Source organism: Ischnura elegans, chromosome 9 (genome assembly GCF_921293095.1).
Source record: "Ischnura elegans chromosome 9, ioIscEleg1.1, whole genome shotgun sequence".
NCBI classification, from domain to species: Eukaryota; Metazoa; Arthropoda; class Insecta; order Odonata; family Coenagrionidae; genus Ischnura; species Ischnura elegans.
The window spans coordinates 28441236-28513324 of record NC_060254.1 but is presented as its reverse complement, the minus strand read 5'-3'; the positions used below and the strand labels follow the sequence as shown (position 1 = coordinate 28513324).

General features: G+C 36.4%; 2 protein-coding genes across 2 annotated transcripts; one reads left to right on the top strand and one right to left on the bottom strand.

The window, feature by feature from the left end:
• The first annotated feature begins 16760 nt into the window (after positions 1-16760).
• LOC124165743 (myb/SANT-like DNA-binding domain-containing protein 3) lies at positions 16761-18807 on the top strand. Its single transcript, XM_046543228.1, has 4 exons — positions 16761-17265; positions 17366-17507; positions 17722-17750; positions 17959-18807. The coding sequence occupies exons 1-4, from the start codon at positions 17008-17010 to the stop codon at positions 18316-18318; spliced, it is 789 nt and encodes a 262-aa protein (XP_046399184.1). The 5' UTR covers positions 16761-17007; the 3' UTR covers positions 18319-18807.
• Positions 18574-71886, bottom strand: LOC124164911 (putative nuclease HARBI1). Its single transcript, XM_046542140.1, has 3 exons — positions 71807-71886; positions 71204-71324; positions 18574-19362 (listed from the first exon to the last, which is right to left on the bottom strand). The coding sequence occupies exons 1-3, from the start codon at positions 71884-71886 to the stop codon at positions 18574-18576; spliced, it is 990 nt and encodes a 329-aa protein (XP_046398096.1).
• Between the last annotated feature and the right edge of the window lie 203 nt (positions 71887-72089).

The following is a 72089-nucleotide window of genomic DNA, read 5'->3' as shown; positions in this document are numbered from 1 at the left end:
GTTAGTTTGAATTTTGAATATGGAATTGAGTTTCCAATGCTCATGGATAAAAGAGTAGAAAGAGGATTTTATTATTTTTAATAAAAATAAATAGCAGCAAATGTTAGCGGAATGTTGTAAAAGACGATTTTGCACAAATATATTTTATCATGCCGTACTTCCCTAATTTTAACAAGTGTAGCAACGAGTAAAATTTTGAATTGGAGTAAATAATGGTGTTTCAATCCTCGTTACATAAGTTTTTATGTGTTCATATGTATTTTTCAATACTTTATATCAAAACATCATGGGAAAAATAATTCACGGCTATTCAAATCCTATATCCTATTTCTGTTGTAGAAAATATGCTTCATGACCATATTCCATTAAGGTTATTGCCGGCAGTTGAAAGTAGCCAGGTATGAAGTTTAGACTAGATATCTATGAGGCATAAATTTCAATTTTCCTGGAATACCTCCAATATTATAGATCGTCTGCACCTCCTATTCAGGAAATCTTTTCAATAGCTCATCAAGGAATTCTCGCACGATTGACTATGCCCCAGATCACAGGAAAAGAGAGTGGAGAGAAGAATTCTATCGCTATGTGTCAGCAGAAAAGATAGGAGGGTAGTTAGGGAGCAAATTTGCTTGCAGACGGTTCAAAAAGGGTAGATCACGAAGAATGAGAGCCATTTGGTGGAGGAAGGTGAATATGGAGTCCAATGAGGAGAAAACCTACAGAATGAAATGAAAGTTCCAGTAGGCACATAGGTAAATTACGGTCTTTATTCATAAGAGAACATAAAAGCCATTGCACATATTTTGGAGTTACTTCCAATTACTAATCTATTTCAACGGCCTTTTATAATCCTCTTGCAATGCTTTCGTAAAATAGTCAGTGTTCACTATAACAAAAATAAGTTAAATACTTGTAATACGAACAGCTTTCTATGTAATTTTGTCGTCAGGACCATTTCATTCTCCCGTCGACGCGACGGTCGGAAAACAGTTTTGTAAATCGTTGTAAGTAACTAAAAGATAAAATAATTCACGGGATGGACTTATTGTACGTATTTGTCAACTAAAGCTCATCTCTCTGTTAATCCATACTAACTATAAAAACTATAAACTTGCCAGTTAAGATACTATCAAGATTGCTCTATAGGTTTTCATGACAGTTGCAATTTCTGATGTAAATTACATATTTCATCATCGATATACCTGTATGAGCTACGAATAGCCAAGTTAGGTCGTTGTAAATGAAGATTATTAGTCTTGTAAGTAATTATTGATTATGGCAATGTTTTGTAATGTTTTTAGATTAAATATATATCATCTTATCCAGTGGACTCCATTTACTTCAATAATAACGCGAGAGAATGTAAAAAAGGTAGTGAACTTACTTACAACGTTTTTATGAAGATCGGATAGATGGCCGATAAAATTGGATTTTTATATGAAAAAATTCTCATAACGTCACGGGTTAGTTGGCATTCAAGTGTCCACGCGGGAGAAGCAAAGGAAGTAAGGGTTGCATCATCGGAATACGAATACGTCGAGAAGATATCCTTGAGGGATCGAGAGGGATAAGGTGGGATACAGAAAGCTGGAGAGAGGGGGATATGGAAGGTAGGGTATAATAGAGCTTTTGGGGTTGAGGCGGAAGTTTTGGAGATTCGTGTAGGATGGAAAGCGGGGATAACCGCGTTGAGATGGAGGAAAGAGAGGAGGAATGAGGGAAAGGCATGAGGAGGCTTGAAGGAGGTCAAACGTGAGAGAAGGGGACAATGACGAGGGATACGAGTGGAGTGTGGATGAATAATGAGAAGGGAGGGAGGTGTCAGAGACTTGAGGGTTGTTGGACGACGCGGTATACGATGGGAGAGTTAGCGGGGAGACGTTTGAGGTCGGGGAAAAGATCGCAAGGGTCCAATAAGGGGGCAAGAATGTCCTGCTCGGAGCAAATCCAGGTGAAACGAATGTTTGAAGGTCCCGGTGAGGATCCTGGCAGATATCTCAGGTGAAAATTGTTCTGAACTCAAGGAAAATACCATACATATTTTCAATATTTATAGTATATACTATATGAATGTGCTATTGTATTCATGAATTGTATAAATTTGAATGAATTACTTTACTTTGGCCGGCTTTATTTGTCAATGTTTGGTAGGCGGGGAAAAGATTGAAAGCAATAAAATTTATGAGAGCAAATAATGGGAATATACTCTTTGTGAAATGTAGTGAGAATTTCCTGATGGGTAGGTAGACAGCCGGAATAATTTGAAAATGCTCCATAAAAACCTGCCTCAATCGGTAGACTAAATTCGATAAATTATTTTTTTTCTTAAATTATTTGCTATGTTGAAAGAAAGAGTTTTTGAATACTGAGTGGTAAAGTGTCGGGCTTGGAGGGTTGTAGGATGACACGGTAAATGATGGGCAAGATGTTTAAGTTAAGGATGTGTATTCACGGACCTCTGAGGTCTCGGGTATATTTGAACTGGTTTAGGGAAAGGCAAAAATGGCGTGTATTAATGGAATGCAAGGGAGGAGTATGTTGAGAAATAATAGTGAGCTTTTCCAATATCTGTCACAGAAACGGTTGAAAAATACCTATCATAAATTGAGTTGTGGAATTACATTGTCAAAATTGATGTTTTAAATCTATATTTCGCCATAGAAATTGATTATTAACTACGAAATCTCAATAAATTTAATATGCCTACTCATAGCCTCCAATGTAACTTTTATGAATTATTAGTTGTCATTAATTTTCAGTGTTTTTTAAGTTCCTAAGTCGTCGTTTGACTGTTGCCCTCAACGATAAAGAAAAATTATTGTTGACGTTAATAATTAATAAATGAAATTAGTGTCTTATATTTTTATGAATTAATTGCTACTCTTGGAGAAATATCAAATTCTATGATGTTGACGTGATATTCTACTTCTGATATCGATAACCTTAACAAATGAGAAGGAAAGTAAACTAACACTGTTGTTCGGCTAATCACTCCTGTTCCAGTAATCGGCGATCAATATAATTGATTATTTAGATGAGAAATCCGAGTGTCTTCAAGGAAAGAGCTTTTGATTATTTAGAAGGAAGTTGTCTTCATTCAACTAAGTAACCGCACTAACTTACTTTGATGCTCAAAAAAAAACTTTCTTAAACGACCCGGTTTTCAAAGTACTACTTCATCGTCTGGCAAATCCTTTATATTCGTCTTGAATTACTTTCTATGAACCATCAGGATACATCCTGGTTTATCTGGCCATTTTCTAATGGCTTCTAAGGATTAATTTAATGTGGAGTATCTGCCTGGCAATGAAGTGAGACGTCGACAGTCGGGTTGCTTAAACAATCTTTGGTTATGGATTTAGTTAAATCGGTTCCATGAAGTCACGTCATGTATGTTATAGTTATAAGGAAAGTTCGGTACATGGAGGGTTGTGAGATAATTCGGTGTGATGGGCGAGAAGTGAAAGGGCAAGACTAAAGTTAACAGAGGGACGTTGAGGTTGACGGAAAGATAGCTTGGGTCAAACATGGGACAAATTCAGAGATATATCTTGGAGGCAGGTATGTCGGGATATTATGGTGACAACCCTGACCAATATTTGGGGCGAAGACTGCTCTATACTCTTCGCAAATATTACTTATAAAATGGAAATTAATAGTTTTTAGAGGAGGCACCACTCAATATTTACTGACGAGTAACTGATTTTACAACTGTTCATGTGATCGTAAAATTATCCGAGTGTGTGGATGAATTTCAGCCATTCCTCTTACCTAATGGAAGTCCACTGTAATGTTCTACCTCGGAGTAGGTAGATGAACTTTTATAAATAAAGAAAGAAAATATGATAAATACGGCCACGAAAACTAAATATTTTCACTAAATAATCTGATACGCTAAACAATCTCTTTTCACCAAAATCTTGAACAAAGCTATTTGGATGCGTACTCAATAGTAGTAAATTCATTTTAATATAAAGAAAAAATAGTTGGCCATTATTCTAGTGAAATATATAATTTTAACTTACATCCTGAATTCTTCGGTAGCCTAAGATTACAGCAAATTTGACTTGACTAATTTTACTCGCACATTCACTTATGCGGTAGATCAATGTGAAGGCAACATGGTTTTATAAGCTTCTGCTGACTTCACTCCTACGCACTATCGCCCAGAGGCGGTTTTGATCTTGAAAAATTCATAGCAGACCCGGATAGGCGGTTAATTATCGAGGTCGAAATCATTTTCAATGACCAGGGCATATTAAGTGTAGGTGTATGGTCACAATACCCAATTTTTAAAAGTATTAACGAAGAAAAAATTGTTTTTGAGGATTGGATAATTTTTTGAGCTCCTCCTCGTATCTTGAGTTAAAATGTTTGCTATAATGGACAGCCTCTAATCTGAAAATCCTCTATATTCCGTTTCGGTCAGAAGGTGTATTATTATTCTCTGCGGTCTGAAGCCTGTGGTAAGGAGCTTTGTGAAAAAAACGCAAGATTCAGTGACGGATGAATTTTCTAAAACGGGTGAGCCCCTTCGTTCTTCCGGATTTAAAGTTTGGGTTCTACCTACGTCTCTTGTGAGATTAATCCCTCCTTGTTTCATATACCATTGTTCCGCATACATCACCCATCGCTTCCCAGGGTCTTCGCATCATCCTTAGTCCGACTACCGTAATCCTTGAATCCCTTGGGGTTTTCTGACAGCGTACTAATGTTGGTGATTCATTTATGCGGTTTTGATGCAAGATAGATCAGATATATTATAAAGACCTAATGCTAAAATCCTTGGGGGCTACAGTACTGAAAATTAAAAAAACATTAGAAAATTTAGTGCCATTAGATAATGATGAAAACATTTTTAATTTACCGAATGTATGTGATGCTCAGATAGAATTCTGAGAGTATGTATTCGCAGTAAGTAGAACAACCATGCAGAAGGGAAAGGTCTAAGTAGAGTGATTTAAGGAAAAACTTCTTATTTATAGTTTTTTCATATTCTTCTCATTTTCTATTCTCAATAATTCGGTGGAGTACCTCGGACACTGCAGTAGTGACAAGTGAAAACACATCAGAGAATTTAGCGTCATTAGATAATGATAAAGACTTGGAAAACATTTTTCATTTTATCAAGGAATATGATCATGTGATAGAATTTGGAGAATATGTATTCACAGTTAGTAAAACAACCGCGCAGAAGGGGAAATATCTAAGTAGAATAATAACAGGAAACACTTATTATTCATGTTTTTTGTTTTCTTATCATTCTCCATGATTCGATGGAGACTGAGTGGGAAAGGGTTTAAAAAGCAGTTTCATAATCCTAAGAATTTTCGGTACAGATAGGGGAAAATGTAGAGGGATAGGAATTTAAGATTGGAGTGAAAGGTAGTTGACTTTATTGCCATCTAAAAAGATAAGTCCAAGCTAGAAGAATTGATTGGCTCGGCTAATTTGAAAAACCATCTACGTAAATCTTCCTTAACCGGTAGACTGCTTTAACAATAATAGCCTCATTAGCATCACTGACTTTACCTAGCCATAATTTTAGCTATCATAGGTTTCGTTAAAATATATCTATGTGATGGACTTTTGAATGTTTGGGTCATCCCTACGTCTGCAAAATCCTTGCTTATATATACCAATTGTGTCAATGAATGCTCGTTGAGAAAAATATGTACGAAATTAGGTGGTAATGTAGTGAGTGAATAATTTTTCTTTTCCTCCCTCTAATTTTCCCTTGATTGGTTATCTAACAAATACATGAGCAACGGCATACTTTTTTAAACCGCATAAACTTTAAATATCTCATTTCGCAGCTAAACCTTGATATTAAGTCTGCCTTAACATGGCGATTTTGCTGTTGTGATTATTTAGAAATCATAAGTTTTTGATTTAAGTATTTTTCTTAAAATATACCGTGAAAGATAAAATAAATAAGAGCTCATTAAGATAAACAGATACATATAAATTTAGTACAACTAGCATAAAATAATGTTCAGAAAAATGAAGCAGTGAGGATGTACTATTTGCTTGTGCTTTTACTAAGTGTGTTGCGATTGTTGAACACGGCTTTTTATCTCCATATTGGATCATGTTATTTAAAGTTAACTGACGATGGCATAAATGTTTCATATGACCAATAAACTATTGCCTCTTAAAATTAAAATTTTGTTGAACATTATAAATTCATTTCAGTTCAAATGGGAAAGTTAAGGGATTGTGTGGAAGAAAAATCCTCACAGAGCGTGAAGATATCGTGTCAGAGCTGAGGATACTTCCCCTGCTGATCGGAGGTAGGAAGTGGCTTAAGGTGGATCTTACATTTTTTTGCCGTAAGAGGGATGGTATCGCATGGGAAATGCCTCTTAGGCCGCCACGCAGGGATAACTGCCTCCCTGAAGGGTTATTTCTCTCTTGGGAGCGTGGGAGGAATGTATCGCGTTCGTCTTCACCCTTTCATTCCAATATCCTTGATTATCCTTGCATCACGTTCATCTTCACTATTGCATGTAATTTCCTTATATTTAAATAATATCGGTTTTCACTCTCTTTGGGCAATAAAAGTATTATTAATGGAAGAGTTTCGCAATTTTCAACATTAAACGCCCTTACTAATGAATGGAAGAGTAATTTTTTGGCTCCTTTCTATAAATTACGTCACATTTAGTTTAAAATGTAATTGTTATTTTTCCCTCTCTAAATTACAAAGACAGAGTTGAGTGAATTTCTCACGTTCAGATTATTCAGGCTCATTTCCCGGCACGAAACAGCACCTCGGGGATTGTTCTTTATTGGCGTCCTAAGGTTGCACTCGGAATCTGAACCTAATAAACCCATTGACTAGAAGCTCGACGCTCTGCCATTTGTCCACCATGTTTCCAAAACTTAAGGAAGTAGGTAAACACGTATTCTTCTTTTATCTTTGTTAAATCCAGCTCAAACTGGGTTTTTCCTCTCCGTAATATAAAATTTCTATTAAATACCTCAGCAGCCAATTGAAAGATATTGTGGTTCAGTGGCAGTAACCGTCCACAGCTCAAGGTCTTCTTGATACGTTGTGTTTCAGAGGGAGTAAGTTAAGGCGATGCGATGATGCCATGGATTTTACGTAGATATGACATTACGAGTGGATATAAAACTCGCGACGACCTATCATCCAGAAAGATATGCATTTTTTTCCAGTGATGGTAGAAGTACTGAACTTGCAGATTCTATACTTTTGTGTCAAGATGTTCTTATGTGAGCACTGTTGATTTTTCCCACCATTGCTCCAAATGTGTATTTAAAATTTTTGCAAACAGTGGTAATTATCCGTAATACCTGAATTGATAATGCCTGTCGTCTTCGTCACATTTGAGGGTACAACTTGCCATTCAAATTGATATTTATAGGTAAAATAAGTTATTATTCCTAATAGCTGATTTTTTGTAGTTTAAACCCCTGGATCTGGTGTAATGAATCTGATTACTAAATTAATCCACTCCAAATTGGAAAAATTGCAACTACCCAAGGCTGTAAGATTATGAAAAAGATAATTTTATAAAATGACCACCTCTGAGGTACAATTTTTTATGATGAAGTTTTTGCGTTTTTATTCAGCATATCTTGTTATAAATTTTTCATTAAATAAGTTGGATAGTTTTTCTAGAGTGGAAAATAAACTTTGAATGCTTGAATTGAGACCATTTGTAGAATAAAACTGTTATGAATATTGATACATCATTCATTCCTAATTTCATTAGCCGTCTTTCATCGCCGTGGGCACATGTGATCAAAACCATGGTTACCTAAATTGCCGAATTGGACCCATTGTTTTATTTTGATTCCTTCATTTAAGACTAAAATCCTTTTGCGGAATTATTTAAAATGTATCGTGGGAGAGAAAGGATATTTCATGCGACATAAGAGGATTTCCGTCTTTCCGAAGGCTTGGTGGGATGGAGTTACGAGGAAACGACTCAGGAAGAAATTTAAAAAGGAAGCGCAGCCATTTGATTGTAAAATTTTATTATTTTCTGTAAGCTTCAGCTCAGCGGTTGGTATTTATAAAAGAGGCGCGTTGGAAATAAAGAACGAAAATTTTGGAATAAAACCAACGATCGGGAAAACATGGAAATGAGGTATATTCGTCTGGAAAAAATTAATGCTTGCTATATTATCCCGAATAACGCAGGTCTTCTTTCTGGTTAAATGTGTTCAACATTGTATGATCCCATTGAATACCATTGGTATCGAATGGTTACAGCAAATAATTTCAGTCTTACTCGAGTTAAACATTAAAGGTCATAAATATTATTTTTTTAATTCATTTATTGCTCAAGAAGGCTAAAATCCTTTAGAACATAGCATTTAATTACAAGGTATGCGTTGGCAATGGACGTAGAAGTAACAAAGGATTCATACAAAAATATGAAAAAAATGACTTTCTTTTTCTGGAAATAAATGGGCATTAACGTGTCCATAAACAAATAAATCGATTAACTCAGTTGACAAAAGACTTGAGGGTAACAAAATATTCGTGCAACAAAATAAAAATAAATCAAGTCAGTGAAAAAAAATCAACTGCTGTTATTATTAAATCAGTTATCATTTATAGGTCAATGGAAAGTAAGTCAGGGACGGCCTTCCTTCTAAATTTTTCAACTGAAGCACTGTCTTTTGCCTGTTTAGGCAAATTTATTAAAAGTCGAAAAAGTACATTAAGACTCTTTAATGGCCTAATTTCAATTTTAAAGCGTCAGCAGTTGTTTCACTTCGAATAAAGTCCGTATTAAAAGTTTTGAAAATCCCCAATGAATGCACAAAGGTTAAGGAAAGACTTAGCTGTATCACAAAACAAAATATATTTGCGACCGGTTTCGATACAGCGTATCATCATCTGGCAATTACAAGTATCAGTACATAGAATTTATGCCCTTGAAGGCGTTAGAGGGGTGGTAGAGTGGAGGTGGAGAAAGGGCGGACATTCGGAGTACCCATTATTGGATGCAATTAGTTTGATTGTGTTTAGCTCCTTCATCGTGTTGTAATTTGACAATGGAATCAATCATAATCTGTGAAGCATACAATGTATTGTTGATAGTTTGTGAGAGAAGTGGTGTCGTGAATTGCGGTGTATCGAAACCGGTCGCAAATATATTTTATTTTGTGGAACAGCTGTCTTTTCTTAACCTTTGTGCATCATGAAGGAGTTTCACCATGATATGCCAACCACCATCGCATTTTTCCCCAATGAATGTTTACTCTTGAAAGTCATGAAAAGTGGTTAAGGTCCCTATCTTATAAATGCATTGTCATGAAAAAATAAGGAGGTATTGGAATTTTTATCAGTCCAACGTTTTCTGCTTTTATCTTAGCAGTAATATGCTGTGATCGCATATTTAATGGCGTATCGGAATGATAAAAATGGCGTTTTAATAATGTGTGCTTCTATGTATGCTCAAGTTTCAATACGCCTACTAAGCCGTACTTTATAAATTTATTACAATACTAAATTATAAGTACAAAAAATCTTTCTCACATAGATTGATAGAAAATATGGTTTTCGTTATTATATGTAGAACATTGATTTTGTGATAGAGGCTATGTATGCTTTGTACAAATGGAATTGTTTTTTTTACAATTTAATTTTTTATTTTCCTTCTTTCAGGTGAGTTTCAAGTTCGGTGGATTACTATTGACTGACGCCACTCGGCCTGCAATGTTTAGTCCAGAGATTCCTTTCACCCTCACCAGGTTTCATTACCAATTAAAGGTAAATAATGAATGTTTACTAATAGGAATACTAAGATTCAATGCACGCCTTTATGAATTGTCATAGTCTGATCAATAAGTCAATTCAACAAATCTCTATGGAATAATGTTTGCTGTATCTACTACGCTTAATTCATCTTAAAATTTATGTGCTTTATTATGCAACTTTAAACGAAAACTTCAAAGTAGGGTCGTCGATATAAGGAGTCGCTCTGGGCAGTGGGGTAACGTTGATCTTCTTTTGGGGGAGGGGTTCTAAGGCCAGTGGGGGAAATATTTGGAGAACAGGATACTAATTATAGAGGGTTTTAAACTATTTTTAACACTTCTCATAATCGGAAAAACTTCATTCATCAAAGAAATATTTTGTAAATTCATTATTTTTCAATATTTTGTTTTCTTTAATGAAGCAAAGTAATTGTTTTTTTTACATTGGTCTTCCTTCTAAATTTTTCAATTGAAGCATTGTCTTTTGCCTGTTTAGGCAAATTTATTAAAAATCATAAAAATACATTGAGGCACTATAATTAGGATGGTGTCCAGGTGTCTCGTAGCTATGTAGGGGGTCCAGACCCCCGAGATTCTTCATGCACCTCTCGCTACGCCACTGGTTGAAGGGGTTCAAGTCCCTGCTGAAATGCTTAAAAGATACAACCATAAGGGTAGGAACTCCCTCAAAATTTACTCTCTCGAAATGTACTCGCTCCTTAAATGAGCCATCACAGAATTAATTTCTAACTACGACGTTGCATGTTGAATTGTCGATGATATGGGCGCTATGTGTATAGGAATTTAAAGTTGTTTAATATTCACTATCAGCAATTTCTGCCGCTAGTAATATTGTAAAGTTTAAACCCTTGTGTTACCAAAAAACGCTGTAACTTTCTTCACATCGGAAACAGGATTGAATTTATTCAGAGATGATTTACTGAGGACGTTTATAACTTGGCCATTAAATAGGTGTCTTTATATTTCATTCGTCTTTGAGCTGCATGGAATGCTTTGCTCAAGTCAACATTGTTTTCCATGCAACTTATTCTCCATCAATATTACCATCCCCTTTCAAGCTCCTGCATATTTTATCAATAACGTGCTTGGTTTTGTAAAGATTTAATACGATAGAATAATGTCCGCGATCGTAAAAGGAACAATAGCTACGAATATCATTATATTTTATTAAGTAAGTAACTAATTTTAGTGCTTTTACTTTTCGAGCTATAAAATCCCCATCATAGGATTCATTACACTTCTTGATGAATTTTCCACGTCTGAGAAGTTGGGGAAGTCATTAAATCCGTTTACGGAACCTTGTATCCTTGATGCTGAGACATCCATTTTAAATTAGCAATCATGATTCACCTAAAGCTCTGAGCGTAGCTTACGAATCGAACTCAACAGCAGACAAGCCATGTTTATGTAATATAGTCAAACAATGGAATATTTTTAAATTTTAATCACCGGAAGAACAGAGAGGTATGGTGGTGGAATTGAAGCTATTTAAACGGAATCTGAGCTGAAAAAAGTATGACAGACTGTAGGCAGCTTATTTTATATCATTGGACGGTTTTTGAGTCTCTGACCATTTTTCTACTCCATTTTAAAATCCTGGTGCCCATATGTATTTTAAATAATTTTGAGTGATATTAGTTTGTATAATTTCTTTTAAAAAAGCTACTCAAATTATTGAATAAGAGTAAGAAACGTGAAAAATAATTATTACGAGGAGACTTCAATAAGTAACGTGACACATTTTTTTCTAAAACAGGAGTTGTTCTAAGCAGCATTCTAATGCACCATGTTATTTTTCAAATCTTTTAGCTACACAACACTATTTTTCAACGCAATCTCCGGTCAATGCTACGGATTGACGACACCTTGAATGGCCTGTATGCCTGCATGGTACCATTCTCCTGGACTATGTAGGAGCCTACGTTGTACTGTATCAATAACCTCTTCATCATCCCCCTAACGGTGAAGATGATGAAAATCACGTTGCCCAACGACTCACCGTGCTTTTTTTCACTGCCAGATCACTGTAGACATACTGAAAGCGACTGTGAATAACTTATCGTTTTCCGCCAAAAGCAACTCAATCACTACCCCTTGTTTGGAACGTACCTCGGTTACAGAAGCCATTTTAACAACTCCGTATAGCTCGGTCACCAGTCGGAAGTGAATGCAAATGTTCCACGAGATATTCTAAGTTTTTTCAACCGAAATTTGCCGTGAAAATAAATGTGCAGCAATACTAGTTGAACTGCCCTCGTATTAGCAGTTTTCATTATGAATATGAGGAAAGACCTGCATTTGTATCTCTTACGCGTATATTTCGTTGCTCTAACCCGGTCACTGGAGGAAATGGGAAAGACATTTGTAAAGTTCACCTATATGATTTTAAAGTGGTCCTCCCATTACCCCCATACTCCTATTACCCTTGCTGTTAATGGTGTTTTACTTAATTATTATCATATTAATGCCCCCAACTTACAAAATGGCATGCCTTTTGGTATAGTATCAAGGAAAACTCATTTCAAATATATTTTCTTTTGGAAAACTCGTTCCTCTGGGGAAGGAAAGCTGTAGGATTTGGCATTTGTGCAATTTTTCAGTTTTTATACACTCCAGGGAGAAAAGGGAGTCTTTTTCCCACTACTGAAACATTTCTGGATGCACGTCATTTAACACTGTTGTAGATGAAGACCATTCACCATTGAGTTGAGAATGACTTTGATTTTGAGAATATTGAAAAACATGAAAGAAATCCAGAAATCAGGAATTGGAGAAGTATGCGTTTTTTAGGGAAGAGTTATTAGAAACGTAAAAAATTAAACTTGTAAGGCCGATGCAATTTGAAAAAAGAAACAAGTGAACGAAGTTGAAGAGGGGGATGCTCATTATAATTTATATCTTGAAGATGCATTGATGAGCTGGCGTAATGTCACCTTATTTCCATTGAATATATCCCACTCAAGGATTCCCAAAAAATATTAATTTCGTATCTCCTTCAAAAAATACCCTTTTAAAGGTCGAAGAAGAGTTGAGTTTTTTTATAATCAAGGCGGTTTTGTTTGAAGTGTATCCTCTTGATTATTTTTATCCTCTTGGCATGAGGAGGAGAAGGGTCTTGGCATTAAAATTTTTTCCAAGAGTGGAATTGGATTGCTAAGGCCCACATTCACTTATTTTTTTGCGAATGAAACTGTCGTTAATCCATGGTAAAGCTTCTGTAATTCAATTTTACTTGAGTTCAACGTATTATACAACGTATAACCAATGGTATTTTAGGCGTATAAGCTGGCTAATATGACCATTTTTCCCGTTTGGGCTTTGTAGTATTCTTTTGAAAAAAACGGTGTGTGTAATGGCAAGTATTGATTGCTTTAGTGTTACTTATGAACCCTAACGGACTAAATTTTACTTGCCTGGTCGCAGGTACTCCCTAATGCGAATTTATGCTCTGCTATACTCCAAGGATGAAATAGAACCGCACGACAGGATTACACATTATACTATTTGTTTTACGATGCTAGATGTCCCTCTGGTTTAATTGTTGAGAGCGCACATTATGCGATACGATTTCGGAGCTTAAATATGCATCTTTTTTGTTTTATTCTATCCTTACATTACCGTGGAAAATATTTATTCAGATCAGAATCGTCTTTTATCTATAGGAGTGCTCATAGGAGCATGTTATTAGTTATCACCTTTAAAATAGGGTTAAAGTAGCCTTTACATGGAGTTAAATTTATGATATATTTTCCTTCCCTTGTGCTGTGGGACAAATTTCAATGTTAATTAACACCCATTTCTTCCTATGGAAGAATTTTCATCACATTGAGAAAATTATTTTCACTGTCAATACTTACCGTGATTTTCTCGTTGAATGTAGATATATATTATCATAATTACAATTATAGCTCTAGCTTACCTAAAATTATGCTCATTTATACACGATGTTGCCATCAATTAAGTCACATTGATAAAATTAGACCATTCATCTTGGTAGGTGAAGACAAGCGCTATCCCCCAAAGTTACTGACGCGTATAGTGTATGTCTTTTAAATGTGTAAAAATGTTATGTACGAATAATATTGTGACATAGACTATTTTTCATATTCAAAATAGCCAAAAACTAAATCACCTAATGCTCTATTGAAGGAGGAAGTTGTGCCATATTTTGTGTACAGCGTGTTGCTGCTGATTTAGTATTAATATTGAATTAGTGATGAATAATATTTCTACTCCTAATTTGAATAATGTTTTTGGATAATTAAAAAATAAGCCACTGATTCACATCTTTTCAAAGTATATTTTCGATAAAGAATTAAAAATTAGCTCCCTAATTTCATATTTTCCTTATTACCAAATGATATATTATGGTAATATATTATAGCCCAAAGTAACCCTGGTCACAATTGGGATAGTCTTGGGACTGTCTTAATTGCCCTATTTCCTCTGCAAACTGCTGTTTTAATGTATAAAACGTAAGGCTAACAAAGATTATCATTTATTGAGTAAAAATAATGATGGTTAGACCTTTTATGAATATATGGCAAAATTGACATTATTTATCAATACACCCTCAGTGGAATTTTAGAAGTGATGCTAGTCGCATTCTAGATTACACTCTTACCGATAAGATTAAATTACGGTGATGCTAGAATCGTTTTTCTGATTAAGGCTTCAATTTCGATTTCACAGAAAAGGCGATCACTTGACAGCACATTATCATTTACGGAGATCATGGTTTTTTTGTTAGAAACTCATCAGCCGGAAGAACTATTCGCTCTTTTCACATCCCCTGGTGTGGCAAAAAGTTTGTAAAGAATGGAAATTTGAGAACAGAGATGGATGTTTGGAGTAGGCACCTATAAAGAAACAATACGAATCCCTTGAACCCACGCAAACCTGTCCTTGCCGTGGTCATTGGATAGCAGGAAGTGATTCCTCCGGCCCATTTATTCGTGGAATAAAACATCTCCCTTCCTCACGAAGGAGTCTTCGGGAAAAAAATCAAATGGCCTGAGTCACGCCAACTCATTGGTCTTTTAATAACGGAAAAGAAACGTCTTCTTTTCCAAGCACCCATCTGCGAGGCCTTCTTCACTGGGAAAGGAGGATTTGTCCTCAACATCCTGAATCCTTGAAAAACGGGCATTAATACCTGCATTAGGTTAAAACATTAACTGTAAAAATTGGAAGTAATTAGTGGTAAGATGTTCAGGAAATGAAAGTAATGCCATTAATAACTGGTAACTGGTAATAAGTGCTTAGGATTGGAGTAAAAGCAACTAGCTGACGCCCAATTACGATGCTGCTTGGCATACAAAATTCCATTTTTTTTCTTCTTTTACTTTTAATACCTACTTATTTTATTATACAGCAAACTGCAGACTGACGGTAGTTAGTGAAAGGAGGAAGCGTTTTTCAAGTTAAGTGGTTAGGAAGGAACAGTTAGGAAACAAAAAAATCATAAAGTGAACCAGGAAAAAAACAAATGACTGTACTGAACAATTAATCAGAGGTTACCACGCTATTGACCTTATTAACACTTTGTTGTAACCAAATGGACACACATTTTCATGATTACAGAATCTATCAAATTACTGGTCTGTGTCAGTAAGCGTGGACTTTCTAATGAGGTCTTATTGCCGTGTTTCTCCTTATATTTGCCATGTAATATAAATTTATGTCCTTGTGCAAGAGACAAGAGACGAGCTTATTGCGAATGAGGCAGCATTTTATACGTTTATTTCGCACACCTCAGATTCACACAAAACTCGAGCTATTATTGTTTGCTGTGCGTTGAGTTCGAGTCCATATCTTTTTAACACAGTCTTCAGAGTGTTTACTTTATTTACAGCACTCTTTAGAACTCTCTTTTGGGTGTTACTTCCTAAACCTGGCCTTATTTTTCCTCCTAGTGCTCCATATTTTTATGGGGAGCTAAAATATTTTCACTATTTTTTCGTCGCACTGGAAATGGACGCCAGATATCCGTCAAAAGATACAGTCCCTACCAGTGTGAAATGTCCTTTCTCGGGAAATGCACTCATAAAAGAGAATATTTTCTCCGGGGCTGATGTATGGGAGATCCCCGTTCAGACGTCCCGCTGTGTGCCATTTATATCACTGCAATGGAGAAAAAAAATCGTCTGCTTCGTGTTTTCCGAATTATAGTGCTCTCATATTATGACGAAGTTATATCTGATAACTTTTTTCTCCCGGGACTTGCATGAAAAACCACAAAACTTGTTAAGCAAAGTGAAATAATAAGATGAAATATTTCACAAAAATAACTTTTAATTTTTAGGAATTCTACTTGGGTTCTACACCACATCAATTCAGTTGTATTGGCCGAGGTTTCGGAAAGCGACTTGTTTCCTATTCTTAAGGCGTGTTATTTTCTGAATGTTCAATTTCAAACTGAACAGGATTGATAGTTTGGCGAGTACAGCAATAAGGCTCAGGTGTTGTGCGATTGGGTGATGGTATTTTTAAGTACTTTATGTACATACTTTTATTATCTTTTCAATTCAATTAATTACAGTTGTCCAAGTGTTTCTTAGAAAGCCAGTATCATGATTGAAATTACGAATTGATATTACTTTAATTAACTTTCATTAAATGTAATTTAATATTTTTTTCACTTTTAATTCACTTGAATAGAACTTTTAATTTGACCCCGTGTTTTAATGCTCCAGCAAATTCTGTCCATTGTTGGAAATATTGCTGGTTAAGTAATGAATCATATGAAAAAATATAAAAAAACACCTTTTTCATAAAACAGTATAAAATGTCCCAAAGAGTAAAATACAAACCTTTCCTCACTCAGGATCAGTATTCACACCAAGCGTGGATACTGACCAGGTTTTGATATGTATTTTGCTCGCCAATCCTTAGTGAGTAAGTGTTAATCACAATGAGTATGAGATAACTTTTAATCCAAAATGGGTGAAAAATTTACAAGAACCCACAGTTGAAACATATAAACAGACTGGGCCGATTTCACCAACCTCTCTTTGATCGGCGATCAGTTGATCGGCATCAATTCCCTGATCCGAGATCAAATCTCGCATCCGTTTCACCAACGTCTGATCCTTGATCAACAATCAAAATCACTTGATCGGCAATCGCGTAGCATTATAATTCTCATATATTTGTAAGTAGCTTTCCTATTGGCTGTCTACGGCGCATGACGACGGCATTTGTTTAACAGCGTGATTACCGCGACATTCGAGTATAAAGATCAAAATGTCTTCAGCAGCACGAGGCAACAATTTCTCCGAGTTGGAGAAATCGCGACTTTTAGATCTTGTGGAAACATATTCCAATGTAATAGAAAACAAAAGAACTGACGCAACTACATGCCACGAGAAGATGAAAGCATGGGAAGGTATAAGCGTAGCCTTTAATTCCACCGAAACAAATGCTGTCAGAACATGGAAGCAATTGAAAAATTGCTATGAAAATATGAAACGTCGGGCTAAGAAGAACGCGGCCGATGAGAAGGTGAGTAGATACGCATGCATCGTATAAATATCATCACATTAAGTTCCAGTATCAAAGTTGTATTTACTAAGGCTGTAAAATGAAATCCATTAAATTTCAGATAGAAAGATACAAGACTGGGGGAGGAAGCTGTCACACACAGCTAACCAGCCAGGAGGAGAGATTGATAGGTATGGTTAAGGATCAATTCAATTCATTGAGGAACCCTGCCGACAGTGATGCAAGTTTCAGCGGCGATAAAGGTGGGTAGAATATTTTTATTCAGCGATTGTTATGGTGACGATAATATCTTGCAATTACAAATGGATTTCTAGCATAAAAGCCCACGCTAACTCTAAGGTGTCTTGGGCGAACAGGTATACATCATGAACCAACAGTAATGAATTATTTTCGCTATTATAAAAATTAATATTGATAAAGAGTGTGCTTGGTTCTGATATTCTTCTTTCATTACAGATGTGAGTGCAGAGGGAGATATTTTTGAAGTAAGTTCTAAAAAAAGAATGGCCTCTTATTCTATTATTTTTTTTAAATAAATACATTCTTTACCATACTATTTCAAATGTAATTGACTTTGAATCCAACTAAGCATCTCATTTCGTCTATGAAAACATTTCATCCTTATTTCACAAATTCTGAAGACTAAATAACTGAGCAAAATTTCACTAAAACCTTTGTTTTCTTACTTTTAAGATCATGGAGACAATCACAGATAAGGATGAAGAAACAACAACAGAAATCCCATTAACACCCAACGATGCACCTTATGACTTTACTCAACAGCCAACAGAAAGCAATAGAGCCAGTACTTCCAAAATTTCATCATGCAATCCACCATCCCACAAAAGAAAAGCTGAAGAAGAAGTAGCAACCATGGCAAATAAAAAAACCATTTTAATCAACAGACAACTGGAAATCCTAGAACAACAGCATAAAATAAAAATGGAAATATTGAAAAATGAACTAAAAAATAGTGTACTAGCGTTGGAAAACCAACAAATTGAAACTGAAATCAAAAAGGCTACCTTGGCAAAACTAATGGCAAATAAATAAGTCTTATTTCTCATAGCCTAGGTCTATTTATTCAAAATCATGTCATCAAATTTAAGCCCCAGGTTATACTATCTGTAAAAGAGAGGGAAACTGATTTCTATAATGAATGCTGCAGGTTTAAAATTTTATTTACTAGTTAATTTCCATAGTTGAAATTTGCTATTTAATTTTTTATAACGCTGTAAAATATAAATATGTAAGAAAACTATTTCTCATCAGAAGCTATCCTATGGTTATCATAAAAAGAATATATTTTTAAGAAAATATGCCATTTATTATGGCTCGCCGAACAGCAGCTCCTGTGGCTCTATCATTTCCCTCTGCCATTGGTTGATTGACTTCATCATACGGATGAGGATTCACATTGGCATCATGAAGGGGCTCCTCTTCTTTGAATAAGATTGAAATATTGTGCAGAACACCGGTGGCCACAATAATGATTAAAGATGTATTTGTTTTTGTTCTTAGTCCAATTGATAGGCAAGGAAACCTCCGTTTTAACACCCCAAAACATCTTTCGATGGGGTTTCGGCTTCGAACATGAGCCAGGTTATAATTTCTTTCCCCTCTGCTCACTGGGTGTAATAATGGAGTTAGGAGATATGGCTTGCAAGGATAGCCACCATCTCCTAATAAATAGCCATCAGGTATCTCCCCACTTTCAAATTTAGCTCTCAAAAAGGAATTGTTAAAAATGGTGCTGTCGTGAACTGACCCTGGCCACCTTGCCACCAAATTTGTTAATTTAAGGGTCGGGGAGCAAACTGCCTGAACATTGATGGAAAAATATGACTTTCTATTTCTAAATAATTCAGCATTTCCTCCTCCAGGTGAAGTAATGGGTATGTGGGTACAATCAATAGCCCCAATGATGCCTGGGAATCTGGCAATTGCAAAAAATTCTTCCTTCAATCTGTTCAGTTCCTCTCTTCCACTAGGGAAATTAATAAATTCTTCCGACAGCATAGCTATATGTAGGGAGACCTTCTTAATTATCCTGCAGACACTGGATGTACTCACTCCAAGTAATTCACCAATGACTACCTGCAAAAGTATTTCAATTTCAATATGATAGGATTTTCATCTGAGTGCTCAGTAGCCTCCTCATATCTAATTCATAACATTTATATATATATATCACTTGAGGCAGATTAAATAACTGTCTGCTACATAAAACAAACCTCAATGTGAAAATAAAATTTCATTTAAGCACATTTTGACTGTAGTTTGTGAGGTAATTCACAATGTGATGGTAAAAAAATTATGAATCAAGACTACAATATAAGATATTTCAGCAATTTATTTACATATTTAAAAAAAATTTATATCATTTAGTAGCCACTGCTGCTACTATTGAATTATTATGAAATAGAGATCTAACGGATGTTATACTATCATAGTGATTTTTTGACAACATAAAAGTTAGGTAGGAATTTCAGTCACCTACATCATGACAGTTGCTCCTTACCTCATGAGTAGTACCTACTGACCTAACAGCTACATTTGGTAGGTATCTAATTATTGAAGTGAGATGAGCCTATCACAATATTTGCAATCATCTGAATTATTCATTTGAATAGCAGTCTAGCAACAAGCTATATGATGAGTTGCACTTTCAGGTGTAATTTTTCCAGACCTAACTCTTATTAACTCATTCAAATATTACAAATGTCCTAGCATAAAAAAATTCCACCAGCACATTTTCCTTTTCGTTATATTGTATTTTCTTATGCTGACAGGTGTATATCATAGACCATATGAAGAAAGATGTGGATCATGTATTTTCACGTTTTGAACTTTAAAAGAGAATTCGAATCAACTTAATTTCAGAACATCTATAACTAGGATGGTTATGATGAAATGAGTAATAATAATGACTCCACATAATATAATAAACTAATCATATAGATACAAACCAAGCTGCAGCATATGTCAAGTTATAATATGTGTGCAGAATGTAGCATAATAAACTTTGTACTTCCTGTCACTAAAGTATTGTGAACCATCACAAACAGTATTTAGACAACATTGCTTTTTATTAACAGAACTCATAAATTTACAGCCACGTCTTACCTCATGACAACTATTTATCATCTCATTTTAATAGGAGTGATAACTCATCATGACCAAGAATTCCAGTAAAATAAAATGTGATTTGCATCCAACACCAGTAGACATTACTTATATCCAATTCATTGTCATTTGAAAGTCATGGTAAAAAAATTGCTTAATATACTTTGCCATTATATTACATAATACCACAACTGTTAATGGTTTTAAAGTAATCTATGCATTGAAACTGTTGATTATTGTGATTTGAGCCCTTTATGTTTTCATGGGAGTGCTGAGTATTTAATTATTTAGAAATATATCGGTATTCTATCACAGATTAACCATTTATGCCTTAACTAATAATGTTCACCTTAAAGTGAAATTACTTTCAGCATTACATCTTTTAACATAACATTGTGTGTTCAGTGACCCCTCACCCACATCTACTTTAAGAAGTAAGGCATTTTACAGTGCACTACTATACATTAATTACCTTATAATATTCAAATTACCATTGCCAGTATACTCTAGCTCTTGCGCCGTAGTGCTGTCTTAGAAGATCACCTAGCTAAATTCGACAAACACCTGAGCTTGTATAATAAACAGTACTATGTACATCAACCATTATTTCTGATCTCTTGTCCATTGATTAATAAAATCTACGCAGGATTTGTTGTTCCACAGTATAACATAAACATACAGAAATACCAATATCTTCTGTTACCTCTATGACATAAAAATCATGTACCATTTTCATCATTGCCACTATTCACATTATCAGACCAAGTTCACTCTGCAAGTTACAAAAGTGTCATCTCAAATGTCAAAGGAAATGCCAACATCGATCATGAGAAGGAAGGATCACAAAAATTTATGGAAACTTTTTAAATGTTTTTGATTTTTATGCCCATTAAACTTGATTTACATAAATTACACAAAAAAGTGAACGCCTTAATATACCAAAATGCTTTTCATGATATCGAGGTACTTACAAGGAACACTAGGCATGATTCTTATCGTACCCACATCATAATTCTGCGTATTGTTTACTCTACTTGATCAGCATTAGCATTGAAATTAGCTAATAGTGTAAGTTTCTCTCCTCAAGATGATAGCATTCTATCCAACAACTTGAAATTCATCGTTACAAACCTTCGTAATTCTGATGTATTAAACTAGCATGTAACTTAAGGTATGTATAATTTAAATTACATACTATTACCGTACACATAGCAATTATATTAAAACGTGCGATTTAAATTTAAAATCATCAGCGAAACAAGATCAACAGCAGCAATATCTTCCAACGACATACCGGTGTCTTCAATAACAACGTCAATCTTAGCGTTACGATATTTGCTACTCTCATGTTGAAAACCCGCTAAATTTAAATACCTTATGTTCAAGTCACTCAATTTACCTGAAAGCTTCCTGTCGCGTAAAATCTTAGGGCTATCAAAAGTTGTTTCAGTGGAGAAATCGGGTTATTTCTTTTGCTCCTATTGTCTATCCTGTTACGAATTCGCTCAAGGACAAATTGAACAGCAGGTTTCGATAATCTAAATTTCATTTTAAATTCATTTTCTTCATATACATTATAATCGTTTCCTTCCAGGGGCCTATGGTGTGCACGTAAGTTAAAATAATCTATAATTATATCATACTCCTCGTCAGATGATGACAGTGCGTCGGGCATCTTGGTTGATCATGGTTTGATCAAAGAAAATCCATGATTAACTTGATCAAGGATTTTGATCCCCGATTAGCGCTGATTGTCGTTGGTGAAACTCGATCAGTGTGATTGGCGATTAATTGTACGGTTGATCCGAGATCAAGCGTTGATCGGCGTTGGTGAAATCGGCCCTAAGCAAGTTAAGAAAGAGAGTGTAGCAATGGAATTCCAAGGGTGACAGTGCAATTGTTTCTTCATATTTTTTCAAGGAGATAAAATTTCAACGGTAATTTTTTTATACTTTGGTCCGTTTGAGAGTAAATTGCGAGGCACATGGAAGAAATTCAACCATTCTAACTTACACGCTTGAACCATTCACCTACAGCATACCCACTCTCACTCACCACCAATTACTCACATAAGATAGGGATGTGAGTTCCACCGGCAGAATGGCTTGGTGTGGCGCATCGTCCGCCACATTGTAGAGTTGGACCAGTGGATAAGTGTCCGCCTACTAATCGGACGGCGCGCGTTCGAGTCCTGGCGCCGGCCGGTATTTTTTCCTATATCTTTTCAGGAATTCTAGAAGGTTCGAGGAAGATCCGGCGCGGCGTTCCAGAATATTCGCCGCATGTATATAAGCTAGCCATCTGGGCTACCCAGTTCAGTTCTGTATTGTCAAGTCACAATAAACGCCTCTCCGCAGATAACCGAAGTGTGTTATTTAGCGTAGCCATCGCTATTGGAATGCATATGGCCGGCAGAATGGGTTGGTATATGGCTTGGTCAAGGAATAACGGTGCTAAATTTCATGCTTTTCTCATCATTTGCAGCATTTTCAGCTTCGTCCCTAGCTCTAAAATCAGGGTAGCGTAATTGACTACCTAGGAATTTCTCCTTCGTCAAAATTTTAGGATGGTATTTTCCATTGCCACGCAGAATGCTTTCAGTTTCACTCAGGTACTTAAGGTAGACTTATGAACTTTATTCCTCTTTCTGTACCAAAATGTTTTTTTCAATTTTCCTTTATTTAGTAAATTTTACATCATTAATGAATATGATCAATGTTGTAAAAATATAAATATGGTTCGCATTCATTTTAAAGCAACTGTATTTCTATTACAGCAGACATACAGACTCTTCCACTAGTTGTGTGCCATTTTGATCTCTAATTTTAGTAACTTCACCTCGTACAACATCTAAGAAAATTGGTATAGTTATAAAGAAAGATCGTAAGTTGTGTCGAACGTAAGCAAAATTTTACAATTTTGGCCATTTGACCTCACGATGTGGGTGCTAACCAAAACTTTTGTATATTTGTATACAAATAAATTCACAGGTAAGGAAAGAAAGGGATAAGAACATGTAATAGAAAAGGGCGAGGACAACGGTGCTGTGGTAGATGGAAAAAAGCCAGAAATCAGAGGGTAAAAATGCGGCCTGACTGGGACTCGAACCCAGAACCCCTTGGTTGCCGGCTAGGTGCTCTACCAGTTGCGCTACCAGGACGCTTAGATCCACCATGATTTCGGCGGCGCTTTACACAGTAAACTCCCTTTGCTTTGGCTCACAAGAGTAACCAATAGATGGCATTGGGGCAGCTCACCACGAATTTATTTGTATGTTTGCGTTTAAAGTTAATATCGATAAACACAGAGACACAAAAAAAAACACTCATATTGAATAAATATGCTTTCTATATTGGCCAATGCACTACCCCTCTCAATCTCAGAATCAACAATCATCGCGCCTCCTGTTGTCCATCTTCCCCCCACTCCTCTCTACCAGTTCCTACACATTGTCTTTCACATGATTCCATTTTCAATCAATGCTACAAAGTATCCATTATTGCCTCCCTCCCTCCCACCGACTCCGCCCTCAACCTCCACACCCTCGAATTGGCTTGCATTTGGCACTTTCAAGCCAATAGCTTTCCAGGTCTGAACGTCGCATCCTAACCCCTATTCCTAACTCCCCCTCCCCATACACCTCTCCCCTAACCCCTCTTTTCCTATATACATACTTCATATTGATTTGGGGGGACCATGATCAATGGTAAAATTTCTCCACCTGGCTATCCCAGTTTCACCCGAAGAGTGGTCCCTCGGGGTAGCAAATAACGTGAGATCGCAGAACGGAAAGGGTGAGGGGGGTAGATAAGGTCGGAAGGCGAAGAGGGAATTGCCACTAGGAGATTTGAGTTAGTGAAGGGTTCGAAAGTTGCCATTTTCTTGATTGGAAGGAGAACGTCTCTCCCAAACCTTTTTTTCCCTTCGCCTTCACTCTCCAAGGTGACCACCAACTCGGAAAAGCAGGGGAAAAATCGGGGAATTAGAAGCTTCAGGTAAATATCCGGGAGAGGGAATTGCAGCCCTAGCGAAGATCATTCTCTATATGCGTGTAGAGATTTGGTATTTTACGTCTTTCTTTGGTGGACGTGTATCTGGATTACTCACCCTCCTCCGTCATCATCAATAGCCCACAATACTAACAATAAGATTAGTTTGACGCATCTATCCGTTCCTCCTCCTATCCGCTATACATGTACCTATACATGTATCCGCTATATATATGGCCTGCTAAGTTATCCCATCTTCTCCTTAAACTTTTTGGAAGACTCTTCTATGCGATTCAAAAAGTGCATGTTCGTAATCTAGGGATCAAATAAAGCAGGAAGCGAAGTAACTCATAACCATAACTTTCCTAGGAATATTTTTTTTTTATTTTTACATTTTTTTGCAGGGAAACCTTGTTTCACCTTAACTGTTGCAAACTATCCCAAGTTCCAACCTTTTTATTAAAATATGGCCGAGAAATTGTAATAATGACTTCATAGGTGGCATAGAAACCGTAGCATGATGGAAAAAGTTTACCGGTACAATCAATGATTACCAATGATGCTACCAAACTCAATGCCACCACAATCATGAGCACGCAAGGCCCTCGCTATCATCACACAGTCCAAATAAATGGAATATGGAGGAAAATGAGTGCAGAGGAATGAAGCAGTTTTTGAGATGAGTGGAAGTGGATGGATGTTCATTAATTGCTTTTAGTAATATCTATTTTTTTTAATGTCTTCATTATGTTTGAGTTTTAAGCATCTCCTTTTCGCAAACATGTGGATTGATATTGTCTTTGATGATAAAGTTTCATCGTCTTCTATATCTGGAAGGCAATTACTCGTACTCGTTATACAAAATATACCATAAACATTCGAGTGAATGTATTTTTGACATTTTGTACGTCTTAAGCGTTTGTAAAAACATAAATGACTCCTTACAGCTGAAAAAGAGCCGAACTATTTGTATTGCTCTCGCAAATCCCTGTCATTTTTTAATGTGGTGCCATTTTAGGTGCCATTTTAGGTCCGGGGAGTAAATTAATTTACTCCCCTTCGCCACTTCTACGCGGTTATACTTGCATTTAAACTACACCTTTGCATCATTTGAGCTAAAAATGTGATTAATTAAATATAATTAAATAACATATGCTTCTTCCACTTTCCCCCAACCCCTCTTGGGGATTTGGTTGTGGGTTACAACGTAAGTATCAATTAACATTTGTCCATGGAATAAACGTACCAAATCTCATGCTTTCCTCCTAATAAGCAACGATTTGATTTTTACTATCACGTGCCGCTAATGCCACCGAGTTTGCAATGATGTTTGAGGCATATTTCCTTCTTCATAAGCTATTTTCACAAAAAGGCTTAAAATATACTCACAGCATTGTTCATAAATTGCATTTTTAATAGAAAAAAAGATAGTACAAAAATGTTACGTTACCTATTAAGCTCATACGAGATTTCATATAAATACTTCATTTTCACATACCACCTTTTTAGGACGTTATTTGTATATTTATACACTACAAGAATAACTGACTGCAAGTGTCCTTAGTTGTCATTGAACAGCAAAATATACGGCCTCTGTCTAGGCAAGTGTGGTCGTCATTTATGGAGAAAACGTATCCTAAGGAATTGGTTTCTCTCTCGAACTTATTTATTCTGTTTTTATTTCCAATATTTTGTCTCGTGTCCCTCACAACTTCATAATTATTTCTCCGTCTCAATCCATCGTGAATTTAAAAAAGGAATATCTCCAATTCAGGGATCTTTGCCAAAAGTCCTCGTTATTTCTCATATTCATTGAAAATTACATATTTTTTTGAAATCGCAAAGTTTGTGGGCAGTAGCTCGTTAAAAGAAGAGCGGAAGATTAAAAAATCGAGAAAGTATGGAAAAAAGTATCGGGGAAAGATCCCTCAGCTAATTCCGATTTCAAAGACTTTTGTTTGTGTTTCCACTTAAGATTGAAAGATGCTCATGAATGCCTTTCGAAGCTTTCATGGCAAATATCCAAGAAATAAGTTATTAGAGGAAAAAGGAAAAGTAGGCTACAAAAGAAACAAGTCATTAACTGAAACTTTTCAGCTTGAAGTAACGAAGGCAGCAAGTACCTACGGACCTGTTAGTTTCCTTTGAATATCGTCAATAGCTTTCTGGAAATGCGAATTTATTCAGCGTAGTAAACTTAAGGATTATTCAATACGCTAATCACTATCGTAATTATTCCTAGTGATTCTTGAATTTTTTTATAGTTAAATAGGGAAATAGGTGCGCAAATCAGTGTATGTCACATGCAATTTTTCTGCTATTTAAACGACGAGACTACAACATTTACCCTACATCTTTCATTGAGCAGCGCAATAATGATTTAGTGGGCATGTGAGCGTACGTTGCCAAAGTATTAGCTGAATGGTCTTAAAAATGGACCAATTTTTATTCTTCATCATGCTTACAGAATGTTTGTTGATGTTATACCAACGGGATCTTAATCAATCTTTAATATTGGAACTTAGCTATCAAAACATCAATCCCTCATTAATATTTACATTTAAAATCTGTAATTTTTCTATCACAGCTATAATTGACGCGGAATTCATTGCATTGAAGTTCTCTACCATTTCCAGCAATAAAGCTTCTTTTGTCAGCGCTAGTGTTTATATTATTTGTTTCTCCCTGCCAATCACTATGTCACTGAGCTGCAATTTATTTCCTTCTTTTTCAGCCAATGAATTTCAAATCCAGACGAAATGAGAAACATATATTTCAACACTAATTATTTCCCCAGCCGAATTCTTATTTATAACGAAAATAATAACGATATAGCTTAAATTAGCGAATGAGCTTATTAGGCTTATCTACTCAGAATGCAGTTTTAATTAGCCAATATTTATCAATGGCCAACACTGCCTGCTTCGTTCAAAAAATGTTCCCGGAGCATTCTGATTTGAGACCATTTTGATTTATGGCGGGATGTAGAGTGTTTCATGTCTCATTTTTATGTTGTGATGTTTACTCGCGCTTATCAATCCCTACGTCGTAAAAAACTTCAAGTCTGTTCGGAGAAACTCCAATGGTTTTGGGCTCAAAAGATCCCCGTCTCCCATCCCCTCCCCTTACCTTGTTAATTTAAAAACTCTGAAAGACTTCCCAGAAGAAAGTTACTTAATTACTATTTTCATCCCCACACAGTTTTTTCCTCCGTTTTTATTACATCTTACACTCGCTGTATCTCTTGTTGGCAGCCTCTCTCCGCAATACACGTTTTTCCAGCCTTTTTATATCTCGCGCGCTATCGCCACTTTGATGTGATCTCGCACGGTACGATTGTGAGCTCGGAAGCTCAGTTAGGGGCGTAAATGGTTAGCGTTGGAGAAGTGATTAAATCCCTCAGTCCTCGCAAAAGTTCGTAATTAGTTGCGAGGCCATATCGAAAACTTTCATTTCGTTTCTTTTTTTTTTCTTGCCAGGAGTGGAGTAACGTTTCTTTCGAGGTTTCTCATTGTTTGATTTTTCTCTTCGTCATCTGCTAAGCCTTTACTGAGTTGAGCGTGTTCTTCGCTGCCAGTAATAATATTTTTTTATCCCCATACATACATCCAGGCGGGAAATAGACGGGATGTTTTCTCGTATAGCATTTAATGCCTGCCGTAACGACGTGTTAAGTTATTATTTCTACCTTTGCTTTCTTTACGCAATCTATTTTTTGAGAAGATTTGAGCAGTGCTCGGTTTGTTCCAATTAGCAAAATTTTATGTCCAAGGTAAGATTCTCCTCCTCGTCACTGCGTTGAGGCAAGGATTTAGCTACATGAAAAAAATTCTTTGCTTATTCAGTTCATATTGTTCATTTAACTTTTGCAATAAATTGGCATTTTTTTATGAATTCCATGTGAGATCGTTTTAATGTACATGTAGTAAAATACTATAAAAAATTGCCTTATTCCAAATATTAGGGAAAGAAAGTATAATTCTTTAGCTATCATGGTGTTCAACAATTGCTCTTTTATATGAAAATTTTATTGGAATGATATTATTATTAATTATAATGAAAACCCTTGTATATTTATGCATTTTTTATTGGAACTGAAATATTTTATTTTTCACCTCTCGTTTGGTGTTAAAAGTACTCGTAAAAGTATATCAACATCACCCACCCAATAGAATGAAAATCAATGAAAGAAAATATTTACATTAATTAATTTTTGTGAGAAATTGTAGTGAGTATTTGAGTTCATGTTTGCTTATATGTAACTTAAGAATCATCGCGCTCTTAGACCTTTTTTGTTATTGATATCTTTGATCTACAATACACATCGAATAAAAATTTTAAGTTATAGTATATGCATTAAAAATTTGATGCTACGCTTGTTCACATTGTTTTCGCAGGCATATTTAAACATTGTATGCCGCTTTAGTTTCACAGCATACAGCGAGAAAATTCTTCACCGCTCCCTGAGAAGTGCCCTCTTAACTCGTGTGACGCACTGAAGAGGCTGTAGGCAGGCCGACAAAGGGATGGGTACAATCCCATTACTTATTCAATATCCTAGCTCATTAGGTCCACACTCATTACAAGTTCCCCGTGTACCTGCCAGCACGCTCTACTTACTTCTCGTTAAGTCTCCGTCGTCTATCCTCTGTCTTCAAAATCCTCTGACCGAGACAGCCATTTTTACTATCCGTCGGCTTATATAAATGCCAATATAAAATAAACGGGAAATGAAGTGTGCGCCCCTTACTTAACCATGGGTTTCTCGTCTGTTACGAAAGTTTTCTTACACTGTAGTGATTATTTTTTTTTTTACATATTTTGCGTAATTAATCTGTTATGTTGCATTTTTTTTAGGGTCATGATGGAATTATTATCTAAGGAGAGGGAAGAATTATTCTGCAATATCTTTGTCGTAATTTTGTACATCCTGCTACATCAGAGCAAATGTGACATATTTTTAAATAAAATGAAATCTTAGAGAGTGATAACTTTTTCATTTAATACATTCAATTATACTTATGGAGAGAATAAACTGATAGTTATAGGAAAATAAGTTTTGACATCGCTTATTTGGAAGTAAGCAAAGTTAACACTAGCCTTTACAGAGTTATCGGTTTAAGTCAACTATTATATAGGTACGCAGCATATTCCTTGTCAGAGTAATGGATGTGACGTATTTTAAACATTTCTGCCAATATTATTAGAGTTCTAATGTGTGAATAATTCTGGCTACTTATCATCCGTATTGATTGTGATGTGTCAAATTTGCATGTGTCGGAGTTATAAAATTATTTTACCTTCATAACTACTGTTTTCGGAATTATTTATTGTTCAAATTTACTCCCATTATTTTCTAATAGCGCCACTGAGACATGTGTCATGTGATTAATTATTACTCCTAAATTCAACTAACTTCCATTTAAACTAGGATATCTTATGACAAAAATTATGTCAATGAGATCTCATCATTATTTTACAGCCTTCTAATATTCGATGAATTTCGCGCCGTTGACCAGACGACTTTTTGTATGCCAACAGACATGGTGAGAGCGCGGAGAAAATATAGCATATTCCATGCTCTGATTGATGTTTTTAACAATTTCGCCTTCAAAAGAGAGCAAATTTTATTTTCTCCGCTGTATACCGAAGTTTTTCCATGAATTTTGAAGTTATGTCCCAATCCAGTTTTTATTAGCTTTCCTTCAAAATTACTTCTAGTTAACGTTTCCATTCCATTCCTTTCTGGTCACATTTATTGATAGATATTAGTTTGTGATTGTATAACTAGATATTTTTATGGTTCCATTTATTGCTACATATTATTCTTGCTTATTCTCTACTTTTAATCCATCCAGTGACTTAAAGATATCAAATGGGGTGAACGCAACGACTTTGTAATTCTATTTCGTACCTTCACCCGAACACCAAAGCCTGTCGGAGCAAACTGGGTGATGCGATCTTGCCGAAGCCGACACAGGAGCCGCGATAAGCTCAGGAAGCGATGGAGCGTAGTTGGGTGGGCGGTGCTCGCATAAGATTTACTGCACGTTACCCCGTGAGAAGTTATCGAGGAGGGTGGAGTTGGTTGGGTTGCCTGCAGGCCAGGGGATGGACATGGGGGAGAGGCTGTAAGTTTGAGGGGATATTTTAGATTGGGCGGAAAGGCCGGTGAGGCGAAAGGGAAGCCGTTAGGCATCTCTCTGCCCGCTTGGCCTTCCCCAAAGCACTTTGGCCCAATTTCTCCCCGGACAATGTCCGCGCTATTCCCTCAGCGCCCGTCGCACAGCCTCTCCGATTTTACATCTTTATTACTATCCTCTCCCAGCCTCTCTTTCTCGCCCATTTGCCGATGCTTCCTCCTCGACGAACTGCATACATTCCTGTTGTCGCGCTATTCATCTTTTAGCAATGGGCGCCGAAGGCAGTATATCAGATAGTCAGCGGTGAACGCATCGTATGGATGGAGTTTTTTTTTGATCGAGTCTTGTCCGGGATTGTGAACAGAAAAAGAGTAAATCAGGAGTACAAAACATGAAATAAGATTGTAAAAAAGGGATTTTTGCCCTAAGTAATATGCCATAATTATTTAAAGTCACATTTTGGAGGGAAATTGATAATATTTTGGACATCCATCCATTTTATTGCTCTTGGATATCACACAATTACTTATACCACTTCTTTTTACAGAGTGCGACCCGGGTTTCAATAAATTATCATCACCTTCAGGCGAAAATTATGATTTTTGTATCTTATTATTGTTACCTAGTTACTTGATAAATTTAAAACGGACGACAGAATAGGGGAAAAAGATGGGTAAATTTGGCTGGGTTTTCCCCTATTCTGGTGTCCGTTTTAAAATTTATTTACCTACGCTTCCTCCTCGAAGAACTGCATTCATCCCTGTTGTCGCGCTATTCATCTTTTAGCAATGTGCGCCGAAAGCAGTATATCAGAGAGTCAGCGGTGAACGCATCGTATGGATGGAGTTTTTTTAATGGAGTCCTGTCCGGGATTGTCATCAGAATTAGAGTAAATCATTAGTACAAAATATAAAAAAGATGGTAACAAAAGGGTTTTTCCCCTGAGTAATATGATACATTATCTTAAGTCACGTCTTGGAAGGTAATTGATAATATATTGGACATCCATCCATATACCTAAGCTTCCTCCTCGAAGAACTGCATACATCCCTATTGTCGTGATATTTTTATTTTTTTTTTTGTAATGGGCGCTGTATGCAGTATATCAGGAAGTTAGCAGCGATCGCGTCGTGAGGCTTGAGTTTTTTAATCTAGTCCATGTGGGATTGTATTCTTATTCCTATTCTGAGTAGTTCAGGAGTAGGATATATTTAAAAAATGGCGCAAAAGGGGATATTCCCTGAATAATCTCACCGTAAACTTCGACCAATTAGTGATGAATTTCGATAGGTGCAACCTTTTTCGTGGTCAAAATTAGCATGACAGACCCAATTTCATTCCTGCATGGAGACGTAGGGGGAAGCTGCATGGAGACGGCTGCTATGCCTACAATGAGTGGTGGGCAACACTTCGCAGCAGTTGAGAGTGGTAGTGGTAATGGAAACACGGTGTTGTGGTTTATTGAGCCTAGAGCTTCATGCGGCAACGCAGCCGCTTAGGAAACCTTATTTTTAAGTTATCCCTCGTAAATGCCTTGATTATCCCGAAATCGAATTTTGAAAAGGGTTAGATTTTACTTTGGACATAATAGTATCAATGTACAGGAGAGTTTGGTATCCTATAGCTTTGATTGATGGGTTTCGGATTACATTGTCTTGCGATGAGATCCGATCGAATGTATTGAATATTTTCTAGTCACGAGCGTTAACATTGAAAACATACCTCTTTTACGCGGCGTTGTCTAGATGATGTCTCTATGTTTCTGGGCTTCAACGCGTGGATTTTTCTTTATGACGACAGTTTCTCCGGTATTCCAACCGGCGTCTTCAGATCGACCTGAAGACGACGGTTGGAATACCGGAGAAACTGTCGTCATAAAGAAAAATCCACGCGGTGAAGCCCAGAAATATAGAGACATCATACCTCTTTTACCTGAATTAGATAAATTGAATGACGTGTTTTGAATTTTTGGGTGAGCTTTTATGTATTAGTTAGTAAAATATAGGAAAAACAAAAAATAATATCTATTGCCCGTAACAAATATTTTTGTACTGAAGCATTATATAGAGTTTAAATTATTAAAATAAATAAATGAGCAAAAGTTTCAATATGTAAAGTTGTTCTAATCTTTAATCCTTGAGCATGTTGGAATCGATTCATTTTTTTTGTTCTTAGTCATCGTGTTACTGCTCGCTCAAAACTCTATTTTCCATTTGTCGAAGCTTCTGCGCGTATCCACGATGCCTTTATGTGCTCACTAAAAGGCCGTACACTACACACCTCATCCCATAGCACACACAGAAACATATACGCACACGTGCCTACTAAGAGCTTCTCTGTATGGCGCGCGCGAAAAGCTTTTTGAGGGGCCCATATGGAGGTCAGGACGGTGAACCTTGACCTTAGGGTGCTGTTGAGTGGTGCAGATGCCGATTTTACGGCGTGCTGTTGATGGAGGCTGAGTAGCACACTCAGGAATTTGCTATAAAAATTGAGATAGCGTAGATGCAATTTTTAATATTCTTGTTTTTATGCCCATTAGGGCCTTCAATTTCTTCTTGGTTTGTATTCATTTAGTCACAAATGGTAATATGTAAGCACCAAGGATTTTATCGGCTATCAGCTCTTAATGTGTGTGAAAATAATGTCGCTATGATTTTTAATTAATCGTTTGCTCGGAATAAATAGGATAAATTTTAAGTATAATTTTTTTATGCCAAATCTGTAATATCACAGGTTTAAATTGTTAATTCCTCTGTGAATTCATGCTACACCTTCATTTTTGAAATTTCAGTTTTTATAAAATCTCGAGTACTGAAACAGTGAAATTGAATAGCAGCAAAACCAGGTACTTAAAGGTGAAATTTTATAAAATGGCATTTCAAACTATGAAAAATTACATAGTCATGATCATTTAGTTTAGAGCAGACAGTTTTGAAGCCGGTGGTTTCAATTACTATGATATTCATAGAAATACTTTAAAACTTTACAGTATATAAAAAATATCTGAGATATATAATATTGCCATTTTATAAAATTGTACATTGTAAATTAGTTTTGATAGTAGACGTTTCCTTAATATTATCACAGCAAAAGCGATCCTCAATTTTTGGAAAAAATAAATATTTACGAAAACTATTTGGTTTGTCATTACTATTTCAAATAAAAGTAACATCTGAAAGACTCAAAGGAAATAAGTAACCTGAATATAATAGGATTCAGAGGAACCAAAGTCAACCTCTAAGGAGTCTATGTTTGCCTACTGGCCATAGTTTCTTTGATCCAAATCTTAAGTGAATGGGTAAAGGTATTCCTCTCAGGTTTTTTAAATGTTTTTCTGCTCTACTAAGCGCATTTTTATCATTATCATGAGTCAAAAATTCTAAGATTAGTGTAACACAGCTCTTTATTCAGCTAACTTATACGCTAGCCATGATTGGAGACGTAATTCCTCTCATTTGTATCCTTAATAACCTGTCCCATTAGGCCGGCGCTTATTTTTTTTAAACGACTCGATTTAAAAATTCGTGGTCTCAATATGTGCAAAATGATGATAAAAAAGTTTCCGGTTCGTGCGACGTTGGATAGCCGTGCCTAAGGCGCCGAAAGGCGCCTATAAAGCTTCAATGCTGTTATTATGAATGCCGAGTTTGTCGACCCGAAAAAAAAGTTTGCTTAGGTAAAAATGATATTTCACAACCGTCTAGAAAAAAATTTCACCAGTTTGGTCGTATCTCCATTCTTTCATGCCGAAATGCTGCCTCATAGGTGCCCGCCGCACGCCCCCCGCATTCCTGCCGCCAGGCGCGCCGCGCGTTTCTTGATTCGCGCGACACTCCTTAGTTCCGTGGATCTTCCCTCCTATCCCTAAAATGCTGGCAGAGTGGAACTAGAGTGAGTGATAATGGCAAGTCGTGGACAATATGATTTATTTGTCAATACAACTTTAGAAAAAGTACACTTTAAGCGAAAATAGGGAGAAAAAATAGGATTTACACGAGGTAAATACGTTGAAACAACTGAATGAGATCCAGTTACTTTTCATGTCTAACAATCAAAGTTGACGTTTTGTACAAAACACCGCATAAGCTTTCCCGAGAACAAAAGGTATCCGCTGGTGCCAACGTCCAATCCTTGCTTCCACGCAGAAATATGAACCAATTATAAAATCTAATAAATAGCTTTCTTTGCTCATATTCTTGTATTCCCAGCTGTAATTTGATTCTTCTTGTTGCAGAATACCCTCTTCGCGTAGCAATCCTGCTATTTCTTGCTTCGTTCATCCACCACTGGTTGTTCGTTATATCTTTCGTGGTTTTAGTTTTCCTAGAGCATATTGGGTCTTTTTCACCTCCATTTCCCTCTCTACTAGTACCTTAGTCTTCTTTTTGTTGATTTTCAGCTAAAAATTAGCCATTTTCTTTTCCATTTTCGTCATAACCCTCTTCAAATAATCCTCTATTACTCCCATATTGTCTGCAAATCTTTATCCGAGGTTATTCGCACCTGAAGACTTCTGTTTGAGTTCATCGAAAGTTCCCTTGATGTAAACATTCAAAATTACGCAGAACAGTACCCGCTCTTGCCTCACTTCTTTCCTCATCATTGCTTCTTCTCTCCGCAGATTTCATCACAGCTACTTTGATTTTTTTATAAAGCGAGTACATTTTGCGATCTAACTAGAGTACTCCCATTTCTTTCAAATTTCTAAGTTGTCTAAGGTCTTTTCAAACTAAACAAACGCTATGAAAGTCGCTTTTTCCTTCTTCATTTTCTTCTCTATGAGTATCTCAAGGGCGAAAATTGCTTTTCTTGTGCTCCTTTTCTTTCATCTGAATTGGTCCTCATCCAGACATAATTCTGCTCTTCGTTATTTCCTCCAGTAGATGATTCTTATTAGTACCCTGTACATTGCTCGTACCTTAATTGTATTTGTAATAATTTCGCATTGACTTTCATGATTTAAAGTGATTTTGTAAACGGGTAGCCCATGCTTTGTCAATTTTCTATCCATTATTGTGCTCTAAATTTGTTTTTCCTTTTTTTTAAGATAATAGTTATTGCTGTTTGGCTGGGAAAAGTTTCAATTCGAAATTTGAAAGCCAAAAATACTACCATCCTCGGACATTTCACGTTGGCACTTCACGGTTGGTACGCTTTCCATTAGAGCACACCGAAAAAAGAGCGAGAGACCAAATTTCATGGTCCGAGTGACTGATAAAAAAATCGGAGGGTTAAAAACTTTCGATGGCGGCGGTTGAATCATAAAAAAATGCTCAATTTTTTTCTGTTCCCCCTCGTTCCTTTTAACGGCTCGAAATTCCATCCGCGTTTGATTATTCGTCGGGGTCCATCAATTTAATGGGAGTTTGAGGGTGAATCAGTCACCTTGATGGGGGACCCCCTGACGGTTAAAAAGGACCTTTTCAGAGTTCTGGAAATGTGGAAACGGGAGGTGTGGGGGGATGGGAAAACAGTGAAAATAATGCGGTCCAGACCCTGAGGTATTAAAAGGTGAGAGTTCGCGTCGGTTGGGAGTTCTACAGAGACCCCGATGGAGAGGCGAAGCCAAAGGGACTGCCTAGACGAGGCCCAATTCCATCCCATAGAGGGATTACCTCTGTTGCTATTTTGACTAGATGTTAATCTGCTGTCAAAAATGTCCGCGGAGCCGTGAAAAGTTCAATGATTCCTACCTTTTTTATGTTCTGTATGTGTTAAACATGATTGTTATTTTTGAGATTATTTTCATACTTGTTTTATATGTAAATAATACATTTATTATGTACATTTTCATGTATACATAATTTATTTTTTCATATTACCCGAGGCCTTACTGCTTTTTTGGGACAGTATAAAGAAATAAATGTGTTCCAATTTTTTCGGATATTTTGTCGTATAATATTTGTAGAATTCGTGGAATAAATTATAAAGTTATGAATTTTATAGATCACATCATCATGCGTTAACATTTTGGTTAACACCCCTAATTATACGTTATTTCCCCGTAAACCTCGGATCACTTTGTCTATCAGCGACTCGAGTGGCGATTTTTGTAAACCCATTAAAATGCGTGGTGGGTGACAGCACATCTTGAGGCCGACTTGACGATTCTCTTTTGTCATATTCGTGGTCCGGACCCTGCGGTATTATTATGGTGAGATTTTGCGTATGGTTAGAGGACTACAAAGACCCCGACGGAGAGGTTTAGCATTGTGCACGGGAAAAGGAGAGTCAAGCGTTTTTTAACATAGAATAAGGAGTGAGAATGCTCTGTATTGATCTCCATCTCATCACGTTGGAGGGTTAAGAACTCCGTTCATTTTCACGTCATCCTCAGTCGGAGCAAGTTTTCTGGTCTACCATGATGTTGAATATTTTCAATCAAAGTTTCCTGGCTGTGCATTTTTCTCCCTATTTGCATGGGACTCGTCCAGCGCAAAACACGCACCGGCAGCATATTAAATTATGTCGTCCAAGTAAATTGAATTTCTAAGGTTGATATGAATCAGTCGCTGCGAAAGAAATCAATTTGGAAATATGTTCTTTCGTTGCATTATTTTTTTCCTAGGGAAAATATTTAGATTTTTTTAGCAATATAGCAATATCCTTGCCGTTTTCGTAACACTTAAAGACCTTGAATGTGTGCTGTATGAACAAAACGTTTTTGCAAACGCATACGTTATATATAGGCTTTTGGTATCGTAAAAATTGATGTACTGAATGTAAAATTCCCATATAGTGTCATTTGAATTTTAGACTTGCAGGATGAGTTTATGGTAAATTGTATAGAGAGGTGAAGTTTGATTAAAACTTTTGTAGCCTCCACACTATATACTAATTTGCGATCAACAAGCAAGCAGAAGGTCGCTAGGTATATTTACCGTTCATATGGAGGGTTATGAGTAAAAAAGACTAGAAATTACTTACTAAAGTGGTAATACAGGAATACTGGTTTCTTAATAGATGATTGTTCAAAGTCGAACATTAACGACCTATTGAGTCTTTAACTGCTCATTAACGAGTCTTCAACGAGACATTGACGACTCTTAAATGACCAATTGAGGTTTTATTCTCGTTATATACTAATTTTTACTTTGTATATACTCTTGGTATAAATTTCAAGTAATCTTTGCCCATTGGCTATGGCGTCGGAACTTCGGTAAACCTGCGTAGGCTTTCGCAATGAAATCGTCCAACATACTTGCTTATAATAAGCTCTTACCTAGATTTGAAACTATAATAATTTTAAAGGGAAGGATAATTTTACTTGAGAGAACTTAGGCATTTTTTTCGTGGATTTTCCACTGTATCTGCATTTATTTTGGTATTTTTGTGTACTGTCTTAGGTCGGTAACTAAAGGCCGCTTTACACGGTGAATGATCATTCGAAAGATCTTTCGAAAGATCATTCGAATGATCATTCGCAAGAAATTCTTACGCCGGTACCGCTATACACGGTGAAAGATTTCGGTGAATAATTTCGGTGAATTTTCTGCGCAGAAATGATGCGCACTGGTGCGACTATCGATGGTGTATTTCGATTCTAACGATATTTCCGACCGTTTCTCACCACATGATTTGTTTTGGAACTCGCAGACGATGTAACGCTTCGTTTACATGTGCGCTTCAATATACTTTTGTATTGCTTTGACTTTCGGTGGGGTATGACGCACTAAGTAATGAGAGGAATTAGAACGGCACGAATTGACTGCGGAAAACCACTTTAATAAATCGTGCTTTTGTAATCCCGTAACGAAGTGCATAATTGGTTGTTTTCGCTGCACAGCAAAGATGATTATGCTTCAAGATATGCTCTGTAACATGATCATAAGGGAACTTAATCTTCAAATGGCTGCCCGAGGTCTTTTCCCTTCCGATTCATTAAATTATAAAGTAAGTGAAAAGATAATTTGGGGAAAAACTGCACATTGTTACTCTTTCAGAAAAATCCTATCTTATGGAGACCAGTCCCGTATTGACGCCGCAGCGTCCAGCTCCCATAAAAAAAGAACATAATAAGTATAAAGCAAAAGCTCCTCAAGGTTGAAGGCCGGTCGACCATGAGTTTTTATGTTTGGGGTCCCTTCGGGTACACAGCCTTCACAATGCAGTCGAGCAATGATCACTTCTGTGCGAGAGAAGAAAGGTAACGGGAAGAGAAAAAAGGGAGCGACCTGTTCTATTTTCGAAAGAGTGCGCTTCAGCATCCTCATACTTTCTACAATGAAGTTGGCTCAGTGTCATCTCATTGCTTGCTATCGAAGCAAGGGAAGAAAGTGGACTGTGATATTCATGGGCTAACTTATAGGGTTTGCCCCTGAAATTATAGGCAACCCCGTGAGATTGTGACTTCCTTGCTGGGCCAATGTGATGTCACGGCTCGTTTTGGCTGGAATGAGTTCACCGAATAAACAGATATTTTGTCATTAATTGGGAGTCTCACCCCAAACTTTAGCGTTCAAATCGTTCAATACAGTTTGATAATTGTAAATCAAACAAAATATAGACGCAATCGAGGAGAAAAACGACGATTTTGAACTTTAAAAATCCGGAATGTTTTTTTCCAAATTACTCTATTTTGAGGAATGATGTTTGTGAATATACTTTCTTTCAAAGTAAATATTAATGATTTGAGCTATCGCATGAGTTAATATGCTTCCAAAGTTTATATATATGATCTTAAAAGTCCGAGGTGATGCTAATGGCAAGATGGACGCCATGCGCTCATATCATTCATGGAATCATTCAAGCAAATTAGGACATGCTCGAAATTTCTTTCGGGTGAGTTCCTTGAATGATTAGAGACAGGCAATATTGTGATCCCATAGGTGAGCCAAGATAACGTAGCGACTCGTGTTGGCTGGAATGTGTTCACCGAATAAACAGATATTGCGTGGTTAATTGGGACTCTAACCCGAAACTTAGCGCTCAAATCATGAAATATAGTTTAATAATTGTAAATTGAACAAAATATAGACGCAATCGAGGAGAAAAATGACGTTTTTATTCATTGAATATCCGACATGTTATTTCCGAATTACTGACTTTAGACAATTGATGTTTGTGAATTTATGTTCTGTCAAAGTACTTATTAATTATTTGAGCTATTTCGTGGGTTACTATGCTTCCAAAGTTTTTATATAAAATATTAAAATTCCGAGGTGGATGCCATTGGCAAGATGGACGCCGTGCGCTCATATCATTCACGGAAATCATTCAAGCAAATTAGAACAGGCCTGAAATTTCATTCGAATGATCATTCGAATGCAGGAAATTTCCGCTATGCACGGTGAATGATGGTCATTCGAATGATCTTTCGAAAGATCTTTCGAATGATCATTCACCGTGTAAAGCGGCCTTAAGGAAGTTTACCCCAAGCTCAAAGGAAAAAATAAATCTGAAAACCCTTTTCTTAAGATCCTCCGTGTGTATGGGCAATTCTCCCCGAAATAAAGTTTATATTAGATTTACTGTTATCTATTTCTAAGCTTGGTAACAGTAAATATAGGAGTACTTTAGACGATACCATTTTAATCCGTTCGTCTTCATGTGACGAATATAGGTAACTTTCACCAATATAGTGTTTTAGCTTCAATATGCTCATGTTTCACCGTAGATAAAGTGTTTTGAGCATGCAGGGTATAGATGATTTCACCTCCATGTTTACAGCAACCAAAACATTCTAAAATTCGAAAAATATGCGAATTTTTTCTCACGTTCGCCAAGAATAATAGGTCTAACTACTACATCTACTAACAGAGAGCATGATTTTGTTGAAATTAAAGGCACCAAATACCACGCATATGTATTATTCATTTAGGTGAAGATATCTATTCGGCTAATTTATTGCTTCATCAACTGGAGCAGGTATTTTTTTAGGGTATTGAGCTGAAGGTAATTGAGATGTGACTCGAGATTTAATACATTTGGGTCAAAATGACTAAAATCCCTTCACTATTTTTTATATTTCTAATATCCTTGAGGAAAACTTGTAGCAGAAGCACGATACCTTAATAAGAAGTAGTAGGCAATGGAAGAATTACATTGAGAGGCAATGTCTAGAATAATAATATATCGATCGTACAGTGGAGGTAATACGGAAAGTATTTATAGCATTATAACTTGAGGAAACTATTTTTTTGCGTCAAAAAAAGTTTCTATTGACCCTCGCTATTCGAATTCTGCTCCTTTAGTTGTGCAAAATGAGTATGAATAATGAAAAGATCGTAATAATTAAATTAATAGTAAGAATTCAGCAGCCTAATTTTATTTAAAACACTGCGCATAGGTAAATTTTACCTTCTATTTCTAGTTCTTCCGTATCAACTCTTTATTTCCCCAGTAATCGTTATAATTCATGAAATATATTTTTCTCCATCTAATCACATGGCCCCACGATTGATATCATATTTCTTATTTCTTTTATGAGCGGGCTTTCTATTTTTCGTCACTTTTAACCTTTTCATATATCAGCGTATCCGTCTACCCAAACTTTGCTCTACTTCTCCTCTCCCTTTTCCTGCTATTTCCACATTCTAGTGTTAGAATACCTTTTCCTCTGGATTTATGCGAATAATGACGAAGGTTTATCATCTAATTGATATTTGCTCATGGCTGAAAAGGTTGGGCATATAGTAATGGACGACCCGAGTCCAAGGAGTGAATAAAGATCATCCTAGTTCCGTCGAACAAATGAATTTCCCTTATCCTCTACCCGCCCGAGTTGGTTTCATTCCATCCGATGGTTTTTAATTGAATCCCTGGATTGAAAAAGAAATGAATTTGGACGGATCGGGAGACTGAATAGCGAATTGAGTCCCGGGTCGATAGCGCTATTTTCACGGCTCCGTCAATCCCACTTTACCATAGGTAATTAGTTTTTCGGCTTATCGTTAGGGACGACGATTAATCAATATCCGTCCGACGTGAAACTCCGACGCATTACCATAAAAAAGTCGCTTCAAGTTATAACGTTTTCCTTCCTTTTCGTATTACCTTCACTGTGCGACTGATGCATAGGTACTTTTCTCGACGTTCTCTCTCAATGTAATTCCTAAATTGCCCTCTGCGACTTCCTAAATCATGTAACTGGAAATGGAGAGATAAATGTTACGTTTATTTGATGTAATGATACGTTATTTTCGGTGGAGTACGGTTGTAGAATGTTGATTAAAGTTTTTAAAATGTTGCCTTTTTGTTCATTGATAAGCATAACTAACGGTGATTTAGAATATTATTTTCCGAATAAGAGCATTAAAACCTAAGCAATTGAGAAGAAGGTCTATCATAATTTCGTCTCTGATGATTTAATAAGAATGAAAATTTTCCATCAACATATATTATTCGAAGCTTGATTATATTAAGCAACATGAATCACTTCGAGAAGGAAATCCGAGAAGACAATTTCTGAAGGTTTATCATGTTTCATGATTATTAAAACCGAAAAAAAATAAAATTGGATAAATTTTACCCGCCCGTGGTCCTCGAAGTAACCGGAAAAAGGCTTCATCTTCAAGTATGACATCATCCAACATACGTGCATCAGCAGGTTTGTCGGATGATGCATCGTTGCAGGCTTTTCTCGAGGATATGATGAATTAAGGTCCTTTACAAAGTGCTTTGTTTCACAGAAATGGTTTATGTTCCTTTTCTATAGAAATATCATCCATTGACCATACATAATCGTCACCGAGGAGTTTCTCCTTTTATTAAACTATTCAAATACAAAATGAATGAGATGACATGAAGGCATATCATTACTTGACATTTTCTTGTGATTGCCTATGACAAATTAATTTCGTAAGTCCTCTAATACTAAGGTAAATTATACATAAATCGAGATAGGAATTTTAATTTTGATATATCCATTAAATTTTTTAAAAACATTTTGGCATGCCAGATACTTTTTTACGAGTTCCAATGGTATTTTCCAATGGTATGAAAAAATGTACTTAAAAATCACTCATTAGGAATATTTTAAATAAAGTTTGCAGTGGGTAAGTGCTACGCACAGTGTCGCTTGATGAATCAATTAAGGGACCTTTCACGTTAAAATAATATAAGTAAAGGTTAAAAAAAATTTTTAATTGTCTAAAAATATTTTCATGACATTATCATCGCCATTTAACGAAACAGAGAAACATTTCAGAAAGGTGAAGTTTAAATACCTGATAACTTAATATTATCATGACCATCTTCCGCTTTAGATTGAGGGTACGTCGTAATCAGTGTTTGCAATTGACTGACAGAATTATAAGAACGTTCGTGCCATCAATTTGGAGACTCGTTGGTGGAAATGACGATAAATAACTCAGATGAAGTGTGAAAGTGCTCTTACTGTGACTGATATGAAATATCAAGTGTCACAAATCCCAGTTTGTTTTAACGGCGAAAGATCTCATCTTTCAAACATTTAGGGAGGCTCTCGCAGTATCTCTTCTCCGATCTACCTCGGAAATATAGCATCAACCCTTGACGTGCTATTTGAGAGGGAGCTTTTATTAAAAAATGATAATTAAATCTTTTTTGACGCGCCGTAAAATGAGTGAGAAGGTGCCTCCAGGGAGATGGTAACTTCTCTTTCAATTCCATTTCCATGTCGTACCGGCCGAAAGGAGAGATGAAGGAAGGGAGATGTCAGGCGATAGACAAAAATAAATGGAGTAGCAGAACACGCCCATCCGTCCGCCCACCATGCGCGGTGAGGGAAAAACGCTGTCGCCAAGGTTGATGAAAATGCGCTAACTTGCTTTCGTAGTCACAAAGGGAAAATATTCACATGATGGAATGTCTGCGTATCCTTCCACTAGTTCTTTGTGAAGACTCGTGAGCCATTACGGATTTTTTCGGACCCAGTATTAGTGATTGTGATAAGTTAAGTTGTAGATTTGGGTAAAATAGGGACTTTTATTGGACTTATTTAGTCTGCAAAAATATATTTTCCGGGAGTTAAAAGGTTGTGCCTCATGGAATGTTTTTGCCGTCATTTTTACGTTTCACAGACTCAAGTGGCTGGGAAAGTCTTCCGATACCTCCGAAAAATAATCTCTAAGTTTGAGATGACCCAGGAAAATGAACTGGTCCTTTGAGGTTCTAGCATGTAGCCAGATTTTTAAGTAAACCGAGACTAGCCACCGTGATAAATTTACGGAATCACTCGCATCTGCGAATTTTTCGCACAATGTAGACAGATATTTGCTTCGGGAGATGTTTTGAAGCATGCGTGTTGCCTATTCTGATGTTTTGTTTATTTGCACGATTCGGAAAACCATAGATTCCAAGAAACCAGTTATATTTTCAGTTTTCGTAATTCCCAAAGTGAAATAAATCGCTTGGCAAACACATTGAAAATAACCTTAACGATAAATGAGTGTGAGGAGATTGACGCCGCTGGGCTATTGGTCGTCTGTGTATGTGTAATTATTTCAGGGGTGGGGGTGAAACCCCCAAAGCTCATCCCACCTCGGCTTCGAGCCTACTTCGGGGTGAACTCTATCCTCACTTATTCAAATCAGCCTAATCATTGCACTTATGGTTGCTTATGAGTTAAGAGGAGTTTTTCTAGCTCTAAACCTGAAAAGAATGCTTGGAACGTGAAATGAGTGCCTTTATGAATGAATTATATAAAAAGAGGAAAGATTTTTTACTCAATTTCTTTGTTTTTCCGATTGATCTATTTCTATAGAATTTTGTAATTCCAACCGAGAACCTATGGATGGCTTAATTCACGATGGGAGACCCAGCAGTTTCGCAGTGTACCTCCATTACTAAGTATCATTTTTGTCGATTATGAGATGGAACTCGTGTATCAAGGAAAGTAATGAATATTTGTAAGCATTTAACTCGCATTTTCTTAATTCCTTTGGATAGAGCGTAGACTTAAAATTTTTGATCGATCACGAATTATACGGGTGAGTTCAGAGAATGGATCTAATCCAACCTAATTCTCAATTTGATTGCATCCTTTTGTTGACTTGTTGACACATAGACTTCAAACGGTTTATACGCCTCTATCCTATTTTTAATATCAATATATTTCCTGAAAGTCCCACGGCGGCTTACCGGGATTTTCGTAAAAAAGTGTGTTTGAAACATGAAATTTTCTTTTACGACTTTACTACGCTTCAAATTTCAGCAGTAAAAACTCATCGTGGATATTAATTCTGCGTTTAACTATCATATACTGTGCATGTTACCCCAGGGCGTCGTTTATAATGCAACAAACCCTTTCCGCCAGGATTTACGGTCATCGGGTAAAATTTAAAATTACTCTATTTGCACATTCATGCAATGCAGACACTTCCGTCTAATCAGTAGGTTTATTGTATGATATTATCTTTGCTTAAATATGGCTATTGAATATTAGAGAATCTATTTTACGTTCATGCGTTTAGTTCTTTGAAATCTTTGATAACTGGTGGGTTAATTGGCAATGGTAAATTTAGTTACATATACCCTTAATTAATTTCACTGTTGATACGCGGTATGCGTTTTGACTGACTGAATATATTACAAAATTTTTTGGTTCAAAATAATTTAGGTTATACCAATGCTAAGAAAAAAACAGAAAGAGGAAGTATTATGAACTTATAATAAAAGATTTTTATGAATCTTTTAATTTCCCATTGTAGAACAAGTATGCATATTAAAATAGTATATATTTTCATGCATAAGTTTATTATCATATTAGTCCCATGATTTATTTAGAATAGGTCTGTGCGATAGCTTAAGGGCTGTACATCCAGCTCCAGTTATATGGATCAGATAGTTTGAATCAAATCTAACTTAGTGCTATAACGGATTAGAACCCTAAGCTGTCGTAAAGTTGCCTCAATATTTTTCAATAAATTTCAATAAGCATCACGATTTACTCGAAGAAAATATTTACCTAAGCAGTTTATTTACCTAAGTACAACAAAATATAAGCCATTTTTAATTTAGATCTTAGATTTAGATTAGAAAGCTATAGCAGTATTTCTCTAAATTTGGCGTAATTAAGGTGTTTGCATGAAAAAGGGCTTAGCTGACGGTGCTTAACTACTTTAAATGTCGTGGCGCGACTAAAATAGTTTCGTGTCCCAAAATACAAATTTCTATTGATATTTAACAAGAGCAACGGAGATAGTTTTTTCGATTGAGGGGCTTAATAAATCATGTAGGATAAGCCCTATAAACTGGCCTTCTACCCCTTGGAATAAGCTTGGTGGCTTAAGCTACCTTGTCTTCTAGAACTAAAGCCGACCAAGGAAGAATACCTATGCCTTTGCAGTAGAAATAGAAGTATGGATAGTATGATAAAAGTTAAAATAGTGGTAGCTGGATCAAATTTAGGAGAAATGGGGTGATGTCTCGGTCAAGACACATAACCTTTCCTTCGTGGAATATTCACGATTTAGGCACCTTTACGGGTTACTACTTGCCAGCGGCTAGTTTTTGACTAATTTAATCAATAACTGCGTCTAATTAAGTTCTTGTGAGGAGTTCAATTTTCATCTGCGTGTTCTGTCACAAACCAAAGACGCCACGAAGCCATCCGCATTCTCTCGCCGACCAATCTCCCGAGCACCTCGTGCGAGTACTCTCCCATCCCTAGGGTCTCCCAACCTGCACCGCTTCCCTAGGATTCGAAGGGGAAGTGAGAGGCTTCAACTTCCGTTCCGGCCATTGGTTTCCCGTCGCAGCGATTCCGGTCTGATCTCATTCCTCTGGCCTCCGTCCCCTGCGACACTTCCGTTCTTCATTGTTTCCGTAGTGCGGCGAGAGACAGGCGGGAGATTGAGGACGGAGGTGGGATATGAAAGGGAAGATAGGTATTGGGACGAAGGATATTGGAAATCCAAGGGACGAACACGTAGAGCAAAAAAGATTGATGCATCTGTGTCATGGGGCGAGATAGAAGGGCTTGAATTCATCAATAGTTCAGTGGTGGTAAAGGAAAACCAGCGGCCCAACGAATAAATGGTAATGGAATTCTCCAGTAGACTAGGTCTTATTGCTAAGGTAATATTTCAAATTAAAAAAAATAAAATTCTAAATCCTAAAATGTATTTCAGTTGTACCAAAATGTATGTTTTGTGAAATAGCAAAGGAATCTATAATTAGGCATGTACATTTTTGCCATGGAGCGAGATATAAGAACTTGCATTCAGCCATTGTTCAGTGGTGGTATAGGAAAAACAGTAGCGCATCAAATAAATGATTATATAATGCCCCAGTAGATTTGATCTTTGCCTTTTGGTAACATTACAACTTTTAAGAAGAAATAAAATTATAATACAAAAGTACATTCCAGATGTCGCAGTCTATATGTATTTTGGACTAGCAAAAGAATCGAAAAGATCAGGAATGCATCATTTTATCTCGTAATAGCTGAATGAAATATAAATGGAAATTACTGACTCTCTAAAAAAGCTTCCTCCAAAACCGATTATATAGAGCTGAAATTTACTGATAGAGCGACATCTTTCTTTAACAAGGAAATTTAGCCACCCATTATATTTATTTTTCTCTAATGATGATTATTATTATCTATCAATATCTCTTTATCTTAATCGTCATAGACATTGATATGATGGTGATTAATGAGATGTTATCAACTAAAATAAATAGCTGCTGACCAGGATCAAGAATAATAAAACCTCGGAAATTACAAAAGTCACAAAAATTATGGAGCAGTTAGCCACCATTTAGAGCCAATTTTATCTTAAGACATTCCTACGTAAATGGAGGTTCCTCAGTTCAGATGAAATAAAATAGAGCAAAAAATAATAATTAGTGGGCAGTTTGAAACAATAAGAATACTTAGTATAGTCTTTGTCAAACCATACGAACATTGAGTTCTCAAGCATTCATTGAATGAGTCTTTATCGTTATATGGTTGGGAATTCGTTTGGTGACAGTTGGAATATGAGCGGGGCGAAAACAGAAGCCTTCATCTGGCACGAAAACAAGGGGAACGGTTTTGGGGGTGAGGCCAAAATTTCTGCCAGTTTTATTGGCGCCAGACCGCAGGAAAACATTTCCGGCGTATAGCGTGGGATAGGAAATATGAGCTACTGGGAAAATGGATCATAACAGAATGAGCACTTTGGCGACATCATTCCAAAGACGGATGCTGCAGATAAGATAGATGGATAAACTCTGAAGCCACAGAAGACCCGTTAAGGTGAGCGTTGAGGTTGAGACGTTTCCCATGTTATGGAAGTCTAATGTATACTTTTTCTCCGAAAAAAATGATGGCGGTGACATCCAATGCACATAGCAAAAGCTTTTTTATGAGATTTCCTCTTTTTAATTAACTATGCCAATTTTCTTCCCATTATACTTGTAAATGTTATTGTTGTGCAAAGCTTTTTTGCAAAGCATTTTTTTCGAAGTGCATTTTTTCATGAAGTTTGGCACAAAGGTTATTTAAAATTTTTTTTCGGGTAAAATCATTGGGTTTAAATAATTATTCAAAGACACGCGGCATTCTTTTTACTCCACCCTCCCCCACCCGACTTTTACTCTTCCCCATCCCCTCCGTTTTCCGTGGTTCTTCCCGCGTACCTTAGTCTACATTTATGACTAGAGTCCTCCTTCTAACGTGGGTTCCCATCATCCCGTAGTTGTATCTTTCCCCTCTGTCTCCACTCTGTACGCCTGTCCTCCCCCTTCTTCAAACATGTCATGTCCTCCCCAACTCCTTTCTCAAAGGTAGAAAGGTGATATTTAAAGTAAACACTGCAGAGTTGTCATGTATTAGTTTATTTATGGATTGATTTAAATTTTAAAAATATTTTTTGAAATAGGTATATAAAATATTTTTTTAAATTCTAATCATAAAATGCACCGTATCTAAAAACGTAGAGCTTTTACATAAAAACGGATATCATAAGCACCACAAGTAATGTTAATATCAGCTCAAAAACTCCCGGCACCAAAAAAAAGTTTTTATTTGTTGGCCTGTGTAATGTTACACATAAATATCACCGTCTCCGCTTACTACATGATATTTTCGCTATTTTTTATGGGCATTTATCTTCATCGTTAGATATGATAAATTGTGATACATTGTTAGATATTTAATAATTTTGGAGGAGCAACCTTTGATTATCGCGGGCTATCACAAAAACATAAAAGCTTATGTAATTGATTGACGGCTACAGTTACCTACAGGTACCTAGCACTAAACTAGAAACGCATCAGTTACGAAACGAGTGGCCCAGCAATGACGTTAATGGATACGATGGCTTGCATGTATATTTGTTTTATTTCACATAAACTCGTGTACTCTTACATGAGCAATTATCCACGTTCTTCTGCTGGATGAACTATCAAGCAATTCAGCCTTTCACATTTTTACCTTTTAGTAAATCATGAATGACTAATTTTCTTTTGGAGCCAGGTTCACGGGTGCAAAGTGAAGTGGATGGTTTACTTCACTTTTTTTCAATTTTATAGAGTGTAATTGAGATTCTTAAGAGCTTTTTATTCCTGCCCGTCATTTTACCTCCATCTACGTAAAAGATCAACTTAAACCTCTTAGTACTCGGAAAAATTTCACCTCCGCATTATGAGCCTCTTTGAGTTGATGGCGGATATGTTGTGTAAAGACTCGATATTGAACTATATTACAATTTCTCTTTGCCTTTGATACTCACGGTTGGTCCTCAATATATCTTTATTATGTAAGAGTACAGGAGTTCATGTGAAATAAAACCAATATACATGCAAGCCATCGTATCCATCAACGTCATTGCTGGGCCACTCGTTTCGTAACTGATGCGTTTCTAGTTTAGTGCTAGCTACCTGTATGTAATTGTACCCGTCAATCAATTGCATAAGCTTTTATATTTGATGTGATTAAACTAGCCCCTTTTCTCTTCTTTCATAATTCTTCACTCTTTCCACAACTTTCAGTGATATCCCATGACCGCATTTCCTTATTGATGAAAAGTTAACTCTCTTTGTCGATATCGACAACGAAACGCACGACAATCAGCCGATTTTAGTACTGGTATCTGACTTTGAAAAATATTTCGACTCTAATCCGTAAGGGGGTCTTTGCACCCGATATTAATTTCATATTTCTTCATTACTGATTTAACCTATGAAATACATTTGTTGTAATGGTATTTAATAAAGAACTAAACTTCAATATTGTATGTGGTGTAAGTGAATGAAATTAATATGATTTTTAAGGTATATTATACTTATTATTTAGGTTTTCCTGGTCGTTTTCGTTAATCTTGAGTTTTGCACAACAAAAACGTATGTTGTTCTGCTCTAATATTTGTGCCTTTATACTGTCATCCTAAGGCTATTACACAAGCCAAAATTTCATTTTAAAATTGCTAAGTAAGAGGTAACAGCTTAGTAAGGGATTACAAGTGCCCCTGAAGAGTTATGCTATCAATTGATTGATTTGGCTCAATGCTGTGGCTCCACATACGACTCCCGGTCAAGGAAAATGATTACTCTATTTTGAAATTTCCACCCTTGCACTCAATCAGTTTTTTTCAGATTTTTTCATTTTCATGATTCAGCTCGTATTACACTTCATCGGGATATATGTCATAATCACAATAAATGTAATATGTAATTTTTTATCGCGCAAACTTTTATTGCTTGCTGTAGATGTAAAAACTTTTCACCTATGAGCGAGACTACTTGTGATGTGCTTTCAAAATGCTTGAGTGGTATACTTTTTGTTTAGTGAGTAGCAGAAGTGTTTTTTGTCGAATTATGCTTGATGATACATCTCTCGTAGTCTGAGATAAGTCTGATCTTTTTTTCTAGAGAGAGAATCTAGAGATCCTTGAAATGATATTTAACGAGTAAATATTCTTTACGCTCAATATTGCGTTATCCTTCCGTTGTCTTCTCTTGGTGATGATATTAATGAATTCTTCCATTTAAAAATCTTATATTCTTTTAATTTAAGTCTAGTAAATATTGAATTTACCCTCTCGCATTGTGAGCCCCTTTGAGCTGATGGCGGAGATGTTATGTAAATACCAGAGATTGAACAATACTTCAATTCCTAAGTGATATATTTTCTATTCGGTGGGTTCTCAAGTTAACAACCGTGAGGTGATACCGGATATGTTGTGTAAAGACCCGAGATTGAACAGTGGAAATGGCGTCGGAGTGAATATAGGTGTGGGAAGTGAGTCGCGTACAAGAGCCATTCAGTCGAAGAATGAGGTCGAGAGTCTCCGAGACAAGTGGCTTCCCCCCAACAAAAGGAAACGGGTATCGCGTGTTAGCCATACGCCAAAAGAGGCTGAATGTATAACTAGATGGAGGTACAAAGATTTTCGAGAGAAAAAAATGTGTGAATCGCCAGATTTTGGAGCCTCAAATTCCCCTGATACTTGTGTTTTCCTAGCTCGGAAGGAAACGGAAAGAATTCTCCTTGAATTTTCTTTTTGAAAGACAAACCTTACCAACGTTCTCGATCTGAGAGTATTAGAAGGATGTAGATATATCAGATTGAGGTCAAGCACGTATCTCATTCATGTAAACGCGAGTAGGAACCGTTTGTTTCACATGAGTCAAAGCAAGAAAAGACCTAGATTCGTACAGATGCAGTCATTTAATTTTTTTATCGTAAGTTTTGTTCTCCCATCTGTAATGTTATTTGATATTAAATAGTAAAGTTAATGCTTACAGCCGAGTTGTGTTCGCTGATACGATACCATTCTCTTAGTCTAAGATAAATCTGTTCATTCACTCCAGTGATCTTCAAAATAAAAATTGACGTTAAAGCTTTGCTAATAATTTGCAGGTTAAGATTCCTAATATTCAAGATCACAGTTTTCTTCCGTTGTCTTCCCATGCCAATGAAATTCATGAATTTATTCTACTTGTATTTCAATTTCCACCAGTCACTTTATTTAAGATTCACGTCTTGAATTTTTTCGGTCATTTTCATTTGATTAAAATCGATTTCAACGAAAATCGGCATCTTAAGGTAATTATTTGCTGACTTTTTTTCCTTACTTGCGGAGGTTATTAGGGTAATTTTTTTGCTAAAAATATATAGAATAACGTGTATCAAAATAAATTTGATATAAAAAAGCAACGTAAGAAATAATGGTATTATTCTGAAAAAATAATGCTATTATAGAGGGAAGGACAAAATCATAGTAATAGGGTAAACCAGATAGAAAAAAGTTAAATTTTTGTTTTATAAAGTTAAACGATTGGTGGTGTGTCCTTCGTTACAGAGGGATGTGTTGCGGTCACCGTAATACCTTCTAATTGGATCGCTCACGATGACTCAAAATCGCTATTAATTAGAAGGCTACAGTAGATGGAAGAGAAAAATAAGAAGGTACCAATAAAAAATTTCTATTCTCCACCACCGGGTTATTTTCACAAAATTCAGATGGCGAAATATCTAAGTTTTCTCCCATTCTCACGAGTTGATATCATCGTTAAAATTCCGGTTCATTAACTCGTTCAGGCAGAGCCATTGATCGAGGAAAGTAGTCTCTCTAAAGAGGGTATGTAACTATTACTAGAGAGAGGCACTAGGTTTCTCATGAACAAAAACGAGGAGTAGCTGAGAAATGGTGACGTAATGGCTATAACGTATATGACGTAATTATATAAGACAGGGTTGAAAGGGCCAATTTTTTACCTCGCAAACAGCTCGAGAAGTAGCCTGTGGATCCTAAAATGGCAGGTAATGTACGGATCTCTTTATCTTTCGCATTACATCACATTTGACATTAATAGCAAAATGGAGATCGAGTCCATTTCTATTTGCTCGCATAGCGTTTATTTTCAATTATATTGGTTATTAAAGTATTCAACCATTCAACTACTCGCATTTATTTCTCACAATCTCCTCAGAGTATACGATAAAACGTAATGATGATAGTGAAGAGGTTTCCTCATTCCTCATCCAATGCTGGACCACCCAGATTCTCCGTTCGCTACCATCACTTAAGCAGTCTGGGCAATATAAATATCACGAAGGCTTCACATACTTGTCCAATTTAAGCCTCTATTCTGAAGAATATCCAATGCCTTTACCGAGTCCACCCTATGAAATGCTGAGAAAAAGACATTCTGTGCCGCGCTCGTTATATTTTTAAATTTCCTTTCCACAAAGTTCCTCATTGCAGATATCGTATTATGGGTTGACCACTGCTTTCTAAAACCAAACTAACCTTATGATGCTGTATTCAAACTTTCAAGAATAATATCACTTCAATGATCGCAGTTGAGGAGGTTTTGCTTTGCTGTCAAATGAGATACTATAACTAAACTGGTATCCATTTCTATTCTTTCCTATCCGGTTTTTATAGCTGGTTTTCTTTCCAATCGGAACCGTGTCAATCTTATTGTCGTAGAAATGAAACTAAGGGTTGGTAAGGCATGGGACAAAAGTGACAGATTCCGAGATGAGGAGGGCGGGAATGGATTCACGGTGACAATTGATGGAGGTCGGACAGTGCGATGTGGAAGTGATGAAGACAGATTGTCGGACTGGTCCTGGAGACGCGTGGCTGTGCTTTCAGAGCTTTGTCTAGGGTGTATCCATGAGTCAATGAGCATTATGTACGAACCTATGAATCAATGTAACAATAAAAAAAAGAATTATAAATGCTCTATGCCTGTTATCACTCTCGGATATTTATACCTTATAAGTTGTAGCGTTATCTTTAATGACAAAGCATAAGCTTCTGGTTCACTATTTACGTGTTGTAAATTACATTGAGGAAGCCGCAAGCATAGTTTCGGTATATTTCCCCCTTGCTTTCGAGTCGCGGCCTTTTATATGTTCAGTGGGTGGATTATTCTCGAACGTTCTGTCCGGCAATGACGCACTGCATTAGTCAGCCACCTGCTGTCAGCTAACTGCTTCGGCCTGCACATGGATTCCAACATAAGTAAATAAGTTCTTTGGCCTATAGATATTAACCAGTAGCATGCTGTATTTAATGTAGGTGGTGTCAAAATATAGGTGGTTAAAACAATAAGCAAAAAGGACTGGACGCATTAAGGACGCATTTTTGGAGACATATTCAGAAATTAAATACCGTTTCTATTTGTAGCCGCCGCAATTTTGGTTTTATTGCAGGTAAGCATGTGCAGTGTGCACCTGTTACCATGGTTCTTTGGCTACAATTGGCTCTATTCTGATTAATTTCTTTAGCTTATTGCCTTGTCCAAAATTTTTAAATGCCATTGCATTTAAAATTCTTACACAATTCCTGAACTCTCCAGCTGTGGGATTAACCTTTTAAAGAATACCCTCCTCCAAAATTTGCCGACAGATTATGGATTCAAAGGACCAGGAAATTAAAGCATTTGCACGAGAGGCTATGTACTGAAGTTGTGATTCATATTCAAGGATTTTGTGTGAATATTCATTTTTTTAGTTTTGTGTCTAAATAATTACACGTTAACGTTGGGAATAGTAAGGTTTTCATCAATGAATGGGATAATATCAGAAGAAAATTACGAATTGTTTTTCATCTCTCACCACGGAAATCGGTGTATAAGTTGTCCGTAACAAAGTCAGATAACTTAAAATACTTAAATCTATATACGCTGCGGCGATGAATGGCTACGTGCTTCAAATCTCTACAGTAGAAGATATCTACGAATTTGCTTCAACATTTTATCCCTATGGCCCTTCCTACTTTCACGTTTACTCATGATTGATCCATCTCACGTCTATCTTCAGTTCATTTTGAGTTTACACAAGTAGTTTAACGGCTTGCTCTACCACTTTTCCATCTTTGAACACAGCCATTCAAACTACTCTAGCATTCTAAACCTTTCTCAGTCACACTTGCTTCACTTATCATCGTTTTTTTCAATTTGTTTTTCATGAAGATAAAGTTCGCTGGTATTTTTTCCTCCATCGCGTCGGTATTGGTAGCACTCTTCGGGTGTTTGTGCTCCGCCAAATCGCGATGGAAGGATTTCTATCAACAGTCAAAATCTTTCGGATCAATCGTCCCCTCAAAGAGTCGTATGGGAAATTCTTATCCGTCCGAAGTAGAGAAGAGAATTTTCAAAACCGTGAATGGATGAACGAAGCGTCAACGTTTCCTAAGCCAAGGTGATTTATCGAATGGCGTAAGTACGGTAAAACTATTGGACGATATCGGCGTCTATCCCCGTCCCTTCCTTGGATCTGAGCCAAGGTATTCGGAACAAAAGGTACGGACAAGAGGAGTGAACTTAACTGCCTAAGGGGACGTTTTAATGGTCCTTGTCCTAATGCTGGGACAAAAAGGGAAGCGATAAATATTCTCGTTTTCCTTTTAAAACGTGCATTTTTTGAAGAGGAAAATATCGTAAACTCTTACACTTCAGTCCTCCTCATTTTAGCGGTGAGGTCAGCGATGCGGTCAGCACGTTCATTGGAAATTGCATTTCAGATGACCAAAGCAAACATTGAGCGCCATTACAAAAGCGGCGACTGAAATGAGAGACCGCAAAATATGAGCTTCAATCTATTCGATTTTGAATTGATAAATGGCCTAATTTTCTTCTACTTTAATAGTTCCAGTGCGGCATGGTGACCACGCTACGATTGTGAACTAATTTCATGCAATTCGAGTATTTTTTCCCCTTTTTTGAGGGTATCCACTGCTATGCTTATCCTTTCATACCCAGGAACGGTAATGGTATGAGTGGTTGGAAGCCGGGTATAAGTGTTTTTTTTTCTCAACAGCGTTAGGTAAAGTTAATTGCTAGAATAAATACGCAAAAATCTGGTTGCCTACGGAAACGAGTGAGTCTCTGTTCTGTGCTAACATCGAGTGGAAAATCAAATTCAATACTAAATATCTAATTGATCTCGTTTGTTTCCTATGCCTAATATCTGTACCTAACTCTGTACCTATTTAAAAGTGAAATCACTCGTACCCCTTGGCTTCCAACCCACTCATATAAGGAATACATATAGTAGTCCATATTTAGAATACGTTGAGGAAATTTACTGGTATTTTTATCCTTTCAGACCCAGGGCAGTAATGATATGAGCGTTCTATTTAAAATTCTCTCATCATCATCATTTGCAGCTGTAGAGCCCGGCCTTGGCTTCTATTATATATGCCTCCATTGCTCTCTTCTTCTTACTCTCTCCCTTTATCTTTCAACTCTCATTGCCTACAAATCATCCTCCACATCCTGTTGCTATCCTTATCGTGATCTACCTCTTCTTCTGGTGCCTTCCATCTTGTTATTAAGTACGAGCTTGGGCATTCTGTCATTTTCCATCTTCTTTACACAGCCCAACAGAGCAATTTGAATTGACTTGGGAAATCTAACGATATCCGTCCCTTCTAGTATTTCATTTATGTCCATGTTCCTTCTAATTTTATATCTCTCTCGTTACTGGAGCCGCAGATATTCCTTATGATCTTTTTTTCAAATTTTCTAAGGATTTCTTCAACCTGACTTGGTTATGTTCATGTCTCCTGTCCAAATTTTACAACAAGTTAGAAATGACCTAATAAGTGTTTTATCGATCTTCACTACTTTATTCATAGAAAATAGAGTTTATTTGAGGAGTTTTATGTTTGCAAAATATGCCTTCTTAACTTCTTTAGTTGATCTCAGTGGATATTTTATTTTCATTATTAAGTCTGACTCCTAGAAAGGTGAACTCATTGACACCCACAAACTCATAACTCAATTATTATTTTTTTTTCATGTCTCGCTTGCTCTGAGGCGCTGAAATTTTCAATTGCTAGGAATACTCTTCATTAATCTTCAGCTCCATTTCTTTTTTTTTCTTTTTATCTAAAGCTATCACAGTGGAAGGAAGACATGCCAGATATATGGTAATTCATATCCTTTTTATACCTTGTGATGGAATTGCACTTGGCTGGAATTTCACTTAAAAAGACAAAAAAATTGACTGAATATAATAATGTAAAAGGAGCTGAAATATTTCCTGTGGTAAATCCAGCAAAAAACATGTTTGTAAATAATAGAAAGTGCGAAAGATGTGTACATCTGTTTAATATATTTTTATTAACGTAGGCATATGATATGGTCATACGTATTACCCACCATGTGGAGAAAAATATATTGCCAGTCTTTTGTAAATATTAAATTAAAGTGCATCTATAAATTGAGTGTTTTGATCGTGCTTTTATCATTTTCGATGAAATTATCATTGCCAGTTGTTGAAAATTGGACAAGATGGATAACTTCATAAAAGAACACAGTTTTACTTTCTTGCGCCTATAACGTAGTTATGACGTGATTTTTTTCCTTCGAAATGAGATGTCATAAAGATCGTTACAACTGATATGGAAATTCAGAAATCTGGATACATATTTGTGGTCTGCGCAGTGACCCGAAAAGCCAAAGGTAATTCATGTACATGTTATAAATATCTCAATTGACAACTGATGATAATTTTTGCGAAGGAGTTTCCCTTATAGCTGCGCTTGAAATCTTTAATCTTGAGTGTCGTGGCTTCAATATTGCTGATGTCCAAAAAAATTTTAGTGATTAATTATTCCTTAAATCAGTGAAACGAAATACAAAATGTTTGCCGACGTTTCGATATTAAATTATACCTTCATCGAGGCCATGAATAACGGTTAAAATAAATTAATACATGGAGATTTGCACATATTTTGCAATTAATAATCACGATTGATGGTTACCATGATATTTTACCAAGACAGCTCTATCGATAAACAAAACGCAAATAACGTATGTTATGTTCTTGTCTTTTATTTTTCATGTATGTACAGTACCATTTTTTATAGTTGTTATTATGTTATTGCAAAAAATATCATTGAAAAAATGGTTCATCTCTTCATGTATTAATTTATGGTAGCCATTATGCATAGCCCTGATGAAGATATAATATAATATCGAAACGTCGGCAAACATATTACATTTCATTTCACTGACCTGCACTCTCATAAGTAATTAAATACTATATAAATTGAGGTCATAATGAAAAAAATCGATTTATCCCAACAAATTTTCACAGTCTAACGGGGCAATTATTGAGCATACGTTTTTGAACGTAGTTTGAACAAGGGATAATTGGGATTTTCCCTCGCACATTTACATAGCCTAGTAACAAGTCTATTAAAATTTCACGTATTGCCTTATTAGGAATAAATTGGTATTTTCATAATGAATTATAGCGATGTATTTTCCTAAGAAACCTTATTTCACTCGCGCGCTGACCCACTTGCACATATTCGCTCCTCCATATGCCCATTACCAGACTGTCACTGACCAAACGCTCCATCCTTTTCCGCCTCTCATCCCTCATAAATTCTCTTCCAGACCACATTCACCCGTTCTGTCTTCCTAGCCACACTTTTGCAATCCGCACAATTTCCTATCTGAATAGAATCTCTTAATGCCAATATGTTTGCATTTAATGCATTGTCATTTCTTTAAATTTATTATGTTTAAGTGTGCTTGTACTTTTTAAAATATTTTTTATGATTTGCCACTGTAAACTGGCAAATGTGTGAACAGCTTAATAAATGAGTTAATAAAAGTAATCCGTCAAAGGATTGGCTCTCTTGAACGAGTTTAAAGGCATGTTCTCAGTCATCCAATCACTTTCTCAACGCTTCAAGACGGGGTCATAATTTAATAAGGGAACAAATCGTGAGAGTGAAAATGAGGTAACCGCCTTAATTATGGTGCTTAGAAAGGCTTGCTTTGATGCCATTAAAAGATTTTCGAACGCAAATGAACCTTTGACTAGGTAAAACATGAGTTTTAAGGAGTGTGACCCGATTTGTGATTGGTTTCCTTTAAACAACTAAATGATTTTTTATGAGAACAAGGAATTAGCTTTCATATTATTGTATAATTCAAATTAATTAAATTATTGGTATAACACTCTAGCGAGTATAATACTTTAGTGATATCTTATTTTTGATTAATAGAATTTGTACCAAGTATATTTTATGGTTAAACAGTAATGAGCCGTTCTTCACAATTTACTTGTACAATGTCTTGGTACAATCAAATGATTATACTACAGTAGCTTGCCTTATTTTACTGTTAAACTTAAACACAATGATTTCTGTTAGGCCATTGAAAATTGGGCGAGAAAAACAAACGCTTTGGCATTAAAATATAAAGATCAATATTAAAACATGGGTGAACTAAACGAAATTGCCTCAGCGTTTCTTGCTGTCTCTACACAATCTTCCATTTTTTTCTCCTCTCGCGTTTCCATCATTCATCTCAATTCGGTGACCCTTTCACTTTTCACTTTTCTTAAAAAAAGCTCCAGATTCTTAGCCTCTTCTCAGCCACTCCTTCGCTACAATTTATGCGCCGTATCACCTCCTGCAACTCACACCTTACTCTCTCGGAATACATGCCTTCCTGTCCACTACATCACTGGCTCCTGTTCTTTTATTTTTATTCATTACTCCTCTCATTGTAATGTACATGCCATGAGCATGGACAAGGTAGAAAGTCAATTGGTACACTATATCAGTTGCTACTATTGACGAAGTTTTTCTCTAATATAAGCTTCGCAATGTTAGCAAACCTCTTTCTTTTGTTTCCTGTAAAATACATTTATGGACATACTACCTTCCCCTTGTCAACGCTTCAATATTATCTTTTTATGTCTACCAGAATTTTGGTCCTCTTCACAGTATTCAGCACAAATCTTTTTTCATCTCAAATTCATAATCAAAAAATATTCTTCCAGTAATGCAGTTCATCATCACTGGTCAACAATCCTAGAATTGGTTTGACGCAGCTCTCCACTCAGTCCTCCTATCAGCTAATCTTTTCACACCTACGTATTTCTTCTCTTTCACATCTCTCTTTACTTGTTCCATATATTTTGTTTGAGGTCTTCCTTTTCCATTCTTGCCTTCCACTTGTCCTTCAACGATTGTCTTCATCAGGCCATCATGTCTCAAGATGTGGCCTATAAGGTTGTTCCGTCTTCTTATTAAGGTTTTCATGAGGCTTCTCTTCTCTCCTACCCTTCTTAGGACTTCCTCGTTACTAACTCGGTCGATCCATTTGATTTTCATCATTCTTCTGTAGCACCACATTTCAAAGGCCTCTCTCCTTGCTTTCTCCGCTGCGGTCATACTATGACAATATCAGAGTACTTCACAGCTGGGGATCCGGTTAGAGTGATGCCCAGAATATAGGCTTCAAACCCAGTCGTTCTGGGTTCAAATCCGGGTAGTGGCAGAGGTTTTATCAGAGACTACCCGCGCCCCCTGCTTTAATGCATTTTGTGGGGCCCTTTCAAGAATAAAACGCTGTCCGACAGGATAGGATATAAAGCTGTGGTGCCTTGGCACCCTTCATTAAGAGTAGGCTCATGCCAGAGGTAGGTTTTTCTTTTCCCTTTCCCCCTTGCCCTTTCCCCACGGAATAAAGGCATCTATTGTCGGTAGCCAAATACTATACCAAACTTCTCAGAAGTCATATTCAAATGTCGGCCTTAAGTGTAAAAAGATAAAAAGATAAGGTTTACCCAAATTTTTGTGTTCAAAGTGTTTTTATTCAGATTTAAATGTAAATGGTGGTATGAAGTTCGAATTGTAAGGACTTAAATATGATAGCTCTCCATATTCGAGAAACACATTTACCATGCCCGATGATTTCATTTCCAGGATTTTCTGATGATTCTTTCCTGGTAAATAATTAATTAGTCTTGTAATTAATTTGTGCCTGGTCAATAGGATAACCTCTTATTTTCTTTTATCTATATTTATTTTTTGTGATAATTTAAACTATACAAGGAAACCAGCGTGATATTAGAACAGTAATTAGTACATTGGTAGCAATTTCTTCTGCATTTGGTGTTTCAGAAAGAATCTTCAATACCTCAGGAAGTGGTAGGGGATACAATATACGAGCTTAATTAAACGAGAACTTCGAGCAATGCGATTGCGCAATCTCGCCCATTTTGAGATTAATTGCATCAGACAACTATAATATCCAATTTTCTTTCAACCTCAATTATATAATGTCCGTAATAATCCACTGAATTAAATAAAATGTTAAAAAGGCTCGCATACCCAAGAAAAACCGTTTCCATGGCAGCTGCAAAATGCGTCCAATGTATGGGTTGCCATAGCTCAGTGATTTAGGAGTTACAGCTCCATCTTAATAAACAAAAAATACTTAAATTTGTCTCCTCTTTCACCTCCTGAAGCATAGTTATTTCCTCCTGGAACTCCCTGCATTTTTGTACTACCATTTCATTATTTACTGTTTATTATTTATCTATAACCATAAAAATTTAGTGTCGGCATAGGATCTAATAAATTATAAGTCAAATATATTTTAATAAAGTAAAGGAATCACTTGCCCGAGAATTTAAATTTGATACGAAAAGTTTTGGTAACATGGGATGAGGGTTTGCTCAAGACCCTCTTACGGACCCATTTTCATTTCTTCCTTCCACTACTTGCTTGATATCGTCACTTTCTTTTTCATTTTTTTCCTCCCACTTCACCCAGGGTCCTCCAGAACTCTTTCTCTTCGTCAGAAATCTGTCTACTCCCCGAGGCATCCTTCACAAAATAAATTTATGCTTATTCGCATTCTTGTCGAGGGCTCTCTACGACCCCCGTCTCTCGCAGTTATTGACTCCTTTTAATTAATTTGTTCTCACTCTGGCAACTCTCTCGCATGATTGGCCAGGGGTTCCCCTTTTTGATACTTTCCTCTCGCTAGATAAGAGGTTGCTCGTCTTCAACCTTTCTCAATTCAACATCGTCTTTGTTCTTCCACGCACATCTTATATCCGGTCGGTTTCTCTTCCCCTTCGGATATTTTCCAGCGTCGCAAAATTTCTGAAAACAAATTACCCGAATTATTTTTGAAAGTTCACGGATCATATACTCTCTAAGGTGAAATAATGATTCATCTATTAATCTTCCTCGATTGGGTGGAAAATTTTGAAATCATAACTTGAAATGCTAATGTTTTTTGCGTACCCTTCAGCTTTTTATTCTTTGCTGATTTGTTTCATTTGCTTTTTAGTCTTTGACTCAACCCATGCGTTTTACATCAATAGCGCCTTCTTTTATAGCGGTTCTTGTGTGTCAAATGAAATTGAGGCATTGAATTTACTGTGATTGGAAAAATTTTGATTAAAGCTCCAGGGGATTAATAGAATTTATTCTTATTTTGTCACAAAAATTCGTATACCATGGATAAATGACTAAAATTCGTGGTGGTACTGCCTTTGGTTGGCCTTTGCCTGCTTCTACTTTACTTCCTGTCTTACTATGTTTTACTCTTCTCCTCTACTCTTCAACGCTCCATTGTTGCAATTTTAAAGTGTCGTATTTCCTCATGATTCTTCTGGCTTAAATCGTCTTGAAAGGCTCTCCATGTTTTCCACCAAAAAAGTAATGATATTACTGCCGACGTTTCAAAAACCGAGTTCGTTCCCATATTCACCCTTGAAGAATGTTGTCGATAGCATTGTTATCTACTACCCGGTTGGAAACTCAAGTAACCTTCCAAGCTTCAATGCCTTCAATCAACCTGAGTTTAGTAATGCCATTACTTCCCGATGTATAAAAAATTTCCCCTATAATTAAATGGGACAATCCCTCTACGTTAGCTTAAAGGAAATAAATTTATTGCGGTTACCATTTCAATTGGATTGTTGTTTTAATAAGATATCAATTATATTTTAATAATTTCCAATCCTATGTTTCGCATTTACACCTTTTATAACAGACATATTTATAAGGTCGTCACAAAGCCTCATCGTATTCTAAGCATAATTTATGTTCCTTAAACGCAATTCCACCGTAAAAGATCCAGCTATTTATGTGCAAGGATCTTAATAAGTACTCTGAAAGCCTCATTTAATTTACTAAATATTTCTGATGAATTTTTTACGAGTATATCGATGAAAATGTGGTCGTAATCATTCCCCGCGAATATATCCAAGTATAATTAGAGACGCAGCGCTGGCATACAAAATAATGAATGATATTCTATTCTCGTTATCATGAGTATAATATGAAGGGTTTTAAGGGTTGTAACGTAATAATGTCTCGATTATTATTATTGATATTAATGATTTAACATCTGCAATTGATTGTGACATGTTCCTAATTTAAAGTTACCCTCTTTTGACGTAAAAATAAATTACTATTTTCAATGTTTATTGGTCACATTTCCACTTTTTATTGAATAAGGAGATTAACATCTTTGGATTCGGATGCTATAATTGTTCTTTTGATTCAAAGATCAGAGTCTTTATTATTGGGAAGCAAGATAAAGATTTTGTATCTATTCCTAGATCTTTGAATTTCTGGAAATAATGAATCGGAAATCTTTGATCTGAGACATGAGAGCGGAAAGAATCGAATCAAAGAAGTCTTATAATGGTAGTAGTAAAGGATAACAGCCATTCGTTTCGGATTCGAAAGAGCGCAGTTGGTATAGGTTTTTCTCCGTGTGTTTTTTAAATGAGCGTTTGCTGAAGCTCATTTCAGTGTGCTATTATTTTCAAGCATCTTTAATTTTATGTCAATCCGCTCTCCCGTTATTATAAAGTTTTTCTGCGTTACGCTTTTTCAATGCTATTTTTGCGCCAATCCTTCTAGGGTGGGGTATTTTTTATCTCTCTTTGATAATGCTCGGAATTTGGGTCAAGATCCTTAATCTGAGATTCAGTTGAATAAGCCCGTTTTATGCATATTTCTTTTTAATGGGGCCAGGACTCTGAATGGAAGAGGAAGGAACTTCCTCCTTATCATCCTCGTTGAAAGAAACAGTCCTCTTTATTTCCGTAATCTTTGAGGCATACTGCCGCATTTTTTTAGAAAATCCGCTCTTGGAATACCGATATTTCTAAAAATTAGACTGATAATTGCAGGTTTTTTCTATAATTAAAGCTTGTTCGTACCTTTTTTCCAAAATTCCTTGTTTTGTACTACAACTAAATTTTGTCTCATTGCCAGGAGTGGAATGAATGAAATATTTTATGAATGAACAGAAAAGTGACTGCTTGCTAGACTTACTAGGTGTTGATATAGTAGCAACCAACTCGGCACATTTTCTTCCTCTATTTTATTTTGCTTTATAATTATATACTTATGCCTCGTTTCCTTCGCTAAAAGATTTTTGCTCTGTACCTTTAAATTGTTGTGTTTTTTTATGTATTGCATTAAAATATCGCAAAAACGTTTTTTACGTTAATTTACTAAGTATATATTTTTCAATTACTTTTTAATCAGTATTGAGTATTAGTATTTAATCAATTAATAAAATTAAAAAATTGCTTCGGAAATTTTTTCTTAATATCCTCATTACTGATAAATTTTACAATTTTGATGCATTAGCGGTTCAGATTCAATCAACCTGGACAGCAATTGAATTTTTTGTTCCATTATGATATGGCTCTGGTGCTTTGACTAATAGTAAGGTTTAGAATGACAACTGAAGTGATTTCTTACTCTAACATTTTGTACGTATATAAATTTTGAGCACTAGATATCCGAGATGGTAGCAGGTTATTTTCGACTAGCACGTGTTGAAATAGGCTTTCTCCTTGGGTATTTCATCTGAGGCGACCGCCTCACCTGGCAAATTCTTATTTTTTTATCTCTTCGAAATCGAAGGGGATAAGTTAGGGATACTGCTCTTTGGCATGGTAGACACTCATTTCTTTTTCGTGGTTCTATACTGAATTTTACAGGGCCTTGACTCTCCTTTAAAGTAAATGAATCCGATTTTATTAATTAAAAAAATCTACTTTTCACCAATTTTCACACGTAAACTCTATTACCGCTGATGTAGTAATGCAGTGATTCATGTTTTCCCCGCAATACATTCTCGTGTAAGTAAAGGAAAACTACTTATTTTCTATTATTACGGGGTAATTTTGAAAATTGTCAGCCTAAACTGATAGCTTTCCGTGGCGTTTTTCAGTCTACTCCATCTGGGTTTAACCGCGTCTTACTTTATTCCGCGAATACAGTTTTGCTGGCTTTTCAGCCAGCGTATTCAGGTCGAGTACAAGTTCGGAACACAACTACGTCCTATGTAGGATACATTAACGCCAGTATTAACAGGGAAACTGATTAATTTATTTTCCTCTTTCTTGTAAAACCGTGTTCCATGAAATGTGAAGCGGGTATCCCTCCTGTATGTTCAAATTATTATTTTTGTTACTTCAATGGCCTGCTTGATCAGTTTTGGTATTTTTTAGCTCCTCTCGCAACTGTTTGGGTAATCATTTCGTCATTTTTTTGGAAGTTCAATACGTTACCTCCATCGGCAAGTGAGTAACATCTCACCTCCAGAGAATGCTTTGCTTTCATCTTGCCGTTGTTGCTGCCTCAAGCAATTGACTGATTGACATATAGAGTTTGACATAGAATGTCAAAACCGTGGTTGGTAGTGCAGTTTTCCATTAAATTGAGTAATTACAATTTTTTGTTTATATTTTGTCATGTTATTATCGCATTTCACCAATTAAGGCCAGGAACTGTTTCATAGTCATGACCATTTTTAGTTTATATTTTATCATTTATGTGTCAATTTTCACCAATTAAAGCCAGAAACTATTTCATAGTCATCAAATTCCACGTATTTTTCCGCAGCCACCCCGAGTTTGTGCCGACCAGGGCACGTGGTCTAAAATAAATTAAACAAAATCCAAACGATACATTGTTCCAATGGCAAACCTTCGGAATCAGGGACTGCGCCCATTCTCTTGCCCCTTTTCAGAAGTAGAAGGGTACACAATCCCCCTTAGGAATCGGAAAAGTATCTTTAGCGGAAATGGAGGAAGAGTCGAGCGGTTGGTATGGAGTGAGAAGGCGACTTTTCCCTTGGGGACGCGGATAACAAGGATAAGCGGAGAGATAAGGTCCCTCTCCTCCTCCTTGGCTGACTTCACAGACTTCATTAAAACAAAAAACACGCGATGTGCGAGGAAACGGTGGGATGGGTTGAGCGGAAGGAAGAGAAATACGTGGCCAAGGAAAGATTCTGGGTGTGGGACGACCCGTTAGCGGGAGGATTTGGCTATTTTTTAATGCACAGCCCATTTTTCACACCGTTCTGGACCTTGACACTTTTTTATTTCGGTCGCCACCTCGAAAAAGGGGGCATCTCCTAACTTAATCCCTTCTTTGCTACGTTCCATCTTTCCTAAAATCTAATATCTCTTCCCTCGTAACCCGAAGTTGAGCGGTGTAAATTCTTAGTGAGCAATTTATTTACATCCGGGCACTCACAACATGCCTGATATTTATCCAAATTGAAAATATTTTAATGTTTATTTTTAGTTTATGAAAACATCTTATATGCAGGTCACAAATAGGCAAATGATTTCTCTGAAATAATTCAAGTTGAATATGATATCTTCCTAATATATATTAACGTGAGTGAAAATCAATATCGACAATCAGAATTTCCTCATCTTAGATCGTTACTTGCTTACGCGCTTTAAATCGTCCCGAATCTTCACTCCTTACTAAATATTTTTTCAACAGGTTTTTCAAAATTAAATTGAACCACAAAAATAGTTGTACTTTTGTGTTACGTATCCTCTCGCTCAAAAAAATTGCACAAATTGCAAAACAAAGTCCTGCAGTGAGCATAGAATTTTCCGATTCATTTCACGTTTTCAAGGCTAATTTAAAAAAAATAAATATTACTATACTTATTCTTTGTTGAGATTGCGTTTTTTTATATTTAAATATTTTTCCAATTTGTTAATGGTTTCAATTTATTTTACAACACTGAAAACTGAACGTGTACACATGTACAAACATTACAAAGTTATGGAAAATGAAGCTAGGAACAGTACACATTTTATAGATAACGAAAATTAAAAACTGATCTGTATCATACTTGTTTATTTGTAATAGTTATATTTTTTGCATTAACGCTGCTTTTCACTGTTTATTTTAATGGCATGTTTGCATTCATCTAAAATATTTTTCCTTCAAACCTCAAGGACACTGAACCATTAAGCTGCAACACCAACTTTTATGCCTACAAAAGTTTGCAATGGCGTCTCTCATCTATTTGCTTATTCATTCAAGTTTAATTTTTTGTTTTTTCTATTCATGCCATTCATTTACCTCAGGTGTTTTGTGTTTTTTATCCTCCCAGAATTACTTTCTGTCACCTTTCCAACTGCGTTTCTACTCCGAGTTGAGCGCCTGAGTTGAGTGAATAATTCCCATTTCAAAAGAGACATGTTTTTTTTTTCTTCCGTGAAAAGCGAGCAACTCTCTCCCAACTTTTTATTGCGTGCGCTCAATATTTTTTATCTTCTCTCTTTCTCTTCACTCTGCGTTTGTTATCTCAGTTTTCCCTATCGTTGGCGCAAAAGGCAAGTGTTCCAATTGGATGCACACTCTTGTGACGCTTTTTTTGTGTCACCTTCTCAGATTTTCTCTCCGCAATCTACATTTTTACCTCGCAGATAAAGTTTTGCATAAATTTGTGGCATTTACTTCGGAGCCGCGTGTGAAGCCATCGCTCGTAATCGTGAAATGGCGCGGTCGTTAAACATTTTCAAAGCATCTCATCAAATGAACAGATTCTATGACGTTATTCTTCGCCTCCGTAATTTATTCTAATGTGATGCCTCCATATCTCATCGAGAATGATGATATTGTGAGGGTGAGTGATTATTTTATACATTTATACTCATATATGATGACAAATATATTACATGATGAACCATAATAGAACGTATCGTACTCCAGTACTGCCTCATGGAAGCTATTTATTTTAAATTTTGCATATTTGCCTTGGTCCGAAAATTTGGTTTATACTGCGATTCTGTACCTAATTCTATTTATTTTTTGCTCACGGTGGGAGTTTTCTACAAATGTTTTTAACATTTTATTCCGATATGATAATAAATAGCAATTCATATGATAAAATTATATGTGATATTTATATGATAAAAGAAAACAAATTTATGCTAGAGAGACAAAAAAATAGTTAGGCCACGCCTATATCAGAGAAACTCTTTATGCTTAATTGTTTTTAAATATATATACATTACCAGAGCCTTGGTAGTATTTTATTGAAATTCCACAATATAAGTTACTGAATTCAAGCCATGAAAAATGGAAATTTTGGAAAGGATATGGTTCTCTGAAGTTACCTTAGTAAGAAAAAATTGCCATTCGCCTTCAGTGCTAAATTTCTATTCCAAATTCTTTCCTATTCCTAGTCCTTAATGGGATTATTATTTATTAGATTCAAATTATATGGATAAATTTACAACCTTACTGTACCAGATATCACCACAGATGTTATAACTGATGCCTGAATAAGACGCCATAATCATATTCAATTAGTAATGAATCTACTTGCAAAATAACATTTTCTCCTTGTACCCAGATGGTTTTCGGGGAAATTGTTTTGATTCTGAGCGTAAAGAAGTGTAATAAAAATGGATAGAATGATAATAAATCAATCACATACACTCTAAAGAAACTTCGGAGGTGATTATGTCATGAGCGGTTGGAATGATATACCTAACATTAAATCAAATCTACAGTAGAGAAACAAGTAATCACGTGGTGCGCTGTTGATAGTATGATTTCAATTGTTGGATGTGCCTTGCTGTGTTTTCAGGGATGGTAATTGAATTCACAGGGGAACAATTAATGCCAGAAAGACTTGCAATGATATAACAATCAATCAAATGCAGTCTGGAGGAACCAAAGTAATCGCATGAGGCGTTGTTATTCCAGCCGTTTCTCCTCCTGACCGCCGCCAGGCAATAAAATCCTCGCCCATAAATTTCGCGGAATCGTTTCCGCTGCCAACGACTTGGCCTGCGCCATAACCTTGACACGCGCTCCAAATACGGGAAGCGGCGCACGGCAACGAAGCACATGACCCGGTGTGTAGGACCATGCGAGCGTTCGGCGCCCACTCCGTGCAACGCTGCAAAAGCGGAGATAACTCCACCGTGACCCCATTTCCCAGCATCCTCTTGTGCTGTGCTCCTTCCCTTCGACCACCGCCTCTTCTGCGCCAACCACCTGGAACCACAAACTACCGTAGCTCCATGAGAAGGAGGGAAGGTCATCCACAACCACCCTCTTTTGAGGATGCTGAGCACATTACACAGTTTCCCTGGATGTGTGACAAATTGGTTGTTTTTTAAGGTGGCTGTAGGTTTTTTGTAGCGTACAGTGTGTTGGGTAAAGTAGCTCACTTGATTTATTTTCTGACAATAATTGTAATAAAATGGAAAATGTGCTATTCGCTGTTTTAGTTTGTATTCAATTATGTTTATTATAAGACCTTAGGGAGCGTATAATAAATCTGTTCTAAGTTCAAGTGGAAGAAAATGTAAGATTTTTATTAGAGAATGTAAGCTTTAGCATTTTTGTTCATAAAAATTAAATAAAGTAGAAGATAAGAAGCGCCAAACACCTGGAAGCACAAGCGGTACCATGAGAAGCAGGGAATGGTCATCCACATCACTCCCACTTTTGAGAATGTTGAACACCCTACCACACTGTTTCCCTGACTGTGTGACAAATGATTTCGTTTTTCAGGTGGCTTGAGGCTTTTTTATCGTAAGTCTTAGTGGGAAATATTGCTCACCTGTTTTATTTTTTTGATAACTTGGATCTTTCGTGGAACGTGGTTTGGATCTCCTTACACGAAATAGTTTACACATCTTGGACAGCCATACCTTGAATATAATGGCTGAAATCTTTTGAAAGTGTTACCAATAAATAGAAGCTATCGTGACATTTCCATAATGCATTACTTAGTATTCAGCATGGAAATATATTTATGAACAAACTCAATAGAATAATATCATCTGATGATATTATTCTACTGAGTTTTGCTACAACTTCAGTGTAACAACAGTTCAGCAGCCATCGATCCTTGGTGGTTCCTTTGTTTCCTCTCTTCGAATTAATCTCACTCTAGACGGCTCGTAGACAGATCAATTCCACTTGGCTTCGTGCAGGGAGGCCGTCGTGAGGGTATCAATGAATTCTTCTCCGCCTGGCGCTGTGAATCGCCAATATCGGCGACTCGGCGAAAAAAAATATTTTCCCCTTCTCTTCATTCTCTCTCTCTACTCCATTTTGATCTTAAACTAAAACGTATCATTTAGGGGATTAATCTTGGGACTCCTCCTCAAGACTATAAAGAATTTAAAATAATGGTGTTGCTAAATCTCACGCGGGAGAGTGAGGGGTTCTAACAAGTATCACGTAATTCTTGTCCGCAAGAAACAGTGTAAAATTGCGATCTCTGTAATCTTAAACACCAGTCTGAACTAATCTTAGATAAAAATAACTGAACAAATTGTATACTTTATAAATCCAACGCAATAAGGCGTAGATCAACGTATTTACGCTGAAAATTAGCATTTTGAACAATCTCACATGAGATTTGAGGTAGGGAGTCGAACCAAATCTCACGATATCTCACTTAGGGTTAACAGGAGGATGAAGAAGTAAAGCATCATAGTATGTATCATTCTTAGCGATATTCGCTGGGGCTAATACTGTGGGAAATGTAATCACTTGTTTGAAATAAATAGTTGGGCACATGTCCTTTTGAAGTTTATGTATATTCTCTGTGATATCTTTTGCTATTAATATTTCTCCTAAATCTTAGGGAAATATTGGGTACTCCTGAATTTCTTAAAGTCGTCAAGGGTAAATAAACAGTTTTAAATCTCTATTTTTGGATATTAATCCAATCAGCAGATAGAGTTATCAGACTTTAATTTTAGAAATTAGACCTACAATGGCTTTGTTTAACGAGTTCTGCAAAAAATATTAATTTATTTGTATTCTTCAAATTCAGTAGGTAATTTAAAGGTTATCAGCACGAATGTTCATATCAGCAATGTTTGAATAACCTTTCTTTTCCATGGGATAGTGCTGAGTTCTGCTATAATTTTGAAAGCACATCGCCTTACTGCGGTTCATTTCCTACGGAATCCTTCCCATTCTCGTCTCTCGCGCGCAGACTATCGGGCGATCAAGTCCGACGTTCCCTTGGAGACAGTTTCGAGTGAACGGCAATGAATTCGCCTCCGTTTGACAGTGCGAATCGCCAATATCGGTGGCCCTGCGAAAACAAACCTTTTTCTTTCCCATTCGTTCTCTTTATACTTCCACGGACTTTTTTACTCCTCCCCGCCCATTCAACCTGTTTCCTTTTCCTATCCATTCATCTCTATTTTTGCGCTGACAATGACGACCTTGCTTTCCCCGAACTTTATTTTATGCCTGTTTGTGCCCTGCCAAAGTTTGCACCTGGGAGGTAACGTAATAAAAGTGACATTGAATCCCGATAACTATAATTCAGGGTAAATGTCTTATTCGCTTGCCATTAAATTTATCACATAAACCTAAGAGAGTATTAATTTTTAATCTCATAATCGCTCGTAATTGGGAGTTTTAAATACAAGCAGAGATCATGCAGGCATGAATTTTTTGCATAAAAAAGTAAAATATAGACCTCATATGAATCATTTATTCCAATAAACCTTATCTCTATTAATCATGTTGTCTAACTATGCATAAGAATCACCAACTAGAGTAAAACGCAATAATTATTTCCTAATATTGAGTTTTTACTATTGCTATGGTCCAATATTACGATGAATGCTTAATTAATAGCATCCTATTAATCACTATTTACCATGTCAGCATTCCCAAAGCTGGTATCCATGGCTCTTCACTAACAAACCTCTTGCTGCTGTACTTGTCTCTTTGCAAAACCTTGCATCTCTATCAGTACAATCATCGTGATGGCTTTCTTCTCCATAAATAAGTTGTCGGTGGCATGCCGGTGATTATTCGTTTCTGCTCTAGAAATCGAGTAATAAAATATTAATGCAAAATAACATGAAATCTATGATACGTTAATTATATTTTCACCCCTTAAGTGCTAGTTTCAATCAGTTAGAGACGACGATGAGAGGTGAAGCTATGTTGCGCATGCTGGTAGAAATATAGGAAGATGACGTTAAAATTATAATGGTATCTCTTAGAAATAGATAGTAAAAGTCCAACGGAACATTAAATGTATCGTATTTGAAGATCGACATTTATTACCAAAGTACGAGTTATGCATTCGATTATATTTTTTCAGCACTGAACAAAAATGAGCTCTACTATGCTATAAATCATGCTACTCGTCTTGGGTAAATATCTATTTTCTAATGCCGTTACCAGAGGATTTTTACCTTCCCTAGATACTCACTTCCGGTTGAGTGAGTCGTAAAGAATTTGTCTCCGTCTGTCGGTGGGAATTACCAATATCGGCTTCTGGGTGAAAACAAACCTTTACCTCTCCAATTCATCTTCTCTCTCTATCTCCACAAAGTTTTTACTCTCGCCCTGCTCCACCGCTTTCCCTTTACCATCCATACATCTCTATCTGCGCGCCGACTTTGATGGCCTTGCTCTATAGCACCTTCTTCTTTTATGCCTTTGTTTACCTTCGACCTACGCTTGGTTGTTTACTTTCTACCCACTTGGTTCCTGCGTATAGATCGATAGAAATTGCCATGGAAAATATCTGGGTTCTTGAGTTTTAGATTAAAATCAAGAAGTCACAAATACCCTCTAAT

What these genes read in the sequence shown, in the direction of transcription:
- LOC124164911 (XM_046542140.1), bottom strand. Translation starts at nt 71,886, where the DNA reads ATGGATGGTAAAGGGAAAGCGGTGGAGCAGGGCGAGAGTAAAAACTTT. An exon ending in AGAGAAGATGAATTGGAGAG is followed by an intron (nt 71,325 to 71,806) that starts GTAAAGGTTTGT and finishes CTCGATTTCTAG; the next exon opens with AGCAGAAACGAATAATCACC. An exon ending in GACAAGTACAGCAGCAAGAG is followed by an intron (nt 19,363 to 71,203) that starts GTTTGTTAGTGA and finishes ATACTTTTGCAG; the next exon opens with GTAGTCATTGGTGAATTACT.
- LOC124165743 (XM_046543228.1), top strand. Translation starts at nt 17,008, where the DNA reads ATGTCTTCAGCAGCACGAGGCAACAATTTCTCCGAGTTGGAGAAATCG. An exon ending in AGAACGCGGCCGATGAGAAG is followed by an intron (nt 17,266 to 17,365) that starts GTGAGTAGATAC and finishes ATTAAATTTCAG; the next exon opens with ATAGAAAGATACAAGACTGG. An exon ending in AAGTTTCAGCGGCGATAAAG is followed by an intron (nt 17,508 to 17,721) that starts GTGGGTAGAATA and finishes CTTTCATTACAG; the next exon opens with ATGTGAGTGCAGAGGGAGAT.